This window comes from Mus musculus, chromosome 6, assembly GCF_000001635.26.
Source record: "Mus musculus strain C57BL/6J chromosome 6, GRCm38.p6 C57BL/6J".
In the NCBI taxonomy this organism is placed as follows: domain Eukaryota; kingdom Metazoa; phylum Chordata; class Mammalia; order Rodentia; family Muridae; genus Mus; species Mus musculus.
In genome coordinates this window covers 133,057,246-133,129,334 of record NC_000072.6, presented here as the reverse complement: position 1 = coordinate 133,129,334, position 72,089 = coordinate 133,057,246, and the positions used below count along the sequence as shown (strand labels likewise).

Genomic DNA, 72,089 nt, shown 5'->3' with positions numbered 1-72,089 from the left:
TCAGTGTTTGGCTGTGGGATGAAAATCCCTTCCCTCTACTTGATACCACCTTTCAAATGTAGGTGGAACCTACAAATCCACTTTCCCTACGTTGGCCATTTATTCTAAGGTCCCTTCCCCTGAGATTTGAGCATCTCTCAGTTCCTGGATCTCTGGTATATTCTAAAGGGTCCTGCCACCTACTAACTCCTAAAGTTGCCTGTTTTCCTTCTTTCTGCTAGCCCTCAGGGCTTCATTCTTACCCCACCCCAATACCTGATTATGTTCCCCTTTTTCCCCTCCCAGTTGGGAGGGAGAAGAAAGCAGTCACTGGTGGCACTCACCTATGTTCCTCACTCCCTCTTCCACCAGCAATTGCTCTCTTCTCCCTCCCAATTGGGAATGATACATCCTCACTTGGGCCCTCAGCTTGGTGAATTTCTTGAGTTGTATGGATATTATTGTGCGTGTTTTGTACATTTTTGGATAACATCCACTTAATAGAGAATACAAGTCAAACCTTTTGGGTCTGAGTTACATCACTCAGCATGTTATGTTCTAGTTCTACCCCTTTGCCTATGAAACTCAGGGTATTCTCATTCTTAATAACTGAATACTATTATATTGTGTAAATGAACCACATTTTCTATAATCATTCTTCCATTGTGGGACATCTAAGTTGTGTCCAGGTTCTGGCTACCACAAACAAGGCCATATGAATATAGTGGAACACGTGCCCCAATGACATGGTGGGCATCTTCTGTGTATTTGCCCAAGAGCGGTCTATCTGGCTCTTCAGGAAGTTCTATTTCCAATTACACACACACACACACACACACACACACACACACACACACACACACACACTTTTATATGTATATATATGTAAATGTGTGTTTGTGTGTTTAACTGTGCTTCAAGCTCTTCACTATTTGCAATTTGAGGAAAATCATTCTAGATTTTCATCAGAAGCAGAGATTCATGCTTGCATAATTTATTGAATTTAAGATTTTAAAAATCAGCAAATTAATTGAATTAAAGGACCCAACTAGCTGAAAGTGTTTGCAACACCATAGGAGGAATAATAATATGAACCAACCAGTACCTCCAGAGCGCCCAGGGACTAAACCACCAACAAAGAGTACACAAGGAGGGACCCTTGGCTCCAGCTGCATATGTAGCAAAGGATGGCCTTGTTGCTCATCAATGGGAGGAGATGCACTTGGTCCCAGTATAGGATAATGTCAGGACCAGGAAGCCGGAGTGAGTGGGTTGGTGAGCAGGGGAGAGTGGGTGGGTTGGTGAGCAGGGGGAGAGGAGATTGGATAGGGGGAGGTTTCTGAGGGGGGAACCTGGAAAAGGAATGACATTTGAAATGTAAATAAAGAAAACATCTAATAAAAAAAGAATAAAAGAAATTAAATGAATATGTACAAAAATATGGGAGAATCTTCAGATATTATGAACAGTACTATCCTATGAATTATGGGAATAAAAGCCTGATTAGAATAGAGCAATGAGTTCTTAGTGAATATCTTCAGTAAAATCACAGATGAAAAATTACTAAACCTAGAGAAATATATGTCCAGGCAGGTAAAATAAAAATAGTTTACAGAACATTAAATAAACAATATGAGAAAAGGAATCTTTGGCACACAACAATGAAATGCTAACACTAAAAGCATTTATAAGTAGATAGTAAAAGAAGAGAAAATAAAGGACAACAGACAAATAATGATTGAGTAGATTGGGAAATTTAATCTCATTTTAGGATTAGCTGCCTAACTTGTTATCTGGTACAGAGTGGGTCACCCATGGAATCATATATGTACAAAACCCAAAAATGGACCCTGTAGGTATTATTTATATATTTGTGCTTCTATCTATCTATCTATCTATCTATCTATCTATCTATCTATCTATCTATCTATCTATCTATCTGTATATAATATATACATATGTACCCTCATTCTTATTAGTTGAGTGGTATTCCATTATGTAAAGGAATCACATTTTCTGTCTCCAGTCTTTCATAGTGGGAAAATCTGGATTGTTTCCAGATTCTGCCTCCTCTGTCCATGTTCCAGGGGAAAGGTATGTATTTGTGAAAATATAGGCAGCACATAAATGAATTAATATATGTAAAACCAAGAGAACACAAAGGCTGCTTAGTAAGGAGTGGTTTTGTAAGAAATTGGAAGGTGGGGATGAATAGGGGTAAAAATATAAATATGTAAAATTTTTGAGGAACTAATAAAAGACTATAAAAATTAATTAATAAAATTAATACAAGATTATATACATTTAGATTCCATCAATAGTGAATGTTCATGTGATTGTGTAATTTGGAAACTGCCTAAATTCATGGCGATGGTTTGTGTTGATAGGTAGAAATTTGTGCACATTTCATATCTGAGTCATTAGAAAAGTTATGGTATAACAAGGCTAAATACTTGTTACTATATGCTAACCTCCAACACCAATGATCTGTACATTCATTTATACACATAATTTTCTGTGACACAAGGCAACTTTTGCCCTACTTTCTAGTGGATTTGGAAGCATAAACATGAATAAATAACAAAAAGTTGACTCTCAGTCATGTGAGAGAAAAATTATCTCAAATGAGAGACATAGGTTTAAGTATTTTAAAAATTTACTCTGTATGGTTGGTTTTTTTTTTTTTTCCAGAGGGGTGTCTGTGTACCATATACATCCAGTGCTTACAATGTTCAGAAAAACACAATTGTTCTTTTGGAACTGGAGCTATAGACAGTTGGAGCTGCTATGAAGATACTAGGAACTAAACATAGGTCCTCAGAAATAAGAACCAATGTTTATAATCACTGCACCATCATCTCAGCTCTTACGTGACATGGCTTTAATCAGTGATACCATGAAGATATAGATCAGATGGTTTAAAATCTTATTCATAACTTCAAAGTAGTTAAAGGAAAAGGAACAAGGAAAGAGCTGTGGGATTATGCAGAGTAATATTAATACAAATTTCCTAGAATGACTCATTTTGTTTCATGTTGCACGTATTTCTACCAATATTCTTTATATTCTCAGTGTTTCATTAGATTGGTTTTGGACTCTATTTCTTTTGGAGTATCTATTTTTATCACCTTTTTCATAATATATTGACAAGAATTAGTCATTTGTTTGAGCTGTTCTAATATAGCTTTTTAAAAAAAAAGATTTACTTATTTATTTTATGTATGTAAATACATAATAGCCAACAATAGCTTGCTGATAGGAGCCTGTTATAGATGTCTTCTGACAGGCTCTGCCAGTGCCTGACTAATACAGATGTGGATGCTCACAGTCATTCATTAGACAGAGCACAGCGTCCCTAACGAAAGTGCTGGAGAAAGTACCCAAGGAACTGAAGGGGTTGGCAACCCTCTAGGAACAACTACAATATGAATTAACCAGTAACCCCAGAGCTCCCTGGAACTAAACCATCAATCAAATCAAATCAAATCAAATCAAATCAAATCAAATCAAATCAAATCAAATAAAAAACATTGTGGGAATTGTGGCTTTATGTAGCAGAGGGTGGCCTGGTCCGTCATAAATGGGAGGAAAGGCTCTTGATCCTCTGAAGGTTCTATGCCCCTGTATAGGGGAATGCCTGGGCCAGGAAGCAGGAGTTGGCAGGTTGGGGAGTAGGGTGAGTGAGGACATGAGAGATGATTTTCAAAGGGGAAACTAGGAAAGGGGATGATTTTTGTAATGAAAATAAAATATCTAATAAAAGAAAGTATGTGCCTTATATCTCTGGTCTGCCCAAGATTTTTATCAAGAGTGGTCATAGGAGATGATCAACCATCCCTTTCTGGATAAAAGACCAAGTGGATAAAAGACCTCAACATAAAACTGGACATACTAAATCTATTAAAAGAGAAAGTAGGGAACTACCTTGAACTTTTTGGGATAGAAGACTTATTCTTGACATGAATACCAATAGCTCAATCAGTAAGGTCAAAATTATTAAATAGTGTCTCTTGAGTCTGAAAAGCTTTTGCGAGGCAATAGGACAAAAGGGCAACCTACAGAATGGGAATAGATCTTCATCTACCCTACATCTGACAGAGTACTAATGTCATGAATATATACAAACTCAAGAAATTAGACACCACCAAACCATGCAACTCATTTAAAAATGTGGTACAAATCTGATTTATTTCAGGATTTCAATTCTATGTAGTTGATCAACCTGTCTGCTTTTATGCCAAAAAATGTGGCTTTATTACTATTGCTCTGTAGTATAATTCGATATCATAGATGATATCAAGATAATACCACCAGAAGTTCCTTTGTTATGCAGGTGATACATAATGTTTGAATCCATCTTTACTTTCCCATCCACAGCTCCCAGAATGATGCTTCTAGAGTAGACATGTAATAGTATATTGGGATCCATTCCAAAAGGTACAATTCCTTCTCTAGCACAATCTCAGGGTGCAAGAAGGCTTAGTTATAGGTTGTTAGCGAGTGGTTGGAAGTAGTATTTCATCTTAGGTTATTGTTAGCTCTTGAGAACTTAGGATTTAACTTTTCACGTCAACCCTGTTTTTTCTTTCTTTCTTTTTTTTTTTTTTTCCTGTTCCTAGCGATCATCTCTGAGGACTATGCTTCTTTTTCAAGAGGTAATGTCTAACTCAGCTTTAATCATCACCCTATTTCTGCAGTTATTCATTAGTTGTCAACTATCATTATCATCAGTTCTATTATAAGTAATTATTAGATATTCCTTTCCCTAAAGACACAGCCAAAGTTACCCTACCTTGATAGAAAGAGAGTAGGGATGATCATGGTCAAAAAATTAAATAATAGAGGTTTGTTTCAATGGCAGTACAACATTGGCTTACATTTAGTTTTATCGTTAATTATCTCATTACTCCATTTGATGATTGAAATTTTACCTGGGAATTATAGCCAACATTATTGGGTTTTGTGTTGTGAGATTGAAGGAGACATGTCTGGGCCCTTCTGGCTCTTAGAGTCCTCAAAGAGAATGCAAATGTAATTCTGATCAGTTTTATGTTCCTTAGTCTCCCCTTTTAGCTTTTAATATTATTTTGATCTGACAATTTATTGCTGTGATTATTCTTAGGCAAGTTGAATATTATTCCAATCCAATTTAGTAAGCTTCTGTATTCCTTTTTATTTGTATAAGTTGCCTTATTGATGTTACAAATATCTCTGGATTTGTTCAAATTAATTTCTTTTTCTACAGCCCCAGTTTCTTTTCTTCCCTTTAGTTTTATTATTCTAATATTTTAATTTTTCATACTATCCAATGTTTCTTACAGTTTTGTGTCAGGAGTTTATTTTTAACTTTTTATTTGACCAATGTGACTATTTCTTCAATGTCTGAGATTCTCCTTTTTATCTCTTGCACTTTGCTGTTGAATTTTGCCTTTATAGTTCCTGTTTGAATTCATAAATCTTTCATTTCCAGAGTAACCTCAGTTTGGGATTTCTTTTCTTTTTTAATTGCTTTTGTTGATATTCCCTCCTGCTTCCCCCTCCAGAGTTCTTCATTCCCTCCCACTCTCCTTCTCCATCAAGGGAATGTTCCTCTACACTTGAATAGCCCCCATCCTTAGGTCTTCAAGTCTGTACAGGATTATGTGTATCTTCTACTGAGGTCAGACCAGGCAGTTCTCTACTACTTGTGTGGTTGAGGACACATGGGTTCTGGTTAGTAGTTACCGTTTTTCTTCCAATCGGGTTGGCATCCCCTTCATCCCCTTCAATCCTTCCTCATACTTGACAATAGAGGTCCATGTCCTCACTCCAATGGATAGCTGCAAGTATCTAAATCCTATCTACAGGTACAACATAGCTTCAGTACAGTGTCAGAGTTTTGCCTAACCATGGGATGGATCCCATGGTGGGCTGGTCACTGGTCAGCCTTTCCTTCAGTCTCTTAACTGTTTTTTTCTTCTGCATTATTTTAGAAAGAAACAGTTATGGGTAAATATATTTGAAGGTAGATTCCCTGAGGACACTGTCTATCTAGTGGAAGTGGTCTCTTCAGGTTCCTTCTGCCCTCTATTGGTCATTCTAGTTAAGGTCATCCCCACTGAGTCCTAAGAGCCCCTCACATAGCAGGTCGCTGGAAATTTCTCGAAGTTCTTCCCAGGTCCAACCCTGGCAGCTGAATATTCCATTCATTCTTGTCTTCCAGGCTTCTCTCATGTTTCTCCCTATACCTGATACTGCCTTCTTTCCCACTCTCTACCTCTTGCATACAGTCTCTACCTTCCTCTGCCTCCCACGAGCTTTGTTTTCCCTTCTAAGTGGGATCGAGGCATCCTCACTTGTGTCTTCCTTCTTGTTAAACATATTACTGTCTATGGGTTGTATTATGTTTTTTTCTGCATTTCTTGGCTAATATCTACCAATCATTGAGTATATAACATGAATACCTATTTGTGTCTGATTTACCTCATTTAGGATGACATTTTCTAGATCCATCTATTTGCCTGCAAAATTAATGATGTCCTTGTTTTTAATAGCTTAATAATATTCCATTGTATAAATGAACCATATTTTCTGTAAACATTGTTTAGTTCGTGGGCATTATTGTACTTATTTTTAATGTCAGGTATTAGATAGCTTCATCCATTTCTTCTCCTGATTGTGTTATTTTTTGTTTTTGTTTTTGTTGTTGTTGTTGTATTTGTTTTTTAGGGGATTTATACACTTTCTCTTTGGGTATCTGTATCATAACCATTCAATATTTTTAACTTATTTTTAATTGTGTGTTAGCTAGTATGGACTATGCTATAACTCCTGTCTCAAGATAGCTGGTCTCTTTGTTTGGTCGACAAACTGTCCTGGAATTTTTTGAGTTTGTTTCATGATGGTTTTTAGATATCTGGGATTATAAAAGTTATGGCTCTAGGAGGTGAAATCTGGACTTGGATTTGTTGTGTGGGTGTTTCCTACCTTGGTTTCTATTTGCTCTGTTTTTAGGATAATATGGTGGCATTGTCTTGATTGGTATGAGATCTTTGTAGACTTTAATGGTATAGCCACTGGGTTCCAGATGTCATGTGTTTCTGGCTATTGGTAACTAACTCTTAGGAGTGAGGATAGACTAAGGGTATGAGTGTGTTTATAGGATGGAGGAAAGCAAAGTATTTTATTGGGATCTGTTTAGTTATTCCTTTTGGAATGAGGTCTGACTTTGAAGATTTGTCATTCCAAAAGGTGTGCTAAAACTGCGAATTGGACTGAGGGATTGGATCTGGAGGTACAAAGAAGAGATGAAGACCTGTAGGCAGTATACTTGTTCCACTAGAGGGATAACATGTGGCTTAGCATTAGTGCCTGCTGCAGTTAGGTGCAGGGACAATGGGATAATTTGGGGGAGAAATGACAGACCTGTGGCTGAGGCTAGAATACTGAATCAGGAGAAACTTAAAAGAGATTAATTTCTGAAGTCATCCCACCAGATTTCCTGATAGAAGTGACAATTAGGTAAAAAATAAATCTTTAGAAAATAAAATTGAAAGCAAAGTAATGACATTAAATGGAATTATTATCTTGAAAATAATGAACAATTAAAATTATGTGATTATAAAAGAGAAAAATAAGACAAGTGTAGGAGGAAAATATAGAGATGTCAAACAAGAGTAAAACACACACACATATAAAATAGTTTCCAATTTTGTGGTTTTAAAGATTTTCTATTTTATATGAGGGTTCACTTGCTTATCTGATTTTCTTTCCCTTTATCCTTATATGTTTTAGTTTTGGTGTGCTTCTTTATGTGCTAAAACAAAAGAGATAGAAAGTGTAAGAGGTTGGATGGGTGAGCTGGATCTGGGATGATTTGGTGTGGGGGAAAGAATGATCAGATTATATTATATAAAATTATTTTTAATGATAACAATAAAGTGAATATAAACCAGAACATGTATGTAATATTTAATGGAGAAATAAAATGCTGTATCAGATCTTCTGAGTCAATCATCAGATTCATTGATCAATACTATCTTCTAGGAGACATAATGTGCAAAGTTTGTAAAAGTCATAAGCTTAAATAAGTAGAGATGTGAAATAAAATGCTTTGTTCTAGGAAATATGTAGTCTTGGCACTCTTCATGGAAAGCAGTTTGTAGACTACATTAACTCCCCTTCGAATATTAAACTTATTTGTTTGATTTAAGTCATCTTCTTTTTCAGTACTGTGTTCCTAAAACACAATAGGTTCTGACAATCTTGGGTATACTTTGTGGGCATGACAAGGTGACAATAAGTGCATCTTTTGTACCAGATGTTTATTGGATGTAATTGCAATGGTCTAAGAAAAGTGGAAATGTAGATTAATATTATAGACATAGATATAAATACTTAGTATCCTGTAGAAACTGAAAGAAAGGAATAAATGGAGATTATCACAATATGCATTATAGCATAGGACACTATAATTGACATAAATATGGACATGTGTAAACATTTGCCACATTACAACACTGTCATGCTCACACATTCACAAGTTGAACACATATATAAATGTATATGTCTAAATATATTGCTCTACTTCATGCTACTCATTAATTAATTTATTAATTTATTCACTTTACTGCTTAATCACATCTTTGCATCCACATACTCTTGACTATCTCAATCTCACACCTCCATTGTCCCATCTTCTTTTTCTCACAGACTGATAGCACCCCATGAGTACCCACAGACCCTATTACATGAAGTCTGAGCAGGACTAAGTGCATCCTCTCCCACTAAGGCAGGACAATGCAGCCCAGCTATGGAAGAGAGATCCAAAGTCAGGGTCTTCCAGCTCCATTACCTCACCTGGAAAAGGTCTCAGCTATGGGCAGCCGCATAGAGTCCTGGAAGGAAGTCTCCCACTGATTTCCATTCTCCTTCCCAGTCTCTCTCTCACAGTCTTCGTTCCCATGATGGGTCCCCTAACAAATATTTTTTTTCACCAATTTTCTCTCTCCATCTATTTCAGATGTCTTTTGTTTTCCTCCTGAGTGAGATTCAAGCATTTTTCTTGGGCCCTCCCTGATACTTAGGGTCTTCAGTTCTATGGATTGTAGGATGGTTATCCTGTATTTCAGAATAATATCCATGTATATGTGAGTATACTGGAAAGGTCTGTTTTGGGGGGTTACCTTTCTGAGGATGATATTTTCTAGTTCCATCAATTTGCCTGAGAAACCTCATGATGTCCTTGGTTTGAGTAGGTGAGTAGTATTTCATGGTATAAATTATTCATTCTTCCATAGAAGGATATGTAGATTTTGTTTAGATTCTGTCTATAATTAATAAAGCTATTATGGAGCACACACACACATGCATTTATAAATATATGTATATGTATGTATGTATATATATATATGTATATATATATATATATATATATGTATATATGTATATTACGTGTGTGTGTGTGTGTGTGTGTGTGTGTGTGTGTGTGTGTAATTGACTCTTAACTCAGCTTCGATCTTTTTTTCCCCTGGCTTTATTCTTTGATTATGCTGTGGACATATCAGCAGGTAATGCTGAGTTCACCTTCCATCATCACTCTCCATTTCCCCAGGCATTTTCAGTCTCTACCACTATTAACACTTTATTCACAGTGTTTTATTAGTATAAGCTTCACAACCATTAGCACCATATCCACTACCACTACCATAGTTGAAGGATTTTCATTTGGGTACCTCGAAATACTTTGGGGCATATGTTCAGTAGTGGTATAGCTGTGTCTGGAGGTGAAACTATTCCTAAAATTCGAGAAAGCTTCACATTCATTACCACATTAGAAGTACAATTTTTACTCCAAATAATAATGAAGGAGTGTTCCCCTTGCTCCACATCTTCCCGGCACATGATCTCATTAGAGAGTTTTTTATCTTAGACACCATGAAAAGTATAAGATGAAACATTTTTAAAAGCCTCTTACAAACAACTTGAGAACCTCCACAAAGATGCTGGTAGTCCTGCAAACAGTGGCTCTGCTATCCCTGAGATTAGCAAGTAGAAGACAACTTGCAGTGGGAGTTGACTCATCTGGGGCTTCAAGAAAAGGAAAATATAAGAAGTACAGACAGGTTGAGGAGTTGTCATGGCAAATATTGATTCTGTCTTTTGGCTACAAGCATGTCATTCTAGTTAATATACAACTAGAAGTCCATAAATAAGTATTGACATAAAGAGGTAAATACTGTTTCACTTGAAGAATGACTTTTCTATACTGTATGATACATGGGAAAGGCTAAATGTTAAGAAATTACAGTGAGGACATAAAGTGAACAGTGCATGTGGCTGGCCTTCCTATAAAGAAGACCAGGACAGATAGATGAAGAATAGAAACATATACTCAAGCTGTCAGTAACAGAAAGAGATGAAAGTTTTTACCTCTTTGCATATATAGAATTACAACATACAATTGTGTGTTATATTCGATTTGAGTATTCTCTACTTAAAATTGCTTCAAATTTTGTGATTTTGTTTACATGATTGCCTTAATGTTGTCTTCCTGAAAAATTAATAGAACAATCCCAATACTTAAGGAAAATAACCTGCTAAAGGACAATAAAATTTGACACAGAAATATGCATACTAAGCATAATCAGCAACAAAAGCAATAACATGTGATAGCTCTGAGATAGGGTAGTTTTCATTATAAAAGGTGAGTAAAAGAATAGTGGTAACTCTGTTATGCTATATTGATATCTTTCTGGCAGGATCTCAAAAGGATCTCAGTAGTAAGGTAACTTACATGCTTAGAGAAACTGATCAGAAATCATATTTCTGCACAAGATATTTGTGAGCTTCATAGGAATGGAGACTTAACACTAGTTCAATCTTTTTCCCCCCCTAGATTCATTCTTTGATTATGCTGCTGAAATATCTGGAGGTAAAGCTGAATTCACCATCCATCATCACTATCCAATTTCCAATCATTTAACAGCTCTCCACTACCATTGGCATTGCCTTTAAACTTAAGAATGATTGATAGGCATGCTCCCCCCATAGTTGATGAATAGTTGACTGATCAGAACCATAAAATTACAAAGTATAATAGATTTGCCTCAATGGCAATAGGGCATGTGTGGCTATAACTCAGTCTTAAGGGACTAATGAAAAATGAAGCTCAAGTGAGAAGTAGCCTAATCCTGGATCTTTGTTGTTACTGAGAATCCTTGAATGGCTTTCTTCTTTCCCAGTGTTTAGCATTATACTTAAACTGCTCTTTGGGAAAATGGATAGAAATACCTGTGTATAACTTCTGTGTTTGTTTATTCAACTGTATCACTTTCCTCATCAAAACATTGACTTAAACATTCTGGAAATCCTGAGTGAACTATCTTGTGTTTCTATTCAGGATTCAAATACTGTGTGCGAAGCAATACAATCCTTAGAATCTAACTCTTAAGAGCAGTACTTGGGAACATGGATTGAACTCATGGGAACAAGTTATTTCTGGCTCATGAAATGCCTTTGAAAGTTATCCTTGTCAAAATGCAGTGGGTTAAATGTACCACATTTTCTGTATTCATTCCTCTGTTTAGTCGGTGATCAATGGAAAGAGAGACTGTTGGTCCTGTGAGGGTTCTCTGCCCCAGTGAAGGAAAATGTCAGGGCCAGGAAGCTGGTGTGAGTGGGCTGGTGAGCAGAGGGAGGTGGGAGTGGATAGGGGGTTTTCAGATAGGAAACCAAGAAAGGGAAAGACATTTGAAATATAAATAAAGTAAATATCTAATTTTTAAAAAATGTTAAAAATGCAGTGGATTATTTTCCTTCTGTCTTTGGAGAAAACAAGTATGAAATATTAAAGTAATGTAGCATTCCTTATCAATTATATCTATTATTATTTTATGAAATAAGAACTAAATTGTCCCAGAAAATGATCTAAAATATGTTCTAAACCTCAATATTGGATTAAGAGAAGAAAAGCTCGCACAGCAGTGGGAAACATGAGCAGAAAAAATTGAGAGTTAGGAGATAGAAGCCATGTGTGTCATGCCATAAGTATGCAAAGACCAGAGACCCTCTTCTCCCACTTCACTCATCACTACTTCCCATACACATACAGAAGTTGAAGTAAACAAGAACTTTTAATGGTATAGAAGGTCCACTTTTGAATCATCTCCTAAAGGTGATCAGCAGCAGAAATGATCACCAGAATATCAAGAGCAATCTCCACTCCACTTATGGACAATCAGCAAATTCTACACCAACAATGAGGTCAATGGCACCTCTTCCTTCTCCTTCCTTCTCCTCATTTTAGAGACATAAATGGCAATTTTGTCTGTATGTGAGTGGAAAGCAACATGAAACATCCCTGTATCTAGAAAGATGCAATCCACAAATATATCACAAATTCCAACCACTCCATCAATATAGATGTTATAGGGGTAGGAGTCAAACTCACTAATATACTGTCCAAGTGTAATTTGAGTATTAAGCAACAGGAGCTTTTTGGAACATCACACTCGTCAGCCTCATTTCTAGTGTTTCTACTCAGATATTTAACAAGATTACACATAGCCCTTGCATTTGGCAAGCTCTGAAAGGCATTTCTGCTGTTAAGAAACAATCCTCACTTAGTCTTTCTGGCAAAGATTACAAGAGTTGAGTTTGGCTATTTTCTAAAGCGTAGCAGTGTCCTGCCTTTGTAGAACTCCTATGTTTCAAGTCAGTTATCTCACACCTTAACTGTCACACTTACCAGTTTTTCACAGTTCCTGGCTCATATCAGAATTCTGAGTCATACAATAATATACTACTAATAAATGTTGTTTGTACTTCCAAGGTTATTTTTAAATCAGAATATATTATAGTAAAAAAGTCTACTTTATAATAAAGCAACATTACAATTCTTATAATTATAACACCACTTGCTCCTCCTCAAATGCATATTTATTAATTTACTATCATCTCTAGAAGATAATGTCTTTCCTACATATATGCAATCCACCTTCTACCATTTATTTTAGAGTTTACACATAGGTTTATATGTCACTCATTGTAAAAACACACGTCTTGGATGAAGTAAATATTCCTTGTTTTCTGAGTGACAAATAGGTATCCCCAGAATATTATATTGTTTTTATTATTGTTTATGTGCTTTGGCTTTTCTTTTTTAAGTAAACACATAATTTATGGTGTTGTTGTGGCACAATATATTTAGCCCATCTCTGTCAATAAACATGTAGATGCATTTTAATTTTTTCTAGTATAAGTAGGTTATGAGAAATATTTTTTGTGGAAAAAATTCATTTATGAGTAACAATTTAGAATTTTTATTTATTTGAGGCCAACTAGAAGGGAACCAATAACCCTGAAAATTATAGATGAACTAAAGGAAAAAGAGACACATTTTTGCCATCAGTGGTCCTTCCAAGCAATGAAAAGTTATATAAAACCATATATAAAGCCTTTCTTTTTTCCTTCATATCAAAAACTCATAGAAAGTTGATTATAACAGAATCATCTATGTCCCAACAAAATAATTATTGTGCAATTTCTGATTTTGTTTCAATTTTTGGGAGTGGGTGATATTTAGACTAAAATTTAAGGCCACTGACAAACATAAGATCATTCAGGACTCTGGGTCATACATAGATGCTTCCATAAAGCCCATTGTATTTCTAACCAAGCAACATATGAAAAACACCCCTCCCTTAAGTACATTCCCAACTATTCCCTCCCTGGAAACAATAGAACACCTCTCTCTCTCTCTCTCTCTCTCTCTCTCTCTCTCTCTCTCTCTCTCTCTCTCTCTCTCTCCCTCTCTCTCTCTCTCTCTCTCTCCTATTCCTCTTTCTCTTGTGTATTCTGTTTGTCTTTCTGTCTCTTCCCTGTATGAGTTTGTTTGTGTGTGTGTGTGTGTGTGTGTGTGTGTGTGTGTGTGTGTATGTGTGTGTGTGTGTGTGTGTGTGTGTGTGTGTGTGTGTGTGTGTGTGGTATTTGTATGCAGTGTGCTGCCATGATTTTTGTGCTTATAGAAGTTAGATGTCAGTTTTGGGTGTCTTTTCTAGCACTCTGCAGAACACTTCTTGAGATAAGGTCTCCCCTAGACCCTGGAGAGTCCAAATTCTGCTAGGTTGTTGATCATGAGCATGAGGATCCAAGTACTTTCCTCTTCACCTTACTTTCCAGTGTCTGGGTTATAGGAATTCACCAACATATGTAGATTTGGTATTGATGAAAAATGGGAATTGGGGATCTTAACACAGGTGCTCTTACTTATCCAGCTCTCTTGAAAGAGTGGACTTGACTTCAGAATGAGATTATTTTTTGATCTTTCTATAATATCACACACCACCGCACACACCACCGTCATCAGAGTGATCACCACCCTGAAACTAAATCCACATATTGGATGTGTAGGTTTTTTTTGTTTTGTTTTCTGTTTATTCGTTTTTGTTTTGTTTTTTACCAGAGTTGGTTGATTTTCTATTAACATCCATGACATAATATAATTTCAAAATTTTCATTAAACTACCTTTCATAAATATTCCTCAATGTGACATTTGCTTGAAAAATTACCTCTGACATATTCTGAATTAATAATATTTACTTTTTAATTCGAAGTTCTATATTACATAATTCTTTTTTAAAATGAATAAAATTTTAAAAATTAATTTAAAAATGCCTGAATAAATAAAGCATCAATCTACGGTAATGATCAAATACCTCCAAGATAAAATCTACAAAACAAACTAAATTCTGATAAAATCTAAAGAAAGATAATGTTGTCATATTCAGATTTCCAATTTCATACTGATGCTGCAAGTGACACTACTGATAAACCTAAATAAAACCTCAGCAATTGTATTAATAAAGTTAAAATTACTGGAGAAATTGTAACCGTGTTGAACAGGAAAGAATATAGCAAAGCTTCACGGTTTTTACAAACAGTTCATAGTTGTAAAGATATAATTTACTGAGACAGGCACTGTGACACACATCTGTAACTCCAGCATAAGAAAAAGGGGATCAAAGCTCAGATGGCATACACTGTGTAGAATCAGCACCTTAAGGACTCAGTGTGTTTTCCAAATCTCTTCATTAGGAACACAGTACCCACAATTTCATAGGTGTCTGGGGCAGAACCCCACAGAAGCAAACTCCAGAACATGATCAATGAAGTAGATGCGGATGGTATTGGAACAGTTGACTTCCCTGAACTTCTGACTATGATGGCAAGAAAAATTAGAGACATAGACAGTGAAGAAGAAATCAGAGCATCATTCTGTGTGCTTGATCAGGATAGTAATGGCTATATTAGTGCAGCAGAGCTTTGCGATGTGATGAGAAACCTTGGGGAGAATTTAACAGATGAAGAGATTGATGGAATGATCAGGGAAGCAGACATTGATGGGATGGTCAGGGAACTACAAAGAGTTTGTACCAATGATAACAGCAATGTAATGACACTCTACAAAAGGTGTTAAATTTCTTGTACAAAATTGTTTACTTGTCATTTTTTTTGTTTGTAGCTTTTATGTAAAAGGTTTTCACCAAATTTCAGAAATAATACACGTACAGTAATTAGGACTTCATTCCTCCTTGGGGTACAAAACTAAACAAAGAATATCAACTAAGGACTACCGAATGGCTGAGAACCACCTGAAAAAATGTTCAACATCCTTAATCATTAGAGAAATGCAAATCAAAACAACCCTGAGACTCCACCTCACATCAGTCAGAAAGGCTAAGATCAAAAATTCAGGTGACAGCAGATGCTGGTGAGGATGTGAAGAAAGAGGAACACTCCTCCATTGCTGGTGGGATTGCAAGCTGGTATAACCACTCTGGAAATAAGTTTGGCGGTTCCTCAGAAAATTGGGCCTAGTACTATCAGAAGATCCAACAATACCTCTCCTGAGCATATACCCAGAAGATGTTCCAAATTGTAATGAGGACACATGCTCCAATATGTTCATAGAAGCCTTATTTATAATAGCCAGAAGCTGGAAAGAACCCAGATGTCCCTCAACAGAGTAATGGATACAGAAAATGTGGTACATTTACACAATGGAGTACTACTCAGCTATTAAAGACAATGAATTTATGAAATTCTTAGGCAAGTGGATGGATCTGGAGGGTATCATCCTGAGTGAGGTAACCCAATCACAGAAAAACTCACATGACATGCACTCACTGATAAATAGATGTTAGCCCAGAAACTTAGAATGCCCAAGTTACAATTTGAAAACACATGAAACTCAAGAAGACCAAAGTGTGTATACTTCGTTCCCTCTTTGAATGGGGAACAAAATACGCATAAAAAGAGTTACAGAGACAAAGTTCGGAGCTGAGATAGAAGAAAGGAGCATCCAGAGACTGCCCCACCCAGGCATCCATCCCATAAACAACCACCAAACCCAGACACTATTGCATATACCAACATGATTTTGCTGACCGGACCCTGATAGAGCTATCTCTTGTGAGGCTATGCCAGTGCCTGGCAAATACAGAGGTGGATGCTCACAGTCATCTATTGGAGGGAACATAGGGCCCCCAATGAAGGAGCTAGAGAAAGTACCCAAGTAGCTGAAGGGGTCTGTAACTCTATAGGAGGAATTACTGTATGAACTAACCAGTAGCCCTCAGAGCTCGTGTCTCTAGCTGCATATGTAGCAGAGGATGGCTTAGTCAGCCATCAATAGGAGGAGAGGTCCTTGGTCTTGATAAGATTATATGCCCTAGTACAGGGGAATGCCAGGCCCAGGTAGTAGGAGTGGGTGTGTTGGGGAGCAGGGCAGGGGGAGAGTATAGGGGCCTTTCAGAGAGGAAACTAGGAAAGGGGATAGCATTTGAAATGTAAATGAAGACAATATCTAATAAAAAGAATCCTGTAATTAAAATGTAAAAACTGAATCCCAAAGGGAGGTTGAAATTCTAAGTGATTGTCCCTTGTGATCTAAAACTACACTTTAACCTTGAATTTATATTTAAAGGGAAATGGAAATATAGGTATATTTATCCTCTTAATACTAAGGTGTATTTTATTTTCAAAATTTCAAGAGTCCTAATAATTTTTAATTGGAAAATATATTTTTATTGAAGTCACAAAATATTTTGCCATTGAAAATATCATCCTGAGTGAGGTAACCCAATCACAGAAAAACTCACATGACATAATTTAAGGGGACATAAATAATTATAAATTACAAAGAAGAGTGGGGGAGGCTTCCCATAAAATTTTTACTGTGATAGTGAAATTATAACGTACAGATACTAGATATTACACACAGAATACTGGGCATTCTATTTATTTAGTCTACAGAGTTGTAAGGTAAAATGACAAGCTGCAATGAAATGATTATCAGACTTGCTGGTTTGGCTCCATGGAGTTATAAGTAAGGTAATGGTAGAGTATTCCATTTTTCTATCCAACTATGTCGGAGCTGTGTGGGCTCTACATATAGATGATGAGAATGAGGCTGAAGACAGATTTGAAGATAATGCAATACATCTCCATTAGTAATCTGTGTTTTATAAAACAAAATATCTTATTTTAGGAATTATATTTTAAGTATCTTTCTATGGAAATTGTAATGTAGAAATTAAATTGAGTGCACATTAGCCTGTCACCTCCACTCTCTCCCTCTGTCACCTTTCCATAGGACTCAGAAGCATCAGACCCTCTCCCAACACACGCATCCCTAGGCCAGTGCATGCAACCTAGAAAGGTTGACCAAGTGTTGTGGAAAGGGAAGAATCATTATTGATTTTTTTTCCATTACTAACCTCTTATCTGCCAAATAAATGTTTTCTTTGAGAAACTGTATATGATGGTTTCTTCTTTCCATCTAGAGGAAGGTGATTGACAGAATACTCTGAGCCTGTTGATGAAACTGTCTTAACTCTGATGCCAAGTTCCAAAAGCACGAGGTATACCAGGTGTGCTTTCTTGAGTACCTCTGGACACATACACCAGCTAAAAACTTGTATCTACATTGACTTCTAAGAGTGCTTTACAGATTTTATCAAGTGGACCACGTGCTACATTTTAGGTGGATTCTCCTAGTAGAACCTCACTTTACCCCATTAACAGTTGTATACACGGCAAAACCCTTCTCTCATTTTAGACAAAAGGTAAGATTCTGTCTACCTGTATCGTTTCAGAGCCTTACACTTGGTCTTCAAAGGAAAAATTATCTGAAATTTTGTTAAACCCATTTGAGCAACATAAATGGGCAATTTATTTGACTCCTGGTTTACCAAGACTTTTTTGACAGTTGTTCTAGTTATTCTTTGCTTTGTTTTTATCGTTGTTATAATGAAGGCATTTCATTCTCAGGGACTAAGGACTCTCTAATCACTCTCACTGTAAACCTAATCTCTACTCTCGGCCACTGTGGAGCCTGCCCTTCTATCTTAGGCTCGCTCCATCTTAAGCTTATTGTAGGGAAGAGCTGTGTTAAAATATTCCGATAGAATAACTTAAAGGAGACAAGCTTTATTTTAGATCACAGTCCAAGGTGCAGTCCATCAAGGCAGGAGAAATAGAGTGGCAGGAGTTTGAGCAGGTGGTCCCATCAGAGTCTCACCTGGGAAAAAAAGAGCTGAATTTAATTGCTATTCAGTTCCCTTTCTCCATGCACACAGTCCAGGGTTCCCTGTCCCGGAAACGGTCTTACTCATACTTAGGATAGTTCCTCACACATCCATTGATATCAAGCTAAGCCCCACAACCATAACCAGAGGCCTGTCTGCCAGGTCAAACTGACCATTAATAGCAAATATATTCCCTGAGAATTGTGAGAAAAATCTGTTTTAAAAATGAAGGCAGTATTCAAAGTGAGCAAAAATCTACAATGAAGCACAAAAAAAGAGTCTTTGTAAATGTCATCTGAACACGGGAGATGAGTTTGACATGTCAGTTTGCAGTCCTGGCCTTCAGCATTACTCCTTGGGTTAGGATTCACCCTCAAACACTCAAGATCTCTTATGACTAAAAACATTCCAAAAGGCCCACTACTTTAATATAGTGTCTGTCAAAGGAAAGGTTACTAAGGTCAGTATCTAAGAGAAAGGACAAGATGAGGCATTATTTCTTTACTCAGGAACCTCTTGCTATTGAAGGGACATGATAGTGTCATAGGTCAGGAACACTTCTGTTGGGCGCCATTGGCCACTGCGACCATTGGGAGTCTTAAATATGTGTGTGGAAATGGTTGGGGAGACAGAAGAAAGACAAACATGAAGTTCAAGGAGTTATTTCACTGGAATATCTCACACATCACATATATGCACACACATGAATAGGAGTGTGCAATTCCAATAGAATAATGATATGAGTTAGTGAGAAGAGGTGATCATCCACAGATGCAGTAGTTCTGTTATTCATTCTGTACTTCCCATTTCATATGCATTAGATCACAAGTGCTTTCTCACTATTCCTTGGTGCAACATACCATGTATTAGCTTAATATATCATGAAATCAATGATCTTCTGTTTTCTGATTTTTACATTTTATTTTTATGTGTATGAGTATTTGTCTGCAAGTGTGTGGGTCCATGGATAGATGTGAGCTACTATGTGCTGCTGAGATCAGAACCTGGATCCTCTGCAAGAGTAGCCAGTGCTCTTAACAGTTGAGCCATCTCTCCAGCCAAGTTTTCTGATTTAACTGTACTAATCATAACACTTCAGCAATAGCATCAACATTGACCATGTTACCTGTCCAAACATTTTATAATAATATGCATTCTATGTAGATATACAATAACAACTTCCCCAACACATATAGTTCAACCATTTGATTTTGTTTTTAAAAAAGTGTAACAGGTAGTTGAACATAGGATTATAAACTATAGTTATTCAGACTTTTATAAATGTAAATACTCTTTCAGGTATTTACATATAGTATATGATTATATTTCTCAATGTTTTCTTTATAGAGAGTTTCCTCTTTAATGTAGTTATAAACATAAATGTTCTTCCATATAATTGGATTTGTTTTCTAACTTAAAACATTTTTTTTAACTCATGATTTAGTCACTTTTAAACCATGCCTACAAATGATGCATCTTTCTCTGGTGGCCTTTATACTACCTTCAGATTATTTCTAAAGCATCAGTAACTACTAGTTCTCTTGATTTCCATACCATGAAGCCTAGCCCCTTCCAAATCCTCGGACTAGAAGTAATTCCTTTGCATTCAAGGCTGGAAGGTGCTGTGAAGAAGACATAATAAACTCTCAGAATATTGACTGTGTACTCCATACTACTGAAATTAAAAAGTTTTGAGGACACTTACAGGAAATGTATATTAAGATGGGTTCTCATGTGGCTCAAGATGGCCCTATATCCCCTACAAACACATCAGTGGGTTCAAACTAGCAACTCTTCCAACTCAGTCTCTCAAGTATTAGAATTACAGGTATGTAACACAGTGCCCAGTGTTTTCCCTAAAGCTCTCAAATTAATTACAGCTATCAAGATAGAGGTGGATTATATTAAAACTACAAAATAATACAGTCTATTTCATAGTGAATTAACTTTTATGATACAGGCTAGATATTAATGAAAAGAAGAGTATCACTGTTTTCTCCAGTCCACCTTGACATATAAGTTTAAGATTTCACCATGGAAGATAAAGAATGTAAAAGACGGGAGGAAGAAGGGTGCTATGAAATGAAAACTTTAAATATTATACAGCTGTTGCACACAAGAGCTCACAGAAGCTGTGATGACATACATTAGACTAGTACCATATCAAACCAGTTCAATGACTCCATCATGGAATAAGGTGGGGGGGGGGGAGGTCCTGAGGCCCAACTCTGAGCTAAGGAGCTATAAGCAGATGGCTACTGTCCCTTTTCTTTAGAAATATGGATGATTCAACTTAGTGGATTAAAAAAATACAGAATTAAAGCAGGCTATTATATAGGGAAATAATGTAGGAGCCAGCTAGAGTGTCAACACTGAATGTAAGTCTTCAGGCACTGAACAGATTATTGTTAAAAGCAGTGTCTTTCAATGTTCTGTAAGTTTGCCAAGTAGGGTAGCTGGCCAGTGAACCCCAGGGATCTGCCTCTGTCTCTCCTTAGCACTGGGATTGCAATCATGCTACCAACCCTGGCTTACTAGGCTCTGGGGATCAAATTTGGGTCTTCAGGCTTTTAGAGAATGTACTTTACCGAATAAAGTAAGTTTCCAGGTCTTTCTCTTTGTGGTTGCTCTTTCTGCCCTACTACAATTGGAATTTTCTGATGCTTTAAAACATCAGGTATATTTCTTTATTAATAAAACATCTACTAATTTTTCCTTCAGAGCACTTATTTAGCCAAACGATTTTAGCAACTGGAAGCTTAGACAAAATGCCTTGGGACTTTTCTGACATTTAAAATGTTACCTGGCAAATATGAAGCCTATTGCTGACACAGCTCAGTAAACCTAGTAATCAAAAGGTGATGGCAGAGAGATCATAAGTCTTGAGCTAGCCTGGAATACACAGCAATTTCCAGAGAAACCCTATTGAGAGAGAAAAAGAGAGGGGGCGGGGAAAAAAATAAAAATAAAACAACAGAAGTGAGACATTCAGGTTCACAGGCTTTTTCAGAATTAAACTAATGAGGAGACACACATTATTTCCTTCTAAAATTTTTATTCTTAACCAATGGATTCTTTTGCTTTTGTTTCTTTGGGGCAGTGTTTTTATCATGTGGCTCAGGCTGTCCTTGAACATATGGCAGTTCCAATTCAACTTCCAGAGTACTGGAAAAACTTCCGTGTGCTACTATGTCTGGCTCTCACTGGATCCTTCAGTTATCTTTGAATATCAGGAAATTTTTCTGAGAAGAGCTTGGAAACTAGCAATTTTCAAAGAAAGCCAGCAAAGGGAATTTTAAAACAGCATGCACTGTCTTAATATGTGCTCACAGGAACAAATAACAGAGACAATTCCATGCCAAGCCTGTAACAATATATATTCATCTACATGAGTTTAGAAAGGATACAATTACATTTATACGTAAGAAAAATCACAAGTAGAGATGAAAATCATTTCTAAGCTACAATAGGCAGAATACTTCCATATTAATATATATTAATATTATCAAGCAATAACAGCTGAGTGTTTGATTTAGATTTTAATCCAACAAGACTTTTGGTCATTTGATTGGTGGTAGACATAATTACCTGGGGAGCTTTTAAAAACAAAATATTTTAATTAGATTTTAATGGAAGAAAATCATATATATGATTTAGAAGAAATCACGTTAGATTAGTAACAAAAACAAACGAAGCCTCGCTTTTCCTGTACCTATCCCCATTTATTTTCTCTAGAAATAACCACTTTTAGCTTTTAGATGTTTCTGCATTAAGTTTCCTAATCATAGATTATGTTGCTTTTTATATATTGGACCTTTGTTTATTTTATTATTATTATTTTTGTAGTGCTGGGTATCAAACTTAAGAGTCTCATGAATGATAGGTCCACAAGATAAGTCTATATGATAAATCTACAACTTAACCAAATTTCCTGTCCTCAGGAATAGATCTTGATGTACTTTGCATCTTTATACATATATCTTTTTCAACTTCCAGCCTTCCAATGTTACATAACTATTTCTTGTTAAGTAAGAACTTATATTACAGGTACAGTACTATTCACATGAGGTATGACAGAATAATTTTTTATTATTTTATTTTTCTTGGGGTTTCTAATTACTTGTTTTAATTTCAAAACAAAATACAATTACTAATTCACTCCAGGCTTGGATAAAAACTCCAGCATACATTCACACACACACCAGATATTAGCTCCTTTTCAGTCACTGAGAAAATTCCATCTTTGGACATTTACTATTTAGGTCATGTGGTTTCCACCTCCATTTAGCAGTTAGAAACATGGCTGTCCATAATCAACGAAATCTCCTTTCTGTTCACAAATTACACGTTTTACGCTCTCACTCCACAAAGGGCATCACCATTCCATTTAGTTTCTTGTCCCTCCACTTGTCAAATGTATTTCCTCAAAAAAAAAAAAAAAAAAAGTTTGTAACATCTGCATTTTACTCTGTAACTAAAATTAAGCATTCTCATTCTCTTTAAAGTAGAAAGCCACATCTGGTCTATTTGCATTACTACCAGGGAATAGTCAATTCCTGTGAGGCAATTGGACTTTCTTTCCTTTGGAACCAACGTCTCTTTGAAAGGAACATCTTCACATAGTCCCACTATTTTTTTTCAAAATCTTGCTGGCATATTTGGGGAGTATATTTTCCTGTAGTCTGACTTTGACCCAGATTCAATATATCCTCTTGTGGGAGGAAGAGAGATGCAATGCTTTTTAAGTCACATTCTTGACATAACAGGCTTCTTATTCAATGTCTAGCTTACAGTCCAGTATTCTCAAAGATTAATTCAGAACGTAAGTTTGGTGTAAATCTGTGTTCTTGAAAATCTCAGCCTTCCTTTCTCATAATGCATCTTGTGCCCTTTGTCATATCCTAAGACTTGCCAGGAATTTACAGATGAGTGGTTCCTTGGATACTTCCTTGGATAGCTCCTCTGATGCTGGAACAACATCCTTGCTTAACCCAGCTAGCTTTCCCACCTCCAAATCCCTGATAGGAGAGGTTGGGAGCCGACTGCCTGTGCGCAAGCCAGCTCTCGCAAGATTGCACGTTCTTCTCGCGCTTCTTGAAGGTGCCGCGGGGCGACCTGGGAAGCGGCCATCTTGCGGTCCCGGGTGGCGGGGCAACGCAGACAAGGCTCTAAATGTGTACCTGCAGGCGGATGTTGAGGATCACGGAGCCCGCGATGTAGAAGTACGGGAAGTTCATGCGCAGCTGCCAGGCCAGCTCGAAGAAGGCGAGCAGGGTGCGGGACAGCCCCTTGCAGAAGACACCATACGGGGTGGCGGCCGCAGGGCCCACTGCCCTGAGCGCTAGGGCGGACGGGGCGTCGGCGGGACCCATGGCGTTGTCCCACCAGGCCGAGGGTCTCCGAAGCTCCGTGCAGTTCCCGAGCCAGATGAGCCGTGGCCGGGACGAAGCGGCCGCCGCTTTCGCCCCCACTGCCAGCGGCCGCCGCTCCCTCCGGGTGGCGCGGGGCGGCGTGGGCTCCGCCTCTTCCTGTCAGCTTCCCGAGGAAGGTTGGCTGCTGGCAGTTATGTAACTGCTAGGGACAGGGGATCTCCGTGCCGCTGTCCCTTTAAAGGGCAGAGCTCCGTGAGCTGATGTAATTTAGCCAACATTTAGTACACATTTTGCAAGGATCAAAGGTCGAGGAAAATAACTGTGTCTGCTCAATATTCATGTAACATTCACTGAGACAGTAGGACAAAGTGATCTATCACCTTATGTAAGTGTATACGGGCATAGAGTCTGCATTTGTAACACACCATAACTGAAAACGTCACCGTATTAGGTTATGCGTTTACCTGTGTATTAGGACTATTTATATTGCAAGTGACAAATCAAAAAAAAAAAAAAAAATTACCCACTTTTGTGGAGGGCATGTGTATGAACATATATATGGAGAGAGAGGCAAAGAGATGTGTTTCTACTTAATATAAACCCATTGAAAGTTAAGATTAGGTATAGATTCCAGCTTTTTGCATGCAATTGGATTAGTGAGAAACCTAAGGTAGACTCTTAAGGACCAAGATACTAATTTTTATGTTCATGTTTTTTGGTACCCTATAGAAATACCAGTCTCCATTATTCACATTTTATTTCTGGCATTTATGTAATGCACTTCCATTGTTTTTGTTTGTTTCAGTAATGCCCCAGTTTAGCCTCATTTACATATTATGCATGTATGTTAGTTTCTGAGCAGGACTTTCAGAATACAGTATACTTTTAAATGTCATTGTTAGATTTTCTCATATCTGACACTGACTTGCGTGTATGTGTTATATAGTTGAAGAATCCCCATGCTCTGAGAGTGTCAGCTTGAAAGGACACTTCAATTTCCCAAACTTCAAAGGACAGTCTATCCGAAAGTGAACTCCACTTTGCACTGCAGGAGGATTTCTGGTTAGATAAAAGGCAGCATTCCTTTAAGAACTTGTGTACTGTGTTCCTATCTGCCTAAAGGAGCATCTATTTCCCTTACCTCTGGCAAAAGGGACTGTGGTTCTCTTGTTAACATATACCTTTGGCCCCTGTCTAGTCATATCAAGATCCCTTGCCTCCAGGCTTCTTCAGTCCCCACTCAGTTATGTATTCCCAAGCCATGATGCCCATCTGCTGGCACTTCCCTCAGTCTAGCTACTCTTCTGTAACCAATGTTAGTCTCACCTCGCTTTCTCTATTCTCTATCCAGTTATTCTCCCCTCTCTCACAGATAGCCCTGGCCATAATCCAGTCTGCTGGCCATGTTTATTCTACTTTTTCTCTTTGCTCTAAACACTTCCAGTTGCCACTGGCTATTCACTTAAATCCTCAATAAAATCTTCCCATGCCATGGAGTAGTCAAGTCATCTGTTTATACATAGAGCATTTCTGTTTCTCAGCAAACTACATATAGGGCTGGTGCAAATAACAAGACATTGTGGAAGTTGGAAAACTTGAAGAAGAGTGCCCATTTATGCTTCTTTTCTGCTATTGTATCAATGCTAAACCAGTAGAGAAACGATTCCCCTAACCAAAGAATAGAGAAAAAAAGAGTATTTTAGGATGAGTGACCAACTCAGAAACACAATGTACATAGTTTTTCTGCACAGGAATAATTTATTATGAAATCGGAATCCATGGAGCTGGTCAACATTGACGTAAGTTAGTAAGAGCCTGGATCTCCCACTTAAAATAGCACAGAATCAGTCAACTCACATGCTTACACCACCTGACCCATCCCTAGCTTCCACTGGTTCTTGCCCTTGTTAATTCCATGAAAAGAACTGCCTTTTACTTTCAGGGAGTGGGGAATATAGCAGCCATGCACTAACTAGTTAAGTGGCCATAGTGAAGATTTACTCCTGTAGAAAATGATAAAGAAGAGTCTTTAAAAAGCTCCCAATCCCACTTTTTTCTCAAGAGAGATTGGAATCAGACACTTAAGAGGGCTGTGGTTTGCCTTCTATCCCTTGAACTTGATCCTTGATAGCCTATTTCACACCTGCTGCCAGGTAGGTGCATGTCAACAACTGATCAAATGTAGCAGATGATGAAAATAATTTCTCTAGATGGTAATTCTCTTGATTTTACCCAATCTTTTGTTTCCTTAACTTTGATTCTTCCTAAAGCTTGCTTTAAAATGGTTTGTTTAGCTGGATAATCATTTGAGAATGTTTAAGGTGAGCCACAATGGTTCTGTGTAGAACCATATTCCTAATTATTTATTTAAGAATTTACTAATTAAATCCACTAGGAAAGAAATCCATTCAGATTGAAAGGGTTGGGTTCTAGTGATTGAAGACCATAGACCAGGAAAAAAAAATATGAGGTGTCTGAATACCTCTATACTAATCATTTGTATATAGCATGACTATGTTATATACAGAAACAGTTTGATATTTAGTGGAAATTTCTGCAGCTGTTTAGTCAAATCCTTTGAAAGGAAAACGTTTTCAAGTGGATGCAAGTAATTAGATGCTGTAACAGCACTAGGCAATTTATGGGACTATACTATAAAATCAATTTTTTTGTAAATAACATTTGCTTCATAGTAAATGTCTAGCACCCTGTTATATTTTTGGAAAGAGTAACATCCTTCTGCCCTTTTGGTCACTTATTCATTCTGGGGATGAGCAATTTGAGTCATGCTTCACTAATGATGCAATGGAAAATTGCATGGTACTTGGCATGAGAGAAATCCTTGGTTAGCTAGCAAAACTATTGTGTAGAAAGAAATAAAAGCAAATAAATTTCTAAATCTACTTGTAAAAAGGTTCTAAGAGAGCAGGGTTTGGTTTTAGTTTTTAAAAATAAATAAATAAAAAGAAACAGAGTATCAGTGTGTTGCTTACTCCTATCACCTCAAAGCCTCACTATTGCTACATCCAATACCAAACATTCATTGCAAGCCATTTGGGGATTCATTTAATGTCCTAACTACAGCAAGGTCAAAGGGGTATTTTTAAAAAAATAAGTGTTGAATCTTTCATTGCCTGGAGGAAAACATGAATACCATATTTAATGTCTCGGTTTTACTATCCTGAGAGGATAATGGGAATGTATCAAACAACATTCTTACAGTTGTCTCACAGTAACTGAAAAATAAACAGTCCAAATACCCATAAGTACAGACAGATCAGTAGTTAGAGTGTAGCCTCACAATGGAACAGTATGGAGAAATGCAAGACAAATAATTAAGGCTTATTAAGATCTGGTTCTTCTTAGCAAGTTAGACGTTTAGCTAATGGGGAGGAGGAAATTAAAAATCTCAAGAGTAGAGAAGTGTTAACAATAGACATCAAAAGAAAATCACAAAATTTTAAGAAAATACTTTAAATGCCTAAACTCCACTAAGTTAACAATTAAAAAGAAATTAAAGAATTTCTAGATTCATATAAAGCAAGTTGAATCAAGAATAAACAGCATTGTAAATAGGCTAACAATGAACATGTAGATTGAAACAGTAAGTTTTCTGACTAAAACAAGCCCAGTTCAGATGGATTCATATAAAAATTACACCGAATATTCAAAAAGGAATTAACAGAAAACACTTCTTAAATTTTTTTATAAAAATGAACAAAAAGTGGGTGGGGGGAGAAACAAAAGAAAGTATTTCAAACTTCTAAAAAGTCAGTGTTGTTCTAATAACAAACCAGAGAAAGACATACCAAATAAGAAAATTGCAGAGCAATGTCTGTGATAAACATTAGGTACTAAAATACTTACAAATGAGGTTTCATATGAAAAAAAAATATCACCCATCAACAAATTGTGTTTATCCTGGGGGTATAGGAATGGCTCAACATAAGTAAATAGAATAAATTGCATCAATGGACATAAAGACAATAAAATCAATACCTGTAGAAAGTCCTTAAACAAAACCCAACATACCTTGAGGATAAGGATTCTGGAGATAAAAGGCCTGGAGAGAAGTCCAAAGGAAGGAAGAGCAGGTTCATACAGTAATGTGGATAAATTCTGTCAACATATACGGATCAAGAAACTCAACAAAGAAGAGCATAAATATAGAAACTTGTCATAGTGACCATACCTATAACTACTAACACTTGGGAGGCTGAGGCAGGAGGATTGCCACAAGTTTGCCTTGGAAATATTTGCCTATTAGAAGGTTATAAAAGATAATAAGAATATTTTTCACTTGTTTAGAATCAATATTACATTTTGTAATTAGTTTTGTGAGCAACTCAAATTAGCATTTTTGGGGGTGTGAAGTTTAAGTTGATGTTATTTTTTCCATATTGTCATTTGGTTTTTCATTTATTGAAGAAACTATTCTTTGCGATGTAATATGTTTCGTGTTTTCCTTGAAAGTGTATGATCTGTATAAATGAGTCTGTTACAATAATAATTGTTTTTACCTACAAGATGTGCAGAAGTAAAGATGGAGCAGAGACTTTGGGAATAACCAACAAATGACTGCTCCAGCTTGATATCCATCCCATGTGAGAGATTCCTCCTCTGACACTATTAATGATACCCTGTTATGCTTGTAGACAGGAAACTAGCATAATTGTCTCCTTAGAGGCTTCATCCAGAAGTGGATGAAGGCACATGCAGAGACCCATAGCCAAATATCAGGTGGAGCTCGTAGAGTCTTATGGAACAGTGGAGAATAGGATTGAACAAGCCATAGGAGTCAAGGTCACCAGGATAAGATCTCTAGTGTCAACTAACCTGAGCTCATGGGGTTAACAGACTGGGCCACCAAATAAAGAGAATGCAGGGGCTGCATCTAGTCTCCACCCTCCACATTTGTAGCAAATGTTCAGCTTTGTCTTCATGTGGGACTCCTAACAAATGTAGTGGGGGCTGACTCTGTCTCTGTTCCCTGTTATTGGATCTCCTTCTTCCTTCTTAAACTGCTTGTTTGAGCTTTTTATTTATTGAATAATTTATTTATATTTCAAATGTTATCCCATTTTCTGCTTTCCCCTTCTGAAACCCCCTATCCCATCCTCACCCCCATTCTTTTATGAGGGTACTCACCCATCTGACCTCCCATTTCTACCTCCCAACCTTAGCATTCCCCTACACTGGGGCATGGAGCCCTTCCAGGGCCTCTTCACCCACTGATGTCCAACAAGGCCACCCTCTATTAAATATGTGTCTGGAGCCATGGGACCCTCCATGTGTACTCTTTGATTGGTGGTTTAGTTCCTGGGAGCTCTGGATGGTTGATATTGTTGTTCTTCCTATTGGTTGCAAACCCCTTCAGGTCATTCAGTCCTTTCTCTAATTACTCATTTGGGGACCTCATGCTCAGTCCAATGGTTGGATGCACGCATCTGCCTCTATATTTGCCAAGCTCTGAGAGAGCCTCTTGGCATTGACAAAAGTCTATAGGTTTGGTGTCTATATATGGGATGGATCCCCAGGTGGGGCAGTCTCTGTATGGTCTTTTCTTCAGTCTCTGCTCCACACTTCGTCTCCATATTTCCTACCATGAGTATTTTTACCCTTCTGAGAAGAACTAAAGCCTCCACACTTTGGTCTTTCTTCTTGAGCTTCATGTGGTCTATGAATTGTATCTTGGGTATTTTGAGCTTTTAGGCTTGTATCCACTTATCAACGGGTACATTCCATCTGTATTTTGTGACTGGGTTACCTCACTTGGGATGATATTTTCTAGTTCCATCCATTTGCCTAAGAATTTCATGAATTTATTGTTTTTAATAGCTGAGTAGTACTCCATCATGCAAATGTACCACATTTTCTGTATCCATTCCTCTGTTGAAGTAAATCTATGTTTTTTTAAGCTATTATAAATAAGGCAGCTATGAACATAGTGGAGCATGTGTCCTTGTATATTTGGGAGAAGCTCTAACTAGTTTTGATTTTTATCACATCATTTTTATCCCTGCTCAGGTGAGTATGAAAGTGATATAACTGGGAAGATGAAAATGAAGAATGTGACAGCTTTTCATGTATGACTGTTCTCACTGTAGGCAGTTCACACACTATACTGCATCCCTACTTTGTGCTGTTTGACTAAACCACTTCTTATGCATAGGAAGATGGGTCTCACATAAATTGATGACAGCATTTCATCATCATATTCCCCATGAATAGGCTGCAAACTGTAGCTTTCATCTCTTTAAAATTGGATGCAGTGGCTTATTATTATTATTATTATTATTATTATTATTATTATTATTTATTACCAAAAGATAATGACACACCATTTCGATAATTATTCATGTTTGCCATTCATCTCCAATTCATAAGAAGCGTCTTAGGAGGAGGAAGTAATGTTAGTTCCATTTACTGATTATTTGTACCAACTAAAATTGAAAACAAAATAGTTTTCAAAATATTTTTAGAGAATTAAAGAATGGATTAATATATGAATGATTATGTGAAGGTTGTTATATGAAAATAAATAAAACCCATTATGGTATCTGCATAAAAACATGAATTTTTTGGTTCTATTTTAATTTTTACATTAAAGTTTACCAAGTAGATGGCATTTGTCATAATATGTCAGTTTTAAAGAAGCATGCAAAGGAGTTTAATAAAATTTCACATATTTTCAACTATCATTTCATTTTCGTATTATTATTTTACATGCAAAATGCCATTTAATATTATAAAATCTAGGTAGCAAGCAGATTCCTTTATTTTTCTTTTATTCTTTTTCTTTTTTTTTTATGGCTATGAGATTAAACCTAGTGTCTCTTACATGAGTGACAATTATTCTTCACCTCAGCTACACCTGAGGCTTAACAACATCCTTTCTCAATTGTAACTTTTGTTCATTTTCCACCATAACACTTCTAAACACTTTCCTGTTTGTTTGTTTTACAATACAGGGTTTCTCTGTGTAGCCCTGGCTATCCTGGAACTCACTCTGTAGACCAGGCTGGCCTTGAACTCAGAAATATGCCTGCCTCTGCTTCCCCAGTGCTGGGATTAAAGGCATGCACCAGCACTGCCCAGCTCTAAACACTTTTGAAGTGAGCATATTGTAGGGTCATAGAAACAAACAAAGAAAATCTATAATTCAATGAATATTTTTTTCTGCCACCATTCAGTATGTTTGTGGCATTTACAAAACCAGATCTCATGCTCACAGTGTTCCATTATAGTTAACCAGATCTTTTGCTCACAGTGCTCCATTATAGTTAAAATTGGAAGAAGAACCTTGATGATACAGAATATTCTCTTAGAATATATATGTATATATATTCACACAGATATATTTCTAGAGTCGTCAATGGACTGTGCCACTCAAAGAATGACTCAATTTATAAATGCATGCTTTGTGTTGGGGATTGGAACCTATGCTGTGTAGCTCTCTTTTTGTCCTTTGTCTCTTGGATATGGTAACTCTTTTGTGAAGGAGTTCCTTGCATTAATTCTATAAGAGTTTGGGCTCTTCTTTTTCTACAACTGTACCAGAGACATACACAGTAATCTTGTCACTATTAACATAGTAGTTGTTTTTTTCTAAGCAAAGCAACTTGGACACCTTAGTTCAACAGTTACAGCGGCCCAGGTAGAACTTCTAAGTGCTTGATATCCAGAGTGGAAAGTGAAGAAGAGAGGTTCATGGAATCTCCTGGGGTGGTGTTACTCACCCTCATGTATACAAGCTCTGTTCTATTTCCTAAAGGCCTTTACCAGCTCTTGTACTAGCACATGTTCCATACAACCCCACCCACAGTGTGCTTTGCATTTCTATTTGTCTTCTTCCTCCTTTTTGCTATAGAGAAGGAACCATTCGAAGAGTTCTATTCTATGCCTAGGTAAGCCCGTGCTTTTGTTCTTAGAAATTTTGCCCAAGATATTTCATGTACTAGCCTAATTCATCTTCCTAGTAATTTTGCCCCTAAATGTTGGGCATTTATGAGAAATCTCAGAATATTTTTGTCAAATTTTCTTTGCTCAGTGTTGCTCTAGAGGTAGGTAGCTTTGGTGTGTCTTTCACATTCAATAACCCATGACTTTCTCTTCAATCTAAACATTTTTGTTTGCTGTTACTTTGATTCAGAGTCTAACCAAAGAGCCCATTTTTCTTCAGTGCTGGGCCATATATACCATTTCCTAAAGTTTTTGATGTTTTTCTGGTTGCTTATTTTGATAGTTTCTCTTGTGTGTTATTGCTCCTTTGGCTATTATTTATATCTTGAAGAATGTTATTTCCTGTTGCAACATTTACTGGCTTGCCTTGAGTGTGTATTTTGTTTTATATACCTTGGTACCTACGGTAATTTTAAATAAACAGATGTGGGTACAAAGTGGAGGAAAACAAATAGTACCTGAAGCTTGTACTGGTGAAGGAATGACATGCGTGAACAAAGAAAGGAGACACCGAGAATGAAGAGGATTCATTTTATGCAGATGAATTTGAGTAAGTTTATTGTCTACTTCATAACAATAGGAATGTTTTCAAACGTATTTGCATGTATGGAAGAGGTCACTCACGAGTCTTTAGAATATTTACATCATTACTGCATCAATTACAAATGAAAGCAATATTATACTATCTCCTAACAAACTATCATATTACTAAATCTTAAATGAAATATACATTAAGTTTTAAGTAAATGATAAACCTGAGTTATAGAAGTCAGAAATGAAAAGGATTATCATGGAAATAGATACACATTTATGAACTCATACATGCCTATGTATATACGTACATATGACCTTATAAAAAGTAAACTTATCAATCTTGTCAGTCACAGTTATTTGAGGAAAATTATTAGGTAGTTGTTTGTTTCTAGGGAGAACATTGGAAAACAAGAATAAGAGCCTATACTGGCACCCTTTTGAAATATTTAATTAAATCCTTATATTACATATCAGTTTAAATACTGTTGACTTTCATGTGAGCTATAATTTTATAATTTTGCTTGTCAGGAATTAAATGGTTAAAAATTAATACATAGATAGTTGAAACCATGTAAATAAATAAATTCATTTCTATGACAGCATATGGCAATTTTGTTTTCTTCAGCATCAATTACAGAGGACTTCAGTACATCATCTGTAAGGTATATAGCATCTGTGCTACATACTCAGATGTGCTTCTTTTAAAAAATGTATTATTTTCGTGAAGAAAACTGTGATCCAGCCCATTAGTGATTCTTTATGTTTATGTGACATTGTATGTAAGACTTTATTAAATTTGTATGCTATGAATTCTTAAGAATCAACTAGATGTGCTTCAGAAGACTGTTATTAGCAAATATTTAGCACTGTAGTAGAAACTGGAGCATCTCTTGAAAACAATGGTGTCCTATATTACATATTATTAACTACTTTATGTGTGTAATTCATAGTGGGAAGTTTAGGCAATGCATTCATAGTTCTGGTGAACATCATGGACTAGGAGAAGAAAAGAAAGAGAAAAGAAGAGAAGAAAGCTATCTTTTATAGATCAGATCTTCACTGCTCTGGCAATTTCCAGAATTGGTTTCCTCTGCTCAATAATTACAAGTGTATTGGTATATGAACTGTATCCAGCTTTAATAATGACTAAAAGACTGGTGAGCAAAATTAATACATCTTGGACAGTTACCAATCATTTCAGCATCTGGCTTGCTACAAGTCTCAGCGTCTTTTATTTTCTCAAAATAGGCAATTATTTCAAACGTGATGTTTCCCTTAAATTGAGAGTAAAACAAGTGGTATCTGTGACATTGCTGGCATCTTTGCTTATCTTCTTTTCAAATATTTTAATCGTAAACAGATGTATTGATGTTTGAATTGATGGACATGAAGCTAATATATCCTACAATGCTATCTTAAATACTGCTACTCATATTTCTAGGCTTATTATACTCATCAACACTATGTTCACACTTATACCATTCACTGTATCTCTGACAATGTTTCTCCTTCTCATTTTCTTGCTATGGAGACTTCTGAAGAACATGCAGGGCAATGCCACAGGCTTCAGAGACATCAGCACTGCAGCCCACATAAAGGCCCTGAAAATGGTGGTCACCTTTCTGTCAATGTATACCTTTTTTTTTTCCTGTCGATCCTTTTGCAGTTTTGTAACATTAAATTTCAGAAGAAAAATTCAGTTACTCTATTTTCCTTCGCTACCAGACTTGCCTTTCCTTCAGGCCACTCTTATATCCTGATTCTGGGAAACACTAAGCTTAGGCAGGCTGTTCTTTCCATGGCATGGTGGCTGAGGTGCAGGCTCAGTGATGCAGAATCCTCAGATTCCTAAAACATTACTGTTGAGCATCTTCTGTATTTTAGAAGATCAATTCCTAAGAAATTAAATGTTTAAATTTTTACTTTCTTTCCTTCATTCACAGCATTGTAAGTTTGCAGAATTTTTTTGGTAGACTAGGAAATATCTAAAATTACAGCATTGACATAAAAATTGGATATATCTATATTGTTCTAAAAGGATAGACATGAATATAGACTAAATAAATATATGAGCATATAGTACTACTATAATGTAATTTGCTATATAGGCACAAGGTCTTTGACATTTTAAAATGATTTATGTTTATATGTAAAAACAATGTATTCATGATGACATAATAATGTGAAACTGTAATTGTATCCACATAATAATACTTGTGTAATCTAGAACTTGTCAAAAAATGATATATGGCCTTTTACATCAGATATAAATAACCTATTCTCTGTTTCAAATACAAGATCAAATTCAAATAATTTTAATGAAGTTTCTCATTTTAATCCAAGTTTTCTTTCTATAATTAATTGGATATTCAAGAATCCTTGGAACATATTCATCATTAGGAAAAGCACTATCATTTTAAAGTAGATTTTATATTGTGAATCTCATTTAAATTTCTATCTCCATGAATACCAAATCATGACTGTAAGTATCTTCATTGAATACTACAACAAAGTGATTTATGTTCATGTTTTACTTTACGTAAGCATATGCCTGTGTTTTTTCTCTGAGAAACAAACCATGCTGTCACAGAGTAACTTAGGACGAACTGATGTGTTAAGAGCATGAACTTTTGTGTTTTGTTTGTGTATTATATTGATTGTATGGCAACATAAAATGTGAATTAAAAATGTATAAATGTAATCACCCAGGAGAACAGCTTAAAACTCAGGCTGAAGAGAGGAGATGATGTGAGCTGAGATGGTTTTACGGTTTATGTGTCCTTGCTTCAGTACTGTTGGATCTATAGCAAGGATCTTGTGAATTCCTTTGAATAACTAGCTTTATGTTTTATCAACATTACTCTAACATTGATTGTTCATTATTTATTCTTTAAAAAGTGAAGAGTATATTTTCTGTACTTTTTCTGATTCAATTGGATGGGCCCACACATTTTATAGAAGGTAAATATATGTAATGTGTAGCCTCTTAAAGGAAGATGCTATAGTACATACATGGGGATTATTGATATGTAAAAATTCAGCCCATTTAAAAAACATTATATGAATGACTTCTCTTAGTGAAAAAAATGTTGAAGGACTGAATTGGGAAATACGGAAATTGTTCAGGAACTAGGTGTTTGTTATTCTGTTAGGAATCAATAAAAAAGAATGTGTATGCACAAATCTCAGAGAAATTGGACATTTTTTAGAATCGCTATACATTCACGTCAAATTTCCCTCCCTCTACCGTGTTGCTATATTACTGGTAGACCAAAGAACACAGCATTCTGCATGCAGGCTTTTTCATCATGACTTCAAATGACTTTACATAGAACCCTTCTAGCAGATGCCTGTCTATTAGTAGCTTCTTTTTTAAACAAATAAAGTTTTACTGAAACACAGTCATATTCATTTGTTTATTCAGGAACTATGGCTGTGTTTATGCTATGAAGACAGTGTTAGGCAGTTATGACACAAACAACATGGCCTGCCAAGCCCAGAGTATTTACTCTCAGGCCTTTTTTAGAGCATGCGGGCTGGCACCTAGCTGAGTAACAAATGCCACTTGTCTTACTGTTCACTCGCATCATTTTTAGAGAGATCCAAAAATCTACAGTCACACAAAGTATGTTGACAGAAGCCCAGTGGGCAGTGGCAACCTGTAAGCTATTATTTGGAAGCAAGAAAATAATATAAGTTTGTAGCTAGCATGCGCTGTATGGAAACTGGTCTAAAAAATATAGGAATAAATGACATGTGGCTTAAGGCTTTTATGACATCCTGGATGGTTTAACGAAGGAAATTAAAAATGCAAAACAATAGGCAGTATTGCTAGGCAATAATTTCAATGGATTGGGCAGTTAAAGAGAAAACCAAGAGCCAGAATGCTATATACAATCATCACTTTGTCAGTGAACATTCCTCGTGTTGGCAACACTATATCTCCTGATGACAGAATTCTAAGTGGCTGACAGACAGTATCCACCATGTCGGTATGCAGGCCTCTTTCTCTGAAAAATGTCCAGAAGAGATGAAGAGGGAGAGGCTAGGAACTGTGAAGCATTGCCTAGGGTCCGGGTGCACAGGACTCAGAACTTCAAGGGAATGAAAGGCTAGTATTTTGGCTGCTTTCTGTCACAGTGCTTGTCAAAGCTCAGCTGTAGAGCAGCCTCCATGGCCATGATCTTGGGAGCACTGTTGCCATATAAGCGCTTCATCTCTGCTGGGCGCTGCTCCCAGGGCTTCTCAGATGGGGGCTCCACTGACCTATGGTGGTTGAAGTACAGGCCACGGTCCGCATTCACATAATGATTCAGGCACTCTGTGTCCAGCTGCTGCTGGCTCCTTCTCTCTACTGGTAGAGTTCCTCAGTGACTTCCATATTGCCCAGGTTGCACGCATTCCACTTCATTGGAATCTGAATCCAACCCTTCCTCCTCATACAGTGCTTCATTTTCTCTTGTGGATGCCCGGTTGGGGTTCTATTGTTACGCAGAGGCTGCCCAGAGCTTTTGAGATGGGAAACACTGTAGGGAGACTCCTGCCGAGCCCTGTGCTGGCCTTGAGAGTTCCAAGGATACCCAAGCTCATAAGCAAGAGAGTTCCGGAGAAAAATTCCATGAGGGAAGAACCATGAGGAAGTGAATTCGGAATCTAGTGGCTTCACATCCAAAGCTCTGCGTGATGAAAATGTGGCCAGTGTCTTGCATACATTGGGTGAGAATACCGAGACGCAGTGCCCTCCACCCATTTTGAGGCTGTTGCTGTTATCTCTGATTGCAAAAGTCCAAGTGGGTACTCGTGGACACGCAGCTTGCAGAGGTCTCAGGCGGTGGGCAACAATGGACCTAGTTCTCCTGTTAGTAGCTTTCATTTCACCAATACACTAGATTTATTGCCAGACCTAGACAATGGAATTCTCATAGTGCAGTGATACAGAGTTGTGCTTTTTTGATAGTGTTTATTCTCAGTCTTGAATTGGGGTGTGTGTGTGTGTGTGTGTGTGTGTGTGTGTGTGTGTATAAGACAAAAATATAAGACAAAGGAGGTCATGAATTTAATGGGAGAATTTGGTTTTGGAAAAGGTGCCCATTTCTTTAAAGCATTTGAAAACTGTTCAGGTATTACTGGGAGAAAATAGATGTCCCTTGTGATAGAATTTTTAGCTTTTAGGCCTATGTCTTCAGAACTGTTTGCAAACTTAAAACTCTAATTCATTGTAGTTCATCCAAGTTCATGTAGAGTTATGGGTCCTGTGTCCACCCTGCCACCAGATGTTGGGCTGTAAGGAATCCCTGGGACACAGCTCCAGGAGTGGGGAAGCTCAGTGTGAGGTGCGGGGCACCTGGAGCTGGCTCAGGAAGTGGGTGGGTGGGGGGGGGTGCTGCAAGGAGGCCAGGGCTGTCTGGTTCTCAGGCTCTTGGACATCTAGGCACCACTGGAAGCCACAGAAGAGCTAAGAACAGAGTGGGGCCCACAGGCTGAATATAGCCCAGGGCTGGGGTTGGGGTAGGGAGGAAGGGCAGTCTAGCTGGTGCCACAGGGATCGTCCTTGACTTGATGGCAACAGGCTTCAGTTTGGGCTTATTGGCATGGCGGACATGGCTGGGAGCACAGAGGGGCCTTCTATGGGAGATTAGACTAAAGCTCTATAGGCAAAGGCCTCCTCCATGGCTCCCTATGGCAAAATCCCAGTGAAAAGAGACAGTCCATGGTTTTAAGGCATTTATTGTCATGGTGTAAAGTGGATGAGTAAAACCATACCCCACTTCTCAAGATGGGCTTGAGATTAGATACCTTTTGCAGTGAAGAGTGTCTGGGAAGGAAAGTTTATTGGCTAAGCCCTCTAGGCCTTAAGGTACCTCATTAAATTGAATATCTGTCTAGAGCCTGTGTGACCACAGAGCATGTCCTCTACACATAGAGAGGCTTGGGGCACTGCTCTTACATGACTGATGGCCACGGATCTATTGGAGGGGTATGGCTAGTCATAAGGACCTGGTGCCTGGAAACAGGCAAAGCACCTACCATCCCATCAGGGTCTCCTGGGCTTCGAGCCTTAGCTCAACTGGGGAGCAAGCTACCTTTCACGGTCCTGGTCCTACAGGTTCAAATTATAAACAAGTGAAGAAGAATGTCCTTACAGCCTGTGGTGGAAGTAATCCTCCTAGCAGCTGGTGTGCTAATATCCTCAGCTTGTTTCATTTGTTCAGGAGAGCTAAGTTCTCCAATGGTACATTCCTTTACCTAAAAAGGAAAGATAATAATTTATTCTGGTGGTATATTGTGGATTTCTGTTATATGTACTTTTTTTTCTTTTACCTAAAGAATATTTTTATTAATTAATTAAAAAATTTGTGCAATGTGTTTTGAACACATTAGCTCATTTCACCAACTCCTCCTATAACTACCTTCTTCACTCTCCTCTTCTTCCCACCTGTCTTTGAATTTTCATTTCTCCCCACCCACACAGAGCCTATTTTTTGTTGCTAGACTGGTCTTGAGATGGGGCCTGTCTTGGTGTGTGATTGATCCACAAGGGATCACATTGTTTAAAAACAAACAAACAAAAAAAAAACAGACAACAAACAACAACAACAACAACAAAATGGAGTCTTGTCTCTAAAGCTACCAAATGTCTGTAGATCCTCAGCTAGAGGCAGGATTTCATGTCCACTTTCCTCACCTCTGCTGGGATTTTTGGCTCATTTAAGCTAGCACAGTTCTTGTGCATGTTGTTACAATTGCTGTTATAAGTTTATGCGTGCTGCTGCCTCATTTTGTTCCCAAACCAGCTTTCTTGCTGTTATGAACTATCTCTGTTTCTTATAATCTTCCTTTCTCCTCTTTCACAAAGATCCTTGAGCCTTGATGTGAAGACTGTTATGAGTGTTCAGTTTAGTGCTGAGATCTCCATGGTCTTTTATTCTATACTCATTAACGTAGTGAGGCTCTATGTTCATTGCCACTTACTAGAAGGAGAAAGTTTTCGTATGGTCTATGAATATAGCAACAAGTCATTAGGAGTCTTTAAATTTATTTGTTACATCTTTGAGAGTTTAATACAGTGTACTTTAGTCATTTTCACACTTCTCCAATCATTCCCTCGCACTCTCCTGATACTCCCTACTCACCCAACTGTACATTTTTCCTCCTTTTATTCATTGTTTTTTTTTAAACTTGTCAAGACCAATGTGTATTTCCAAATATTCTTGGAATAGATAGTAAACAGATAGTCATTAATTTTTAAAAGTGTGCTGTTTACAAGGAAATCCTTAAAGAGAACATCTATTTCTGAAGAAATAAATGCAAGATAGGAACTGTTCTTGGACCATAATCACCTTGTCTGGACAAGTCTGGTTGTTCTGGGAATGGCTTTTTAGGTTGAATCTTACGTAATTCTCATGCAGAGAGGAAGATGCAGTGAAAGGCTCAGGGTTGCTCATTAGGATTCATGTATTATTCTTTCCTGGTGATTGCAAGTTTGGCCACTTTTAAAAAGGCCTACAACTTCCAGTAGTAGTATCCTCTCCACACAGCCTCAACCCTGGAGTGTTTGGTATTTCTCTTTGTCTTCTTCCTCTTTGTTGTTCTATGGAAGGACCCATGCCATGTTTCGAGGACATTTTTCTCTGCAGTGATGGCATGTTCATGCTTCTACTCTAGCAGGTTCTTTAAAACTTTTCAAATAGCAATATGCTTTTATTTGTTATCATCTGTTCTGTAATTGTTGCTCAATTGCTCCAGGGGACTGAGACTGTGCTCCATCCCCCAAACTGGAATACCTAACGTTTTACCTGTAATCCTTAAAGGGCTTTGTTTTTAAATAGTGTCTCATTTGCATATCCAGCTTGTTTTGGATTAGTTATCCTCCTGCATACACCTCTTCACTGTTAGTCTGGGTTACGGGTATGTACTACCACATCAGATTTACTGTAACATTGAAAACTGGGTGTTTTTTCTGTCTTCTTTGATACTCCCATTTGCTTTGCTTTTTGTCAATATAGCAGATATTGGTGTAAAGCAGAGAGAGATAGCAGTATCTGAATCTGCTAGGTGCTAAAGGCTAAAGATTATGTACTAACAAAGGAAGATTCAGAGAGCTGGAAAGACCCTTGGGGTATAAATGAATTCATTTAAATTCTTTGCTTTATAGCATGATGGGACAATCTCTTAACTTTTTCATATACAGAGACAAAGGAATGTCAAGCTTAGAGCAAATTTATAATCTTATTGCATCAGTTATACATGAAAACTATTTAATACAGCATCCTGAGAACTGTAGCAGTACTAAGAATGAGTTGGAAGCCCACTAATGTTGAACCAGAAATAATGAAAGAGCAAGTCAACAGCATCTGTATGTTCCTCTTAAAGGGTAACAGTGTGTGTGCATGCATGACCCTGTAAAAAGTAAGATGATTATTATTCTCAGTACAGAATTCAGAGGAACAAAAATGTCTACAAGAATTTTAGGTAACAGAGAGCTTACAATGGGAAGCATCCATTGGTCCCTGTGCAAACTTAAATTTGATGTGTTTAATGTTGTTTTTATTTTATATGTCAGTCTAGATTTTGTTGCCAGGTATTAATTACAATTCCCCAAAATTATTTGTCCAGAAATCAAATATTGAGACTAAATTTGTATAAAAAAAAACTATCAAAGCCAATACAAATAATTATATCTTGATTTTGATGATAAAACTGAGAATTCAGTGTTTCTTCCTCATCATCAACAACAGCAAAACTAAAAAACAAACAAACAAACAAAAGAACAAAGCAAAAACAATAGGGTGCTCTGGATAAGGTGTGTAGTATGTGGAGAAAGATTAAACTAGCTGCCTTGGAAAATATATAATTTTCACCCAAAACACTGTGGACATTAGTGATTTGTATTTTCTTGGTACTGTATATATGGGTTTTTGGCAGTAAATGTTTTGAAAGTTCAAGAATTTTATACACAGAGCATTTTAGAAGATTGATTAACACATCTTCATTACTTAACTAGAAACTAAATCATCCTTCCAGTGGCAATGAATCCTATCCTATATTTCACATTAACATTTATTTTAAGTGTGAAATTAATAATAGGAAATTTAGGCAGTGCATTTTTAGCCTGGGTGAATATCATGGGTGGACTGGGTCAGAAAAAGAAAGATGTCGTCAGTGTTTTAGATCTTCCCTGCTCTGGCTCTCTCCGGAATCTCTGTGATCTGGACACTAATTGCAAGTTTATTGGTATTAGCCACCTACCCAGCTCTAATAACTAGAAAAAGTAAAAGAATTATGAAAAAATATTGAACAGTGACCAATCATTGCAGCATCTGGCTTGCTACATGACTCAGCATCTTCTATTTTCTCAAGATAGCTACACTAAAAACACTCTTTTTCTTGACCAGAAGTTGAAACCTTAAAAAGCTAGTTTAATTGACATTGCTGCCATATTTGCTCATCATTTTCTTAAACATGTTAGTCATAAGCAGATATATTGATGTCTGGATTGATGGATATGGGCAAATATGTCCTATAGTGCTATATCAAGAAACTCTACCCAATTTTCTAGGCTGGTTTGACACATCAACACTATGTTCATAACCACACCATTCACTGTGTTTCTGATAATGTTTACTTTGCTCATCTTTTCCTTTAGGAAACATCTGAAGAACACCCAGCACAATGTCAAAGGCTCCAGAGAAGTCAAAACTGCAGCCCACATAAAGACTCTGCAAATGGCGGTCACCTCATGTTACTACATATGGCTTTTGTCACTTCTGTGTGTATTCCACAATTTTGGAATTTTGGTTTCTTTTAAAAACACAGGAATATTATAGGAATGCCTTTTCATTTTAATTCCAGATGTAGGGATATGGGGCTTCTTCAGTCTGACTATAGCAGCAGACTATGATATGCCTCATACTCTAACCAAGGCATGGTTTTTGTCAGCTGCAGATAGTTTCTGCAATTGTGTGAAATTTCGAATTCTAGAAAATTTTCAGAGGGTATATAAATGTTAGGGACCTGAGAGACATTGTTGCTGGTTGCTGATCATTTAGAGGGGTTGGTTGTGGTTTGTTAGTAGTTGTGCTCAAAGAAGAAACAAAATGGAAAAATAGATTCAGTGATGTCTCTGTCTCTCTGTGTCTCTCTGTCTCTCTCCCTCTCTGTCTCCCTCTCCTCTTGACTTCTTTCTGTCTTACTGAGGATAAAGGGTATAAAAAAAGAGGAACCCACAAAGTAGCTAAGATCAGCTTTATCTGTAACTATATTGGAATGTTGACGTTAAACAGAAAAGTCCCATAATTTTGTTGTGACAAGCATTGGGAATTGCTTTTCCCTCAGCTCACTGATATGTCCTCATTCTAGAAAACAGGCAATCCTTGTTTTCTGTGCTATGGTATATGAGATGCAGGATCAAAAATAGAAAATTATATGCTCCCTCGAGAATACCAGAGATCAGTTTTCATATTCTAGTGAAAAAAAATCAGTTCTTAGTTGGCGCATGTTAGAGATGACCAGGGATGGAGATGGATCATCTTTCTGGCAGAGTTTGTTAGAGATGCAAACAGTATAGAGGTATCCCATAAGGTGGAAGATAACACAAAGCAATTCCAAAATGTGGATACCATACCTCTCAGAAGAATGTGGGTACCCATCCCAAGAGAGTAGGGAATGAGAAAAGTATAGTACTATGCATGTATGGACCTGAGATTGTCTGACATCATCTAACTAGACTTAGGGAAACTATGCTTTCTTGAGATTCTGGCTAAGTGGGTAGGACAGAATGACATTCCTGAATGAAGGAATTGCCTAAGAATATTTGGCCCATTAGTATGTGATGTAACAATGCTTACTTGTGTGGCCTGAAGCTTTTCTAGGGTTTGCTATCTGGAAGGAACTATTCCCAGGAGATGGAGAGAGCTGTGCAGAGAGAGTGGAAGCCTGTAGGCAGTAGTCCTACATCTGGTATTAAGCAGCATGTGAAGGGAACAGAAGCTGTAGTGGTGTGGCATCTAAATTTGTACTTTCAAAATTATTCAGGTGTGTGTAACATTATGGACTTAAAAGATTCTGTGTGATTTAAGCACTATTCAAATACATTATAGCTCTGCTGACAAAATACAAACCTATTTGTATACAAAGATATAAATGTGAACCAGTTAAGTGTAAGAACTGGAATCAATATTTCTATCATTTATTAATCTTTAAAAATTTTAAAAATGATTAACAAATAGCAGGACACACACACACACACACACACACACACACACACACACACACACACTCGTGTGGGGGATTGCAGGCTGGTCTCCAGTTGAGCTGAGGTCTGAACCCCGATGGTCATAATTCACCTTCATGACAGTAGGCTTTCCCTCATGCTCCTGGAACTCTGACCCCTGCCTAAGCTACCACCTCCCACAGCCCCCACAAGATAAGCATGGTCAGTAGTCACATAGACAATGGCCCAAGCTTCTGATGTTCAGGCTAAACTCCTCCCCAGTTACCTAGCAACAGTGAAGACCATAAAAAGGGCTGTTTAGCCCCCACCTCATTCTCTTACTCTTATGTTCTCTCTTTTCTCCCCTATTTGTCTTCTCTTCTCTTTCCTTTTTCTTTGTCTTCTCCCCATCTCTCTTCTCTCCTCCTCTCCTCTCTTCTCTCCCTCTTTCTCTCTTTCTCTCTCCTATAACTCCAGAGCAACAGGGTGTCACCTCGAGGTCCCCAGTGGGGGACTGCCCCTTATCCACCCCCCACCCCGCAGTGTGGGGTGAGAGACTTAGATGCCCACCTGGGGCCAAGTGGAAAGTGATGGATGCCATGACTCACAGTAAGACTGAAATCACCTAACTCAATTTATTTAATGTACAATGCCTCTCTTGTAGATATCTAGAGATTTCTGGGTAATTCTAGATCCTGTCAAGATGACAGTCAATATCATACTTCACAGAAAATATTTGTTTACTAATCTATGAAAAGTGTTTTGTTCCTAAAGCTCACTCTCTTGTGTCTTGCAGATAAAAAGTGTACTATCTGCAAACAATTCCTTATGAAGGATATTTAGCTAAATAATACTCTTAGTCCATTTTATTTTATGTTATGAATTGGCTTAAATATGCAAAATGATAAGTAATTATGAAAAGTTACTGAAAGAGGGGAAACCTGGAGAGGATAGTGATCTGCCCGGCGGGCGCGGGAGCGCTTTGCTTGAGCATCAGCAGCAGACATCTTGGTTCCAGGACCCCGCCGAGTGTGTCCTGCACAGGCAGCTGGCCACTGTTCCGGCCAGAGGATAGGGATCTGCCCAGCGGGTGCGGGAGCGCTTTGCCTGAGCATCAGCAGACATCTTGGTTCTGGGACCCTGCCAAGTGTATCCTGCACAGGTGAGAGTATGAAATACAAAAGCTAAAAGCTTCTGGGACAGGCGGGAACCACAGAGCTTCTAAGGCAGCCCCCTTTTCGGGCCCCAGGCAGCACTTTGCCTGAGCATCAGCAGCAGACATCTTGGTTCCGGGACCCCGCCGAGTGTATCCTGCACAGCTCCAGAGAATACCAGATGGCAAAAGGCAAATGTAAGAATCCTACTAACAGGAAAAAAGGCCACTCACCATCATCAGAACGCAGCACTCCCACCCCACATAGTCCTGGGCACCCCAACACAACCGAAAACCTAGACCCAGATTTAAAAGCATATCTCATGATGATGGTAGAGGACATCAGGAAGGACTTTAATAACTCACTTAAAGAAATACAGGAGAACACTGCTAAAGAGTTACAAGTCCTTAAAGAAAAACAGGAAAGCACAACCAAACAGGTAGAAGTCCTTAAAGAAAAACAAGAAAACACATCCAAACAGGTGATGGAAATGAACAAAACCTTACTAGATATAAAAAAGGAAGTAGACACAATAAAGAAAACCCAAAGTGAGGCAACGCTGGAGATAGAAACCCTAGGAAAGAAATCTGGAACCAAAGACGCGAGCATCAGCAACAGAATACAAGAGATAGAAGAGAGAATCTCAGGTGCAGAAGATTCCATAGAGAACATCGGCACAACAATCAAAGAAAATACAACATGCAGAAGGATCCTAACTCAAATCCTCCAGGAAATACAGGACACAATGAGAAGACCAAATCTACAGATAATAGGAGTTGATGAGAATGAAGAATTTCAACTCAAAGGGCCAGCAAATATCTTCAAAAAATTATAGAAGAAAACTTCCCAAATCTAAAGAAAGAAATGCCCATGAAACATACAGGAAGCCTACAGAACTCCAAATAGACTGGACTAGAAAAGAAATTCCTCCCGACACATAATAATCAGAACAACAAATGCACTAAAGAAAGATAGAATATTAAAAGCAGTAAGGGAGAAAGGTCAAGTAACATATAAAGGCAGGCCTATCAGAATTACACCAGACTTTTCACCAGAGACTATGAAAGCCAGAAGAGCCTAGACAGATGTTATACAGACACTAAAAGAACACAAATGCCAGCCCAGGCTACTATACCCGGCCAAACTCTCAATTACCATAGATGGAGAAACCAAAGTATTCCACGACAAAACCAAATTCACACATTACCTTTCCATGAATCCAGCCCTTCAAAGGATAATAACAGAAAAAAACCAATACATGGACGGAAATCACGCCCTAGAAAAGGCAAGAAAGTAATCCCTCAACAAAGTCAACCAAGTAGAAACAAGAACTATTCAAACAATTAACCAAACAAGGAGTTGTTTCTTTGAGAAAATCAACAAGATAGATAAACCCTTAGATAGACTCACTAGAGGGCACAGGGACAACATCCTAGTTAACAAAATCAGAAATGAAAAGGGAGACAGAACAACAGATTCTGAAGAAATCCAAAACACCATCAGATCCTTCTACAAAAGGCTATACTGAACAAAACTGGAAAACCTGGACGAAATGGACAAATTTCTAGACAGATACCAGGTACCAAAGTTAAATCAGAATCAAATTAATGATCTAAACAGTCCCATATCCCCTAAACAAATAGAAGCAGTCATTAATAGTCTCCCAGCCAAAAAAAAAAAAAAAAAAAAAAAGCCCAGGACCAGATGGGTTTAGTCCAGAGTTCTACCAGACCTTCAAAGAAGATCTAATTCCAATTCTGCACAAACTATTCCACAAATAGAAGTAGAAGGAACTCTACCCAACTCATTCTATGAAGCCACAATTACTCTGATACCTAAACCACAGAAAGATCCAACAAAGATAGAGAACTTCAGACCAATTTCCCTTATGAATATAGATGCAAAAATCCTCAATAAAATTCTCGCTAACCGAATCCAAGAACACATTAAAGCAATCATCCATCCTGACCAAGTAGGATTCATTCCAGGGATGCAGGGATGGTTTAATATATGGAAATACATCAATGTAATCCATTATATAAACAAACTCAAAGACAAAAACCACACGATCATCTCGTTAGATGCAGAAAAAACATTCGACAAGATCCAACACCCATTCATGATAAAAGTCTTGGAAAGATCAGGAATTCAAGGCCCATACCTAACCATGATAAAAGCAATCTACAGCAAACCAGTAGCCAACATCAAAGTAAATGGTGAGAAGCTGGAAGCAATCCCACTAAAATCAGGTACTAGACAAGGCTGTCCACTCTCTCCCTACCTATTCAACATTGTACTTGAAGTCCTAGCCAGAGCAATTTGACAACAAAAGGAGATCAAGGGGATACAAATTGGAAAAGAGTAAGTCAAAATATCACTTTTTGCAGATGATATGATAGTATATATAAGTGACCCTAAAAATTCCACCAGAGAACTCCTAAAACTGATAAACTGCTTCGTTGAGGTAGCAGGATATAAAATTAATTCAAACAAGTCAATGGCCTTTCTCTACACAAAGAATAAACAGGCTGAGAAAGAAATTAGGGAAACAACACCCTTCTCAATAGTCACAAATAATTTAAAATATCTTGGTGTGACTCTAACTAAGGAAGTGAAAGATCTGTATGATAAGAACTTCAAGTCTCTGAAGAAAGAAATTAAAGAAGAACTCAGAAGATGGAAAGATCTCCCATGCTCATGGATTGGCATGATCAACATTGTAAAAATGGCTATCTTTCCAAAAGCAATCTACAGATTCAATGCAAAACCCATCAAAATTCCAACTCAATTCTTCAAAGAATTAGAAAGAGCAATCTGCAAATTAATCTGGAATAACAAAGAACCTAGGGTAGCAAAAACTCTTCTCAAGGATAAAAGAACCTCTGGTGGAATCACCATGCCTGACCTAAAGTTTTACTACAGAGCAATTGTGATAAAAACTGCATGGTACTGGTATAGTGACAGACAAGTAGACCAATGGAATAAAATTGAAGACCCAGAAATGAACCCACACACCTAGGGTCACTTGATCTTCGACAAGGGAGCTATAACCATCCAGTGGAAAAAAGACAGCATTTTCAACAAATGGTGCTGGCACAACGGGTTGTTATCATGTAGAAGAATGTGAATCGATCCATTCCTATCTCCTTGTACTAAGGTAAAATCTAAGTGGATCAAGGAACTTAACATAAAACCAGAAATACTGAAACTTATAGAGGAGAAAGTGGGGAAAAGCCTCGAGGATATGGGCATAAGGGAAAAATTCCTGAATAGAACAGCAATGGCTTGTGCTGTAAGATTGAGAATTGACAAATGGGACCTCATGAAACTCCAAAGCTTCTGCAAGGTAAAAGATACTGTCAATAAGACAAAAAGACCACCAAAAGATTGGGAAAGGATCTTTACCTATCCTAAATCAGATAGGGGACTAATATCTAATATATATAAAGAACTCAAGAAGGCGGACTCCAGAAAATCAAATAACCCCATTAAAAAATGGGGCTCAGAACTGAACAAAGAATTCTCTCCTGAGGAATACCGAATGGCAGAGAAACACCTGAAAAAATGTTCAACATCCTTAATCATCAGGGAAATGCAAATCAAAACAACCCTGAGATTCCACCTCACACCAGTCAGAATGGCTAAGATCAAAAATTCAGGTGACAGCAGATGCTGGCGAGGATGTGGAGAAAGAGGAACACTCCTCCATTGTTGGTGGGATTGCAAGCTTGTACAACCTCTCTGGAAATCAGTCTGGCGGTTTCTTAGAAAATTGGACATAGTACTACTGGAGGATCCCCCAATACCTCTCCTGGGCATATATCAAGAAGATGTTCCAACCGGTATGAAGGACACATGCTCCACTATCTTCATAGCAGCCTTATTTATAATAGCCATAACCTGTAAAGAACCCAGATGCCCCTCAACAGAGGAATGGATACAGAAAATGTGGTACATTTACACAATGAAAAACTACTCAGCTATTAAAAAGAATGAATTTATGAAATTCCTAGCCAAATGGATGGACCTGGAGGGCATCATCCTGAATGAGGTAACCCAGTCACAAAGGAACTCACACAATATGTACTCACTGATAAGTGGATATTAGCCCAAAACTTAGGATACCCAAGATATAAGATACAATTTGCTAAACGCATGAAACTCTAGAAGAATAAAGACCACAGTGTCGACACTGTCCCCCTTCTTAGAATTGGGAACAAAACACCTATGGAAGGAGTTATAGAGACAAAGTTTGGAGCTGTGACAAAAGGATGGACCATCTAGAGACTGCCATATCCAGGGATCCACCCCATAATCAGCTTCCAAATGCTGACACCATTGCATACACTAGCAAGATTTTGCTGAAAGGACCCAGATAGAGCTGTCTCTTGTGAGACTATGACGGGGCCTAGCAAACACAGAAGTGGATGCTCACAATCAGCTATTGGATGGATCACAGGGCTCCCAATGGAGGAGCTAGAGAAAGTACCCAAGGAGCTAAAGGGATCTGCAACCCTATAGGTGGAATAACAGTCTGAACTAACCAGTACTCCGGAGCTCTTGACTCTAGCTGCATATGTATCAAAAGATGGCCTAGTCAGCCATCTCTGGAAAGAGAGGCCCTTTGGACACACAAACTTTATATGCCCCAGTGCATATAAAAAAAAAATGGGAATGGGTGGGTAGGGAAGTGGGTGGGATGGTATGGGGGACTTTTGGGATAGCATTGGAAATATAATTGAGGAAAATATGTAATAAATAAATTAAAAAAAGAAAAAAAAGAGGGGAAACCTGCTTGAGACATCTGCTGAATGTTCAGGGAGCTGCAGTGATGCAGATTTTATGAGTTGTCACCCATGGTTGTGGGGAGCATTCAAGGATGAAGTTGTTCTATTTCTCTTCACTTTTGTAGGAAACCATCATCCATGCCTCTGCAAGAATCCCAATAAATTTAATGGTTCACCAAACCAGACCTGAGAGGGATCATTTCCTTGTCCTGTTGTGGGGTACTTCCCTGAGTAAACCTATTGATATTTATCTAGGATGCAGTTAGAGAAGAGGGTATATTGTAAGACACTGAGACCACCAGAACTCAAGACAAATTCAGAAAGTATCTATATGAGTTTGTAGAAAGAATATTCACATGAGAAATAGCATTAGAAAGTTGTACTCTACAAGATAACTTTCTGTTACTTTTAAAATTCAAAAGAAGATAACTACAAACCCAATTGTAGCCAAAATTTTTTCTTATACTTTCACTTAAGTAGTGCCATTCCATATTAGAAAACAAATCAAAACTGGTATTATTTAATATGCACCTTCTGCATTTGAATGCTACTAGTGGATAAGCCAGAGGAAGAATGTGAGGGACTAATGTGTTTATCTTGAAACTGAAAGTGTTGCTGCTGTAATGATTTCAGAGGTGACCATATAGCTGTGGATCTCAACTTTCCTAATTCATTAACCATTTAATACAGTTCCTCATGTTGTGGTACCCCACCCCCAAACATAAAATTATTTCATTGTTACTTCATGACTGTAATTTTGATACTGTTATGAATCATAATGAAATCATCTGATATGCAAGGTATGTGATATGTTACCAGCCAAGCAGTTCCAACCCACAGGTTGAAAGCCTCTGCCATACAGCATTTACTAATATCCCTACGTATAAATAATTTTGGTGAAACTATAAGATAAGGGGACTCGTATCCATATGAGAACAGGGTAGATATGAGGAGTCTGTGGACACAGAACAAGGTGATTTGCACACCTCAACAGGATAGGCCTCCCAGAGTGCAACACTAATAGACACTTAGCCTGGGACTTCAACCACATGATCTTTGATGACATAAATGTCTGTCATGTAACAAATCGAGAAGATAGTGGTGCTTAAATGGATGCCTATGAAAACCAAAAAGGAAAGATTCTATTCATTTAAAAGAATGTAAATATGCTGAGAAATTTTCTTAACTTTGTGCAATTGGTAATAAAGTTGATATTTTATAATTAATAAAATAATTATTGCCAAATTGTCTACAATCAGGTACACACAAATTCTTTAGTAGTGCTGAATGAATAGAATAACAATATTGTCAGTGTCCATTGTGTATATGTAACTGTTTCTTACTTGCTGAATCAACAACATTCATACACACCTTAATAGAGAAATATGACTAACATTTATTAGCAATTCTATTTATCAAGACTAGGTAGAAAAGACAGATTAGTGAAGTGCAATATGTTGTAATAATCAATAAAAAGCAGATATACCACAAGTTTAGATACATGCAGATTTATTAAGCTTTCATGTATTGAAAGTAATAGTTAATACAGTATACTATTGGATTATATATTATGACTAATTACTTTTTACAATTTTATATGTATTTATTGTATGTATATGAGTGTTTTTGGCACCATTTATGCCTGTTACGCTAAGAGGTTAGAAGAGGACATTGGGTCCTCTGGGAGTGGAGTTAGAGATGGGAATTAAACACTGGTCCTCCATGTGCTCTTATCCACTGAGCCAAATGTCTTGCCCCAAATCATGTATTGTCTATACTTTAAATTTTTGCACATTTTATGTCACAGACTATGCATTATAGAGAAGTGTCCTATAACAAATAAAATTGAGAAAATATTAATGAAATGGTTAATAAAGTTGTAAGTATACAAGGCAAGCCTTGTGATGCAGAAGTAGAAGGTGAATACCATCTCACAAAAGTTGTTCTCTGATATCTACTATGGCACGCGTGTGCCTTCAATCACACACACACACACACACACACACACACACACACACACACACACCATACACTCGCAAACACACAGACACCAATAATAATTAATATAAGAAAATTTTCACAAATGAAGCGTATCTATATTTACAGAGATTATATTAATGAGGTAAATGAATAATAAACACAACAATTAGACCTATAGTGTTTCCTTCAAATAGGCAAACGAAAAACTAGTATGCAGTAAAAAAATTTAATTATTTCTTAAGGTTTTATGAAATTGGTAAAAGACAAATGATAAACATAGAGAAAAGTGAAAATTTGAAGTGATAATATTACAAACACAGCATGGTGCACTGGAAGTAAAGAGAGCACATACACAAAGATATTCAGTAAGTATGGAGCTTGATCAGCTTCTTCCTCAGGTCTCCCAAGGCACTGACAGAATATAGAACTCCACAGACTTAATTTATCCGAGATTCCTTGTGATATTTAACATAGATCATCTTTGACAAGGCATCTCTTGAAACCAGATTAAATAACAGTAAACCAGGATTGGCGCTACACCTCAAGCACAAATTTCTAGCTTAGGGGCACACAGTTCGGTCTTGAGTTATATTCCTCTTGTTTTTAGACTGTGGAGAGAGAGAGAGAGAGAGAGAGAGAGAGAGAGAGAGAGAGAGAGAGAGAGACAGAGAGACAGAGAGACAGAGAGAGAGACAGAGAGAGAGACAGAGAGAGAGACAGAGAGACAGAGAGACAGAGAGACAGAGAGATTCAGAGAGAGAGACAGAGAGAGAGATAGAGAGAGACAGAGAGATACAGAGAGAGACAGAGAGAGAGACAGAGAGAGAGATTTGTCTGTAAATAATAATGCTTTAACCTGTACTGGTTATCTACAGATCTTTCTTTTTTATTGGCATGTAGAATGAAAATATTTTTATTCGATATTTTATTTACTTACATTTCAAATATTTCCCCCTTTCCAGGTTTTTCCCCACCCCCCCAAACCACCTATCCAATTACCCACTCCCTTGCTACTATGAGGGTGTTCCTCCACCCACCCATCCACTCCCACCTCCCAACCCTCTGCTACATATGTGACTGGAGCCATGAGTCCTTCCCTGTATACTCTTTGATTGGTGGTTTAGTCCCTCGGACCTCTGGGTGTGGTATGTGTGTGAGGCTCTGGATGGTTGATACTGTTGTTCTTCCAATGGGGTTGCAAACCCCTTCAGCTCCTTCAGTCCTTTCTCTAACTCCTCAATTGTAGACCCTGTGCCCAGGTCAATGGTTGGCTGTGAGCATCTGCCTCTGTATTTGTTGGGCTTTGGCAGAGCATCTCAGGAGACAGTTCTATCAGGCTCTTGTCAGCATGTACTTCTTGGCATTCCCAATAATGTCTGTGTTTGGTGACTGTATAAGGGATAGATCACCAGGTGGGGCAGTCTCTAGATGGCCTTTCCTTCATTCTTTGCTCCACACAATTCACAGACCACATGAAGATCATGAAGAAGGAAGACCAAAGTGTGGGTGATTAGGTCCTTCCTAGAAAGGTAACAAAATACTTAGCGCAGCAGATTTCTTTAGGAAACATGAACTTTCCACAGAAAACAAAGTAGCTTTATATAGTGAATAGTTCTTTCATTTATCCTCACAACTTCATGTGTTAGCTGAAATAAACTGTCAATGTTGAGGAATCACTTTGGTTATCTTTTTCTCACTGAGGAGTGAGGCTCACCTCCACTGTAGTCATTCCCTGCATCCACCATACACTTCTTTTAAAGGTTTTATCAGAGGACATCTAAACAAGATTAATTCAAATCACCCAGAAGCTGTATGTGGCAAAACATAGCAAAACAATGAAAGGGCATATGCCTTCCTTTGAATGCTACAGAATGAGAATCCAACAATTGAAGACTGGGGATTGTGACAAGGCTACACATGCAAGGTTGGGGTTATTTTGCACTATTTTAGGAAATGATGTTTTCTGTAACCAACACTGTACTTCTAAGATGTCCTTACTTAAGTTGCATTCACCTTCAACTACATTAACCTACCTCTCTCCTGTTCAGATATTGGCAGAACTTTAGGTCAGGAGATAAAATTCCAGCTACTGTAATTTCTTTGTATTTCCCCTGAATTAAGGACAGCATTAGACACATTTTCGATCAAATTAGTGGAAGAATTTACTTTTAAAATATTGCCAATATCACTATATTTCTTGAAAATTGCTCTGATTTTTCCAGGAGAAAAATATCTGACCCCAGGTGATAGCAGTCTTATTGATTTGGCTTTTTTTCAAGTTGGTTTGCTTTGACAAAGTCAAAGGCCTGATATTCATTTGTAGCCAATCCAAGTTCATACAGTGGGCAAGTAAAGATGATTGTTCTTATTCCATACCATTGAAGTAATAATTTTAAAAAACTAATTTTATGATTTTGAAAGTTATATATGAGTACCACCAAAGTCTTTGGTGATCAGAGAAATGCAAATCAAAATGACCCCAAGATTTCACCTTACACCAGTCAGAATGGCTAAGATCAAAAGTTCAGGTGACAACAAATGTTGGAGAGGATGTGGAGAAAGAGGAACACTACTCTATTGCTGGATTGAAAATTGCTACAACCACTCTGGAAAAAAATCTGGAGGTTGCTCAGAAAATTGGAAATAGATCTACCTGAAGACCCAGATATGCCACTCGGGTATACCCAAAAGATGCCCCAGCATACCACAGGGAGATATGTTCCACAATGTTCCTTATGGCCTCATTTGTGATATCTAGAAGTTGGAAACAACCTACATGTCCCATGACAAAAGAATGAATACAGAAAATGTGGTCCAGTTACACAGTGGAATACTACTCAACTATTAAAAACGAGGACATCCTGACTTTTCAGGCATATGGATGGAACAACAAAATATCATCCTGAGTGAGGTAACTCAGACCCAAAAGGACATGCATGGTATGTACTCACTAATAAGTGGATAATAGCCAATAAAGGAAGAAAGAAAGGAAGAAAGAAAGAAAGAAAGAAAGAAAGAAAGAAAGAAACAAAGAAAGAAAAAAGAAAAAAAACATACAGAATGCATAGGAAGCAGTCTACAAAACTCAAAAGTCTCAACAAGCTGAAGTGCCCAAGTGAGGACACCTCAGTCCCACTTGGGAGAGAGAAGAAAGCAATCAGCAGTGGGGAGAGAGGGACTTGGGAGGGAAAGTGGAAGAGGTGGGTAGGGGCATTGAGGGGTAGAGGGGAACTTGATCTGGTATTGGGTGAGGGAAAAGGACTAAAGACCGGAGGGACAGCAGAAAGAATGCAAATAGGCAACCTCAGGAAATAGGAAGTTGGGGGTAACCCCCAGACTGTACCAGAGACCTGGGAGGTGAGAGACTTCCAGGATTCATAGGGAGGAACCTTTGATGAAATGCCCAACAGTAGGGAGAGAGAACTATAGAGCTCACCTCCAGCAGGAATACAGGACATCAAGTGAGGGATGTGGTTGCCATCCCACAATCACACCCCTGACACATAATTGTTACTGTCTGAAAGAATTACAGGGATGAAAATGGAGAGGAGCCTAAGGAAAAGAAGTCCCAGTGACAGGCCCAATGTAGGATCCAACTCAACGGCAGGTCCCAAGGCCTGACACTATTACTGAGGCTATGGAACACTCACAAAGAGGGATCTATCATGAGTCAGATGCAGTTATTTACACCCAACCAATGGAAAGAAACAGTTGACCCCTGTTATTGAATTAGGGAAGGTTGAAAGAAGCTGAGGAGAAGGGCGATCCTTTAGGAGGACCAGCAGTCTCAATCAATCTCGATCTCAGATATCTTTCAAACACTGGACCACCAAATAGACAGCATACACCAGCTGATACGAGGCCCCTAACACACATACAGTAGAGGAATTCCAGATCTATGTTCATTCAGAGATGTTGCACCTAACTCTCAAGAGACTGGAGGCCCCAGGGAGTTTAGAGGTCAGGTGGAATGGGGGTGGGGGCATCCACGTGGAGACGGGGTGGGGAGGGGAGTAGGTGTGGGATGTGGAGCAGTGGAAGGGTAGATGGGGAGGGGAGATATGGAGTGTAAAAAATTAATTACAAATAAAATTAAATAAAAAAATCATTCCCTCCTTGTATTCACTCCAACTCCTCCCATGCCCTTACATTTCAAATTCATCTACTTTTATTATTTAATTATTTTTAAACATAGGCATGCATTTAAATTTATAAATATACAATCTGATGGTTTCATTTGGTGCTGTGTGTATGTGTAGGTATTTAAGGATAGAAACTTGGAATTGGATAACCTATGAAGGAGCAAATATCTGGAAAAGACTGATTTTCTCTCAGCTAACAACCATTAATTGCTTATAGCTCTTCATCTAGGGATATGGCCTTGTGAAAAATTTTTCCTCCATTTATATTGACATATCAGCTGGTGAGACTTTTCAGACCTTGTTTAGACAATCATATTTTTTAAGATTTCATGTGTGCAACTTTCCTATCATATAAAGAAGACATTGTATCATGCAGCAGATGTCCTTCCTGGTCCTCCAGCTCTTATAATCTTTCACTGCCTTTTTTCATGATGTTCTCTGGACATTACGTATTGTGCTGTAGATGTTTCAAATGGGTTTGGTTACCTCATAGATGGTTGCTTCCTGCACTTTGGCCAGCTGCAGTTTTCTCTGATTTTTCTCTGACTAATGCAAAAAGACATTTCTGAGTGATGAGAACTACACTTACCTATTAGTATACTAGTAAATATTTAGAATACAGTTAGAAATCAGACTTATTTTGGAAAATGTCTTTGGTATGTTCTTCTCTAGGCTCCATGATTTGATCCTTCGTGGGTAGCTGCTTGTTTCCAGTATCAGGGATCATTTCACTCCTGATCAGTAGTCCTTATGTCTGATTAGATGGATCCAGGGGTATCTTATTATTCTGGCTGTTAAGTTCCACTAGTGTTAAATCAAGGTGTGACTATTGATTACTTTTCTCTCTTGGAAGCATTCAGATCTGTGCCTGGCACTATGATAGATGGTTCTCATAGAAGACACTTTTAGCTCAGATCCAAATAATTCCCTTCATATTCTGTGGACTTCTACTTCTGTAGTAATGGTGCCTTACATTCAATTTCTGAGAGGCAACCAAGGACAATGACAATATCCTATACTGTTTGAGTGGGGTCTCTTAGGCACATCTAACCAACAATCTGAAAGGAGGGTTACAGTTCATGGCATTGGAGCACTGAGGCTTTTCTTAGATAGTCTATGGCCTTTGTGGGGAGCACCATCACCCCCAGTGACACACACACACACATTTACATATATATACGTACACACACACACACACACACACACACACACACACACACATATATATATATATATATATCTTGTATATACATATGATATATATCATATGTATGCATATATATGTGTTATATGTACATATACCCTTATATTAGTATATAAAATTCTAAGTAAATATAACACAATATAAATCCCTGTAGGTTTTACACTGTTAGCATGATTTTTTAAAAAATTCTCTTTGGTCCTTTGGCTTATTAGCCTTCTTGAGTTCTGTAAATTGTATCCTGGGAATTCTGTACTTTTTTGGCTAATATTCACTTATTAGTTGCTTCATACCATGCATATCCTTTTGGGTCTGAGTTACCTCACTCAGGATGATATTTTCTAGTCCCAACCATTTGCTGCAAAACTCAGGATGTCCTCATTCATAATAGCTGATTAGTATTCTATTGTGTAAATGAACCACATTTTCTATATCCATTCATTGGTTGAGGGACATCTCTGTAGTTTCCAGCTTCTGAGTATTACAAAGAAGGTGACTAAGACCATAGTGGAACATGTATCCTTGTGATATAGTGGAACATCATTTAGGCATATACCCAGGAGTGATAGAGCTGGGTCTTTGGTAAAACTATTTCAATTTTCTAAGGGAACACCAGTTTGATTTCTAGAGTGGTTGTTCCAGTTTGTAATCCCACCAGCAATGGAGGAGTGTTCTTCTATCTACACATCCTTACCAGCATGTGCTGTCACTTGAATTTTTGGTCTTAGCCATCCCGATTAATGTAAGGTGGAATCTCAGGGTTGCTTTGATTTGCATTTCCCTGATGACTAAGAGTGTTGAACATTTCTTTAAGTGCTTTTTGGCCATTTGAGATTACTCAGTTGAGAATTATGTTTAGCACTGTACCCCATTTTTAAATTGGGATTTTCAGGATTCTAACTTCTTTTTTTAAATATTTTATTAGGTATTTTCCTCATTTACATTTCCAATGCTATCCCAAAAGTCCCCCATACACTCCCACCTTTTGGCCCTGGCGTTCCCCTGTACTGAGGCATATAAAGTTTGCAAGTCCAATGGGCCTCTCTTTCCAGTGATGGCCGACTAGGCCATCTTTTGATACATATGCAGCTAGAGTCAAGAGCTCCAGGGTACTGGTTAGTTCATAATGTTGTTCCACCTATAGGGTTGCAGATCCCTTTAGCTCCTTGGGTACAAGACTTATTTCATGTGGTTGCTGGGAATTGAACTCAGGACCTTCAGAAGAGCAGTCAGTGCTCTTAACCACTGACCCATCTCTCCAGCCCTTCTTGAACTCTTTGTATATTTTGGATATTAATCTTCTATCAGATATTGGGTTAGTGAAGATCTTTTTCACAATATATGGTTGTTGTTTTGTCTTACTGACAGCATCCTCTGCTTTATGGAAGCTTTTCAGTCCCATGAGGTCCCATTTGTCAAGAATCACAGGAGGCAGAGGAAGGAAACGTCAAAGGTGGGAGAGGGGAATGGGAGGAGAAAAGCAGGGACAGGATCAGGGATGGAGGAGACAAGAGAGAAAACCAGAGTGACAGGAGAATGAGAAATTTTAGCAGTGTTGGGGAGAGGCAGAGGAAAACTAGAAAGGCCCAGACACCAGGTATATGAGAGGTCCCCATGACCCAATGTGAATGACCTTAGCATAAATGCCCAACAACGGTGAAATGGAACCTAAAGAGACCACCTCCAGTAGATAGACAAGGAAACCTGTGCGGATCAAGTGTGGCAGCAGTCCCAAGATGGCGCCCGGGACTGCAGCTAAGTCTTATGACTTGCACCTGACTTCCTCATACACCAGAAAATAAGCCAGGACCATCGTGAGAGCTGTGCAGGTGCACCATGATGCTGGCGGTATAAAGAAGTCCATATTTGGTGGAGACATGCCCCTGCCGCCCTGATTGGCTGAAGCTGCATGCCTGGTGAGGTGACATGGCCTGCTGTGAGTGGATGGGGGCTGAAAGTATATAAGAGTGAGAGGCCCAGGGTTCGGGAGAGAAAAAGATGAAGCGAGAGAGATGAAGATTGAAGTTTGCTGAATAAACTGCTGTTAGAAAAACTGGTGGTCCTGTCGTTCTTGCTGGTTGAGAGCAGATGCGACAGAAACCCTTTGAGGTATGGGGCCACCTTTGATCTTCAAAATTTTTGACTCAGAGTTGGTTATGTCTGAAGGAAATTCAGAGACAAAAATGTAGCATAGCCTATAGGAAAGGCCATACAGAGTGCAGTCCAATTTGGAATTTATCCCAATCACAGGCACTAAACCCCATCACTATTACTGAAGCCATGTTGTGCTTGCAGACAAGAGCATGGATTTCCTCTGAGAGGCTCTATCAGCACCTGACTAAAATGGATGTAGACACTTACAGCCAACCATATGACTGAGGTTTGGGACTCTCATGGAAGAGTTAGTGGAAGGACTGAAGGACTTGAAGGGGATTGTGACCCCCCATAGGAAGAACAACAGTAGCAACTAACCTGAACCCCTCAAAGCTCCTAGAGACTAAGCCATCAATCAAAGAGCATACATATGTAGCGGAGGACAGCCTTGCATAGCCTTAGTGGGAAAGTATATGCTTAAACTTGTAGAAACTTGATGCTCAAGGCAAGGGGGGTGCTTGGGGTAAGGTGGGGGTGAGTAGGTATGAGACAGAACACCCTATCAGAAGCAAAGTGGACAGATGAATGGAGTGAAGAACTCACGAAGGCAGAACCAGGGAAGGGGACAGCATTTGAAAATGTAAATAAATTAAATAATAATTAAATAAATAATAAAAATTATGGGTATAAGGAATATATATATATACATATATATATATGTATATATATTCCTCAAAAATTATTTTTAAGTTAACATTAAATTATACAAGAGAGAAAGCAAGAAATGACCCTTATCTCAAGCCATATATTTTATAGAAATTAGTGACGTGCAGAATGAAGGAAAGTGACAAGAACCTTAAGAATATAGGTAAGTAATTAATGTCCCCTAGATACTGAGGTTCGTGCATCAACTTAGTCACTCCCCACATTTCGTACATAATGATACTGAAAATTTGACTAGCTGGCTTCTAAACCTGATCAATTCAAATTATACAGAAATGAGACAAGACAAAACTTTGCAAAACAATGAAAGGGGATATGTCTTTATTTGCATGCTAGGAAATTAAGAGTTTAGTTTGAACTTCAGCAGCAACCATAGAAAAGTCCTACTTATGTTAAAAGCATAAAGTATACAGAAGTGGTTTTACACAGTTAGGATGTAGTAGTTTCCATAACAAACATTTCTGCTACCCCACAAATTAAATAATTCATCCTTTTCTCCTCCCCCTCCTCCTCTTCTTCCTCTTCATCCTGTTGCTGCTGCTTTTTCTTTTTTGCTTCTGCTTCAGCTTCTTCTGTTCCTTCTTCTCCCTTTCTTCTTCTTCCTTCCTTCTCTTTTTAAGAAATGATCACATTGTGACATATTACTTGGCCTAGTACTTGATATGTAGACTGGTCTGACTTCTAATTCAGAGTGATACACCTACCCTGCCTTCCTAGTGCTAAGATTAAGGCATGAGTGCATGAGGCATTAGTTCTGGCTTGAGATATAATTTGTATTGCTTTGGCTCTCTTTAGAATTGATATACTTGAATTTTAATCATAGTGTTGGTGATATAACTCATGTGCATTCACAGGACAAATATACATGATTTTAAATTTTCTAAGTGTAAAAATGTATGAAATTATTATTATAAATTTTATAATCTTAATACAGAGATGCATAGTTTGTTCAAACCATTTGAATGACTTGAACTTATACAGATAATATATGAAACTCACCACTATTTAAAAAAATCAAAATGAAATACCTTAATTTATAACTACATGTTCATACAAGGTTGACAAGGAAATCATAACAATAACAGCCCTTTATGAAGAAATGATCCATCAGTTTGCTTAAAAGATAAAATATGTGGGAATTGTTTTTGCTATTTCCCTCAACTTGTCTTAAAAACAGTCTTTTCCAGGAACTGTACAGTTGGAACCTCAAATGTTTCCTATACAGAGTTGAAGGTAAAGAGTAGAGACTCTGGCATGCTCCTGGGTATTTGTCTCTTCAAAGATACATTGCTTTTCAAAAGTGGGCCCTAAAGTTCAAGTAGCAGCACCCACTCCATACAGCCTTGCTTATGGGATACTTTGTATTTCTCTTTCTCTTCTTCTTTGCTGTTGTGTAGATGAAGCCCTGCCAAAAAGAACTTCCTGTTTCTGCAATGATAGTCTGCTCATAATATTTTTTTCTTAGCAACTTCTGAATTGATCCATTGACTATCCCTGCTGCTTGTACCCTGGACTGCCTGCTGCCCAACTCTACTTGCCCTTGAGGATTGGAGGTGAGATGGCATAGAATCAAAATTATAGACTCTAGGAGTAGGTGAGAAACACTACAGCAAGGTCATCTGAGTGTTGCTGCAAGCTCCTTTAATACCATCTACCCAATCCCCATTGGTTCCAAGAAAGCATCTCTTCTAAATAGTTCCCAGTTGGCTGGTATTGTCTGTTTAAGCAATCCTTGGTCTCTCAGGCAGTCTTCAATTAGGTCCTCCTGCAGGAGATGCCTTTTGTTTTTAGATTGTGACAGCCTAGTGGGAGACTGAGGGCCACTGCCTCAAGAGTGTTGACACCATCCATCTTGGAGGATTTCCAGTATACTGGACTGTGCCTATCTTAGGTTGTCCTATGTTTCAGGACCTTACGTGTCATTGACTACTAGCCATCAATGAGATATCACTGTGGAGCCATGTCACACAAGGGGGAGATGAGGAACAGCCTCCATTGTGGCCTCATGAATCTCTGCCATCCAGGCTTTGATCACCTCCTTAGGGGAACTGCAATCAGAATGTTCCTGGTAAAGGGTTAGGCAGATTGAGTGAAACCTGGAGCCACATGCCAATAGAGATATGTTCCTAACAAGGGCCAACTCTTCTGCCACTAAGTCAATATGTTGTTGTAAAATGTGGATGGTTTGATAGAGATGTTGATTTAGTACCTCCTGCACCTGTAGAAACTCAGTGTACTTAGAGACTATCTACAGCCTCCACCATAGTGGCTATCTGGGTCAAGGCAACAGCAGTTGTGACAAAGCAGTAAGATGTTTGTCTGGTGGCATATGATTATCCAAAAGCCTGTCAACCCAGCCACCATTTATTGAAAGCTGATTGAATCTGCCCTTAGTAGTTGAGAATATCATAAGGGAATGGTAGAATGATTTTGTCTAGTTTCCTGTTGTAAGTACTTGCTAAGCCTCCTGCCTTAAGGGCAAGGCAGACGACATCCTCAAACTTTGAGGTAACCTTAAGCAAATCCTAGTGGGCCTGGAACAACCACAAGAGGGGAACATTCTGGTATCTTTAGCCGGTTTATTCATATTAGGCTTCCATACTGTGATGACCAAATCATATCTATCCTAGGCAGCCAAACGGGTCTGGAAAAAGCAATCCTTACTATCTAGGATCATCACATGGTATGTGGGTGGGATAGCACTAGAATGAGGCAGTCCCACCTGAGTGATCACCATTTTCTCCATGTGTTCGTCAATTGCTCTCAGATCCTATAAAGTCTATATTTGTCTGACTTATTTTTAATGTCAAAAATAGGAGTATTATGTTTGTTGGCCAAGGGTCCCAAATGAACTAAAGCTGATTATAACAAGGACATCTGGTCTTGGGTCTAAAGGTCAGTCCCATAAGAGGTGATTAGGCTTGCCACAGCCCTAACAGGTGCAATCAGGAGGGCCACATAAATATAAAAACTAGTGATCAGTTTAACTTTCATATACTCATTGATATATTAAGATTTTTAAAATGATAGAGTAATCATGATAATGTATTTAATATGGTAAAAGGGGCTTGGTCTGTGGTTTTACAAAGGGTGGGGTAAGAACATAATCCAAATAGACTTCCACCAGATCTCAGGAGCTCTAAGTACAAGTGACATTCATGGATGGAGGGCAGCTGGGATGGACAGGCATAAAGAAGCTCAAGAAGAGAGGAAATGCTCTGTCTTGGATTTACTCTCCCTGAAGATGGGGAAGGAGCAGGAGCTAGGAGAGAAATAAGTACTGGAGGTTTAAGTCCTTACTGACCTCAAAAAAGCCATTTCCCTCTTATAGCTGGACAAAAACGTACTCTATTAGCAAGATAACAAATGGATATCATTTCACTGCTAGGTTTGAAAAAAAAAAGAAATGAACACGGAGAATGACAAAAATTTCCTTCCATAAGTCCTTGTTTCAAAAGCTCCATCAGAGTGTGCTCTAGCAGAAACAATTAATAAAACAATTTAGTAAGAAATGAGGATAAAGTGTGAGGAGGGGATGCAGTCTTGAGTGAGTATGTAAGGAACAGATGAGGTCTTGAGTGAATGTGTATTATTGACCAGGACCAGTGTTTCAGACCCATGCAAACTGGCAGAGCTTTTACACAATTAGGATCAATGTCATAGCAAAGTCTTCCTCTGGTTTAAGAATTCTTACAAAAGAATGATCAGTGTGTGCAAAATCAAGCAACTGCATCTTCCTTCTTCTGGATGACTAGAGCCTAAGAATGTTCCCTACAGACACACCTATGACTTGTTGCTGTCTCCTGCTACACAGAAAAACAGATACTGATCTGAATTGTTGCATAAGTGAGAGAGAGAGAGAGAGAGAGAGAGAGAGAGAGAGAGAGAGAGTCAGAGAATCAAACAGACAGAGTCAGAAACAGAGTCAGAAACAAAGAGACAGAAATCTCAAAGTTTAACTCCGATAACACAAGTTCTCCAATGAGACTACATCTCCTAATCCTTCCTTAACTTGGGACTAGGAATTCAAACATATGGGACCATTCTCATTCAAACCTCCAGAAAAATACTTTGTAAGCTTCAGAGAAAAGACACAAATTGAGTTCTGAATTAATGTTGACATGGATGTTGTGAATAACAGATTTCGTTTCCTAAGGTAATAATAACTTCCAAATCCTGTAAATAAAAATCATGTGGCTCTGAGGGATGTGAATAAAACTCTCCAAAACATTGTTTAAAACTTGGAGCTATTCAAATGACACAGCAGTTAAGGGCAATTGTTTGTCCTACAGAGCACAAATATTTGGTTTCCAGCACCCAGATGGTTGTTCACAACCATCTGCAACTCCAGATGTAGGGCATCCAATGCACTTTTCTGGACTCCATGTGCACTAATCATTGTTATGGTGAACATAAAGACAAGCAGGCACTCACACATACACATAAATTACCCATATAATTTCTAAAATGTTTATATTAAAATTTACATTTGGTCATGAGGAACATCATTATAAAAATTTCTAACCTTCAGCTGCATCTTTCATAGAAATTATGGATGAGTATTATAGAAGAGACTGATAATAAGAATTCATGTCTTATAAGCCCTTAGGATACTTTTAATAAACCTTATGAAATATGTATGAAGTTATGATTATGTGTGTTTCTTGGCATTAAGTAATAAAGTTATAACAAACACTAATTATCTGTAGATAATTGTGGAGAAGATGAACTTTCTGGAGTATCTCACAGAAAAAACGTATGCCGAGGAAGAAAAATCCTACACATTATTCCCTTTAAAGTCTTCTGTTGATACACAGTATGTACTGAAATTAGTTACCAGTGATGAAAAATCTTTCATGTTATTTTCTGAGGAATGAGGTGCAGCTGTCATTTTAGTCAATACCTGCATCCTCTACACATTGGGTTTTGAAGTTCACCCATACAACAAGTAAATGAGATGAATTTAAATGACAGAAAACCTAGACAAGGCAAATCTCTAAAAATGAGTGAAAGAGTATAAGCCTTTATCTGCATGCTATTAAATGAGAAATTTCTTTTACCTTCAATACCAGCAGTTGGAAATTATGGCTGTGATAAGGTCACACAGCTCATGACTGGAATTATTTGATACTAACTTGGACGACAGTGTTTTCCATAACCAATGTGGACTTTGTCTTATTTATAGTTAATGCTGCTTTCCTATTTAATTTTTGCCACAGAATACAAACACAGCAGGGTATTCATGCCTATTCAGAAACATTTACAAAGTCTTAGTTTGGGAAATTATAATTTGCAACCAGTGACATTGAGCTTTGATAGACACACACACATACACACACACACACACACACACACACACACACACACACACACACACACACACACAAACAATTTCTAACTAGACCTTGCTACAGAGAACATTTTTATATAAAGCTAGGGAAAGAATTTCTTATACATTTTGTGAATTTCTACATCACTTGGAAACTGAACCTAAAAATGTTCCTTACTGACACCTCGATAATAAGCAAGAATATTGCTGAACATCAGTAAGTCAAAGGCACATACAATGTAAGGTCAACATATTAAAACCATGCTGTTGGAAAACGGCTCAGTTACTAAGAATGAAAATAAGAAGATAGGTGTCCCCAGTTCACATCATAGAAACTATGTTAAAGGTGAATAGGAATCCCATAGGTTGTTACCTCAGTTTTGTGGATAGGTGAGTAACTGGGAACCTGAAGATTGTGAAGTGCAAGGAGCTTTAAAAGGACATGAACCAATGTCATCAAAGATAAGTTTCTAAGCCAAGCAACACAAATATTTGGCTGACTAAAATGATAAAACAAATTTAAGAATTTCAAACAAGCAATGAAATCAGTAAAGACAAATTGTAAAGTGAAGTCATGTAAAGATGATGACAAATTAAAACAGTGCAATAATCTAATTAGAAAATTCAGGGGAAATCATACAAATAAATGTGTTCAAAAGGAAGATAAAATATGAGTATAAAAATAAAGTAAAATTAATCACACAATCAAAGAAAATGAAAAACAGCAACAAACTCCAAAAAATATGCAGAAACTTTTCCATATAACAACAACAACAAAACCAAAAACAAAACAAAAACAACAAAAACAATTGACTGGTTTGGGGCATAAAGGAATGAGGAGAATCTCATGTTAATGGCATAGACTGTATCATCAAAAGTATTATTAAAAAAAATAATAAATCAGGCAAGGTGGGAGGGTGGGTAAGTGCACATCTTTATTTCCTCATCCCTATTCAACCCCTGCCATCTTCCAACTCCAAGTCCCAATTCTCACCCGCAGCTATTTAGAAGCCCATCTATTATAACCTCCCCTTTCTCCCTGTCACCTTTGTGTAATGTAATACATAGACCTCCTTCCCCTCCAACTTACCTCTCACTTTCTGCTTTATCTTAGACTGCCACTCCAACAGGCTCTCCCTTGGTGCCTCCAGGCTACTGAAACCAGGAATGCAGTAAGACTAACTACAGATTTTCACCCCTCCTTCCTATCCTCCAAATACAATCCCACTGCCTCACTCCCAACTCTGTAGCATACTGTCAGGAGCCATTTAGGAAAGGCTAAGGCTAGCATGTGGCCTTCCTGGAGGTGGCCCACCATATTTACATGGACTGTATTGGTGATCTCTAAGTCACAAAGCTCAAAACAGATTTCATCTTAGGATTGATTCTTGCAGCTGATATGCCTTTCCTGTCATTATTAAATTAGTATAACATTCCCTGGGCATTAACCCAACTGATTGGACAAAATTTCTGCAGATAAACAAAGATGTACTGTTTTGTGATGCTATATAGACATATAGATGATTTCTTAATTTCTATTTATAGTTCTATAAAAATCCTACATTTATACTAGTAATTATTGAACCCTTTATTAAAAAGGGCTGCAATTAAGGGCCCTGCAAGCTCTCATTTGTCACAATTTTATTGTACTTAGAAAGCAGGAATGTAAGGAGCCTATAATCAAACATTCCTTTCAGATGAACTGTGAAACCATTATCTGATAACTAAAGGTCATAAAGGGGATGAATAACTTTCTGTAGGTGCAAGGACAGAAGATAAAATATTCACTTTATTTATCTACACAAAATTTTAATACTGATGAGACAGTAGACATATGATTTGCCTCTTGATATGTCATGCTAACTTAGACATAATAATTATTTATTTAAATTCTCAAAGACCATGTAGAGCTAGTGACATATAATAAATGTTTCATTAGATAACTAGTGTTAATGGAAATACAGGTAAGCATCCCTGTTGTTACTTCTTATTCAACTTATGACTTGAATTTTTGTTTGAACATGGAAACTATTGAAAAATGATCCTTAGAATTTTTGTAATTATATATCTTAAAAATATAAGAACTGGGAATGATAATAGTAAGACTATGGAGCCGACAGAGCAGAACACAGAGAGCAGAGAAGAAGGAGCTGCAGTGAGAATAGGCAGGCTTCTTCTTACCAGGGGATAGATTTTTTTCTTAACAACAGGGCTTCTTCTTACTGACAAAGACAAGGTGGTTTTCTTATAGACTTAGATTTCTTTCATTTAGCAATATGAAGGTGGATGCTGTATTCTTTCTCTATGCAATGAAGGTTAGAGCTTATTTTTCATTCAGAATCTTTGAGTTCTTCATGTGTTGGTGCTTGGGCTTTGGCTCCATCCACCAAATATATATATATACACATATATACACACACATATATATATATATTTATATGTATGTATATATATATATATATACATATGCATTATTTGTATATATGTGTTAGTATGTAAGTTGATGAGACAGATGGCAGGGCCCATTGAAAATATTTGCATGTATGAGTATGTGTATATGAATATATATTTGTTTATTCATATTTGCTTGTGTAAATTTTTTTCTTTCTGCAAGAGTGACTTTCTTTTCCTGGTTCACTATAAGCTAATTGCCTGAAGCATCCCTTTTCCCTGGCCAGCAAGAGATGGGGCTTCTGGACAAGAGGAAAAAGAGCCTTAGCAATAAAACATCTACTGATTTTTCTCCAGCTATATAGCATATGCTAGTTCCCAAAGAATTATAAAGTAAATTTATAAAGTAAGTAAAAATTAAGATTTTCAGCACTTATCAAGCACAGAGCATTACAAAGTAAATAATGAGAGAGATAAAGAGTTAAGCTTCCCCAGCACTTAATGAAGCACAGTAAAGTAATTCAGTTACATTTTTAGCATAAATCACCAAGAGTTAAGTCCCAAATGTTTAATGAAGCACAGAACAGTACGAAAGAATATTTTAGCTAAGAACAGAGAGCTAAAATGTTCAAGATCATCAGTCTTTTGGCCTGCATCCAATGGAGTGTCCCACTTCAACCCATTCCAGGCAGAGCAGTCTGCCAGGATCTAATTAGCACCAGAACAGGGTCTCTGAGTAAGGTTACATTGACATAGGTAGGACTCTCACCTGGGTCTTCCAATTTAGATAGATAGATAGATAGATAGATAGATAGATAGATAGATAGATAGACAGACAGACAGACAGATCCTGGGTGAAAATGACCTCAAGGGAGAAGTCTAACGAAGTAGGAGACAACAAAAATTTATAACCCTAAATGACCTCCTCTGCAGATTTTAACATAAGATACTCAGCATGAGCCCCTAACAATTGTAAAAAACAAACTAGGACTAGAGAAAGTGGGTGAGGGACTACAGGCAAAAAATGGTGGTAATTCAACAGCTTTAGATAATCAACCCATTTAAAAATGGAATATCCAAAAGATGTAAAATCAACCCCAGAGAGTGCAGGGGTGAGCCTCAGTTCAGCCCTCAGTTCACAAAAATGTTTATATATAAAGTATATGTAAATTTGTGTAAATGTCCTCATTTGTGTTAATATATGTGTGTTTTGTGTGTATATATTTGAATATGAATTTATGTCTGTAAATTTATATACATGTGAAAGCATACATTTATATGTAAATGAAAATGAAGCCACAACATACCCAAACTTATGGGACACAATGAAAGCATTTCTAAGAGGAAAACCCATAGCCCTGTGTGCCTCCAAAAAGAAACTAGAGAGAGCACACACTAGCAGCTTGAGAACACACCTAAAGGCTCTAGAGCAAAAGGAAGCAAATTCACCCAAGAGGAGTAGAGGGCAGGAAATAATCAAACTCAACCAAGTGGAAACAAGAACTATTCAAAGAATCAACCAAACGAGGAGCTGGTTCTTTGAGAAAATCAACAAGATAGATAAACCATTAGCCAGACTCACTAGAGGGCACAGGGACAGCATCCTATTTAACAAAATCAGAAATGAAAAGTGAGACATAACAACAGATCCTGAAGAAATCTAAAAGGCCATCAGATCCTCCTACAAAAGGCTATACTCAATAAAACTGGAAAACCTGGATTAAATGGACAAATTTCTAGACAGATACCAGATACCAAAGTTAAAACAGGATCAGGTTAATGATATAAACAGTTCTATATCCCCTAAAGAAATAGAAGCAGTCATTAATAGTCTCCCAACCAAAAAAAAGCACAGGACCAGATGGGTTTAATGCAGAGTTCTATCAGACCTTCAAAGAAGATCTAATTCCAGTTCTGCACAAACTATTCCACAAAATAGAAGCAGAAGGTACTCTACCCAATTCATTCTATGAAGCCACAATTTCTCTAATACCTAAACCACAAAACGACCCAACAAAAATAGAGAACTTCAGACCAATTTCCCTTATGAATATTGATGCAAAAATCCTCAATAAAATTCTCGCTGACCGAATCCAAGAACACATCAAAACAATCATCCATTCAGACCAAGTAGGTTTCATTCCAGGGATGCAGGGATGGTTTAATATACGGAAATCCATCAATGTAATCCAGTATATAAACAAACTCAAAGACAAAAACCACATGATTATCTCATTTGATGCGGAGAAAGCATTTGACAAAATCCAACACCCATTTATGATAAAAGTCTTGGAAAGATCAGGAATTCAAGGCCCATACCTAAACATGATAAAAGCAATCTACAGCAAACCAGTAGCCAACATCAAAGTAAATGGTGAGAAGCTGGAAGCATTTCCACTAAAATCAGGGACTAGACAAGGCTGCCCACTTTCTCTCTACCTATTCAACATTGTACTTGAAGTCCTAGCCAGAGCAATTCGACAACAAAAGGAGATCAAGGGGATACAGATTGGAAAGGAAGAAGTCAAAATATCACTTTTTGCAGATGATATGATAGTATATATAAGTGACCCTAAGAATTACACTAGAGAACTCCTAAACCTGATAAACAGCTTCAATGAAGTAGCTGGGTATAAAATCAACTCAAACAAGTCAATGGCCTTTTTCTACACAAAGAATAAACAGGCTGAGAAAGAAATTAGGGAAACAACTCCCTTCTCAATAGTCACAAATAATATAAAATACCTTATCATGACTCTAACTAAGGAAGTGAAAGATCTGTATGATAAGAACTTCAAGTTTCTAAAGAAAGAAATTAAAGAAGATCTCAGAAGATGGAAAGATCTCCCATGCTCATGGATTGGCAGGATCAATATAGTAAAAATGGCTATCTTGCCAAAAGTAATCTATAGATTCAATGCAATCCCCATCAAAATTCCAACTCAATTCTTCAACGAATTAGAAAGGGCAATCTGCAAATTCATCTGGAATAACAAAAAACCTAGGATAGCAAAAACTCTTCTCAAGGATAAAAGAACCTCTAGTGGAATCACCGTGCCTGACCTAAAGCTGTACTACAGAGCAATAGTGATAAAAACTGCATGGTACTGGTATAGGGACAGAGAAGTAGAACAATGGAATAGAATTGAAGACCCAGAAATGAACCCACACACCTATGTCACTTGATCTTTGGCAAGGGAGCTAAAACCATCCAGTGGAAGAAAGACAGCATTTTCAACAAATGGTGCTGGCACAACTGGCAATTATCATGTAGAAGAATGTGAACTGATACAATCCTATCTTTTTGTACTAAGGTCAAATCTAAGTGGATCAAGGAACTCCACATAAAACCAGAGACAGTGAAACTTATAGAGGAGAAAGTAGGGAAAAGCCTCGCAGATATGGGTACAGGGGAAAAATTCTTGAATAGAACAGCAATGACTTGTGTATTTGTGTAGATGAGTGAAAAGTAAGAATTAAGATCAGATTATGAATGTCATAATTAGGTTTTTTTTACTGCTAAGATTAAACACTAATACCAAAGGAAACTTGTGGAAACAACAGTTTTTGCTTATACTTCCACAATATAATCTTTCATTGAATAAATCAGAACAAGAAATCAAGCAACACCACTCCATGGCCTGTGAATCTCAATCTCAAGTGTTCAACCTTAATGCATATGTGTACAAACAAAGATAAATGGAAAAACAAGTTATAAGCAGCCATGGTTACCTTGCACATTTTCCATACTGAGAACATAATTCTGTAGAGATTCACAAGGCTGACTTTTCCAGTCTATGTATCTTATGTCACTGTATGATCTATTGATTATATCTATCAATTATTTATCATCTATCTATATATCATTAGTCATCACTCATGTGCCATCACCTATCAATGTATAACACATATCTACTTATTTCTGTTACACTGGAAATCACAGGGTTTTTTTTCTTAATATGTGTTATAAATTTAACACTAATTTTAAAACAGTGAAAATGAGTTTCAATATATTTTCTTGAATTTCTGTTAAATTTGAATGTTGTAATTTTGAATCTAATCTACATTTTAAAAATATATCAAAATTGAAGATTCATATGTAAAGGTTATAACATTGATCTAAATTAAGGGATGCATAGGGAGAATCTATGTTTGCTAAACTGTTTTCAATTGCATGTACTTAAGAAGACACTAAAACTTGTACCTGGTAATATATGCAGTACACTGATTTGTAGATATTCAATATAATGTTTGTAAATATAAAAGTTACAGAGACATTCATGCTCCCAAGTATAAGTCATTTATTTTATGAATGATGTGGGAACTGTCCTTGGTGTTGCTGTCTTTGTTGGAAAACTGTCTTTCCTATCAACTGCTGTTTAAGTCCAACTTCCTCTATTTCCAATCCAGAGAGGAAGGCAGAGAGGAGCATTTTAGAGAAGCTTCTCTGAGTAATTGCCACTCTTCCACTGGATATAAGCTCTGTCACGTTCCTAAAAGACCTTGCAGTTCCAGTAGCAGCACCTACTCCACATCCTTTCCAGGGTACTTTGCATTTGTCTGTCTTTTTTTTCTTGTTAGATGGAAGGGACCATGCCAGGAGAACTATGAGTCTCTGCAGTGGTGGTATGTTTATATGTCTCTTTGCAATTTTTCTTA

The 72,089-nt window shown here is 37.6% G+C and overlaps 1 protein-coding gene, 1 long non-coding RNA gene and 4 pseudogenes across 6 annotated transcripts; 4 read left to right on the top strand and 2 right to left on the bottom strand.

The window, feature by feature from the left end:
• On the top strand, positions 15,078–15,555 carry Gm7039 (predicted gene 7039; annotated as a pseudogene).
• On the bottom strand, positions 17,246–30,185 carry Smim10l1 (small integral membrane protein 10 like 1). Of its 5 annotated transcripts, none has more exons than XR_868863.3 (4): positions 23,730–30,185; positions 21,353–21,471; positions 20,104–20,171; positions 17,246–18,542 (listed from the first exon to the last, which is right to left on the bottom strand). XR_868863.3 is itself a non-coding variant. In NM_001271583.1 (3 exons), the coding sequence occupies exons 1-2, from the start codon at positions 23,919–23,921 to the stop codon at positions 21,394–21,396; spliced, it is 270 nt and encodes an 89-aa protein (NP_001258512.1). In that variant the 5' UTR covers positions 23,922–24,096; the 3' UTR covers positions 18,436–18,542; positions 21,353–21,393. The 5 variants fall into 5 exon arrangements, 3 of the variants coding, with proteins under 3 accessions (NP_001258512.1, NP_001258511.1, NP_001156917.1); NR_073368.1 differs by lacking the exon at positions 20,104–20,171 and adding an exon at positions 22,805–22,972 and having other exon boundaries at positions 18,436–18,542; positions 23,730–24,096; NM_001271583.1 differs by lacking the exon at positions 20,104–20,171 and having other exon boundaries at positions 18,436–18,542; positions 23,730–24,096.
• On the top strand, positions 33,404–34,269 carry Tas2r141-ps4 (taste receptor, type 2, member 141, pseudogene 4; annotated as a pseudogene).
• On the bottom strand, positions 36,309–37,272 carry Gm8921 (predicted gene 8921; annotated as a pseudogene).
• Gm18691 (predicted gene, 18691) lies at positions 41,480–42,220 on the top strand (annotated as a pseudogene).
• Positions 44,051–66,319, top strand: Gm35765. Its single transcript, XR_378062.2, has 4 exons — positions 44,051–44,238; positions 61,176–61,263; positions 64,420–64,526; positions 66,154–66,319. It is a non-coding gene; the product is annotated as a predicted gene, 35765 (long non-coding RNA).
• The last annotated feature ends 5,770 nt before the right edge of the window (positions 66,320–72,089 follow it).

Coding starts and splice junctions, on each gene's coding strand:
- Smim10l1 (NM_001271583.1), bottom strand. CDS start 23,921: ATGGGTCCCGCCGACGCCCCGTCCGCCCTAGCGCTCAGGGCAGTGGGC. Junction 21,472..23,729: donor TCCTCAACATCCGCCTGCAG/GTACACATTTAG, acceptor CTCTCTCAATAG/GGTTTCTCTGGAAATTGCTG.